Raw genomic sequence first — 72,089 nt, forward strand, 5'->3', positions numbered from 1 at the left:
GCTAAACTGATATAATTATGATGTTGTCGCATAATTTATGTGAACCGTTTCCCATGTTGATTGCAATTATTTTTCCAGCCTTGTGATGTCTTTCTGCTTAATTTTTTTTTTCTTCATGCTGAACTGATTTTATTATAATGTTGTCGCATAATTTATGTAAACCGTTTTCCATGTTAATTGCAATTATTTTTTCAGCCCTGTGATATTTCTCCAATGAATTTCGTCGTTTTCCAGCTAAACTGATATAATAATGATGTTGTCGCATAATTTATGTAAACCGTTTCTCATGTTGATTGCAATTATTTTTCCAGCCTTGTGATGTCTTTCTGCTTAATTTTTTTTTCTTCATGCTGAACTGATTTTATTATAATGTTGTCGCATAATTTATGTAAACCGTTTCCCATGTTAATTGCAATTATTTTTTCAGCCCTGTGATATTTCTCTAATGAATTTCGTCGTTTTTCCAGCTAAACTGATATAATAACGATGTTGTCGAATAATTTATGTAAACCGTTTCCCATGTTGATTGCAATTATTTTTTCAGCCTTGCGATGTCTTTCTGCTTAATTTTTTTTTTCAAGCTGAACTGATTTTATTATAATGTTGTCGCATATCTTATAGAAACCGTTTCCCAAGTTGATTGCAATTATTTTTTCAGCTTTGTGATGTCTTTCTGCCTAATTTCTTTGTTCTTTTAGCTGAACCCATGTTAGTCTAATTTAATGTTTTTCCAGCTAAACTGTTTCTATTATGATGTTATCGCATCATCTGTTGAAATGGCTCTCTCATTTCCTTATCAGATTTGAGATTAACAAGTGTTGTACCAGTTTAATCTCATTTTTTCAGCCTCATAATATTTTACCTTTTAATCATTGTGTTTTTTCAGCCTAACCGCTTTTATTTCGATGTCATCATATAAATTGTGTTAACGGTTTTCTGATGTCAGCTTTTCCAGGTTTCATTATAATATGATTTGTGTTCACGATTTTCTAATTCCAACGTTTTTAAATTTCAGGTCAGCAACAAGTTTCCTGCCAGTTGGAGCTCAGTTGTTCCCTCAGCTCTATGATATTTTGCTGCTCAATTTTCTTGTTTTCCTAGCCCGACCGATTTTTTCCTGACCAAATCAAACAATTTGTGTGAACTGTTTTCTAATTCCATCTTTTGGAGATTTTAGATTAACCAGTTTTATCAGAAAGCCTTGTGATATTTTTCAGCTCAACTATTCTCATTTTTCAGCTCAACCGATTTTGTTTTCTTGTTACCCAATAATTTGTGGACACTGTTTTCTAATTTCATCTTTTTCAGATTCCAGCTCAAGAGCAAGCTTTCAGAAGCGACGGCCGATGAACTCTGCCTTCTGGCTTTAGCAGAGTTTTTCTACTAGATTAACCTTATTTGCTCTTGAGTCTTATGATGGTTTCATGCTTGATCATGATGTTCTTTCAGCTCAACCGATTTCAATTTGATTTAATCTGATAATATATGTAAACGGTTTTCTAACTTGAACTTCTTTCAGAATTCAGTTTTAGAACAAATATTGTAGACCCGATTGTGGATGGTACCCAGGGGTTCATCAGGCAGAGGCGAATGATCCGGAGCTACATTCTCAGTCTAGGATTAATGTCATACGAATTGAAGTTTGACGATATAATTGCATTGATCAGAAAGTGTATGAACGCAAGGCTGATGCTGTACATCAAATGTAAAGAATCAAAAGCCGATGATGCTTTAGGGCTCGATTCTAAAGCTAAGATTTAATTTTTAAGAGTTTAGTCTTTGAAATAGATAATAATTGCATTAGTAGCGTAGTGGATGAACGCGGAGGCTGATGCTGTATGGCAAATTCCAAGAAGCAGATGCCGATGATGCTTTAGGGCTCGATTCTAGGAGTAAGATTTAATTTTTAAGAGTTCAGTCTTTGAAATAGATAATAATTGCATGAGTAGCATAATGTATGAACGCGGAGGCTGAAGCTGTATGGCAAATTCCAAGAAGCAGATGCCGATGATGCTTTAGGGCTCGATTCTAGGAGTAAGATTCAATTTTTGAGAGTTCAGTCTTTGAAATAGATAATAATTGCATGAGTAGCATAATGTATGAACGCGGAGGCTGAAGCTGTATGGCAAATTTCAAGAAGCAGATGCCGATGATGCTTTAGGGCTCGATTCTAGGAGTAAGATTTAATTTTTGAGAGTTCAGTCTTTGAAATAGATAATAATTGCATGAGTAGCATAATGTATGAACGCGGAGGCTGAAGCTGTATGGCAAATTTCAAGAAGCAGATGCCGATGATGCTTTAGGGCTCGATTCTAAAGCTAAGATTTAATTTTTAAGAGTTTAGTCTTTGAAATAGATAATAATTGCATGAGTAGCATAATGTATGAACGCGGAGGCTGAAGCTGTATGGCAAATTTCAAGAAGCAGATGCCGATGATGCTTTAGGGCTCGATTCTAGGAGTAAGATTTAATTTTTGAGAGTTCAGTCTTTGAAATAGATAATAATTGCATGAGTAGCATAATGGATGAACGCGGAGGCTGAAGCTGTATGGCAAATTTCAAGAAGCAGATGCCGATGATGCTTTAGGGCTCGATTCTAGGAGTAAGATTTAATTTTTAAGAGTTGAGTCTTTGAAATAGATAATAATTGCATGAGTAGCATAATGGATGAACGCGGAGGCTGAAGCTGTATGGCAAATTTCAAGAAGCAGATGCCGATGATGCTTTAGGGCTCGATTCTAAAGCTAAGATTTAATTTTTAAGAGTTGAGTCTTTGAAATAGATAATAATTGCATGAGTAGCATAATGTATGAACGCGGAGGCTGAAGCTGTATGGCAAATTTCAAGAAGCAGATGCCGATGATGCTTTAGGGCTCGATTCTAGGAGTAAGATTTAATTTTTAAGAGTTGAGTCTTTGAAATAGATAATAATTGCATGAGTAGCATAATGGATGAACGCGGAGGCTGAAGCTGTATGGCAAATTTCAAGAAGCAGATGCCGATGATGCTTTAGGGCTCGATTCTAGGAGTAAGATTTAATTTTTAAGAGTCTAGTCTTTGAAATAGATAATAATTGCATGAGTAGCATAATGTATGAACGCGGAGGCTGAAGCTGTATGGCAAATTTCAAGAAGCAGATGCCGATGATGCTTTAGGGCTCGATTCTAGGAGTAAGATTTAATTTTTGAGAGTTTAGTCTTTGAAATAGATAATAATTGCATGAGTAGCATAATGTATGAACGCGGAGGCTGAAGCTGTATGGCAAATTTCAAGAAGCAGATGCCGATGATGCTTTAGGGCTCGATTCTAGGAGTAAGATTTAATATTTAAGAGTTGAGTCTTTGAAATAGATAATAATTGCATGAGTAGCATAATGGATGAACGCGGAGGCTGACGCTGTATGGCAAATTTCAAGAAGCAGATGCCGATGATGCTTTAGGCTTCGATTCTAAAGCTAAGATTTAATTTTTAAGAGTTTAGTCTTTGAAATAGATAATAATTGCATGAGTAGCATAATGTATGAACGCGGAGGCTGAAGCTGTATGGCAAATTTCAAGAAGCAGATGCTGATGATGCTTTAGGGCTCGATTCTAGGAGTAAGATTTAATTTTTAAGAGTTTAGTCTTTGAAATAGATAATAATTGCATGAGTAGCATAATGTATGAACGCGGAGGCTGAAGCTGTATGGCAAATTTCAAGAAGCAGATGCCGATGATGCTTTAGGGCTCGATTCTAAAGCTAAGATTTAATTTTTAAGAGTTTAGTCTTTGAAATAGATAATAATTGCATGAGTAGCATAATGTATGAACGCGGAGGCTGAAGCTGTATGGCAAATTTCAAGAAGCAGATGCCGATGATGCTTTAGGGCTCGATTCTAAAGCTAAGATTTAATATTTAAGAGTTGAGTCTTTGAAATAGATAATAATTGCATGAGTAGCATAATGGATGAACGCGGAGGCTGAAGCTGTATGGCAAATTTCAAGAAGCAGATGCCGATGATGCTTTAGGGCTTGATTCTAGGAGTAAGATTTAATTTTTAAGAGTTTAGTCTTTGAAATAGATAATAATTGCATGAGTAGCATAATGGATGAACGCGGAGGCTGAAGCTGTATGGCAAATTTCAAGAAGCAGATGCCGATGATGCTTTAGGGCTCGATTCTAGGAGTAAGATTTAATATTTAAGAGTTTAGTCTTTGAAATAGATAATAATTGCATGAGTAGCATAATGTATGAACGCGGAGGCTGAAGCTGTATGGCAAATTTCAAGAAGCAGATGCCGATGATGCTTTAGGGCTTGATTCTCGGAGTAAGATTTAATTTTTAAGAGTTTAGTCTTTGAAATAGATAATAATTGCATGAGTAGCATAATGTATGAACGCGGAGGCTGAAGCTGTATAGCAAATTTCAAGAAGCAGATGCCGATGATGCTTTAGGGCTCGATTCTAAAGCTAAGATTTAATTTTTAAGAGTTTAGTATTTGAAATAGATAATAATTGCATGAGTAGCATAATGTATGAACGCGGAGGCTGAAGCTGTATGGCAAATTTCAAGAAGCAGATGCCGATGATGCTTTAGGGCTCGATTCTAGGAGTAAGATTTAATTTTTAAGAGTTGAGTCTTTGAAATAGATAATAATTGCATGAGTAGCATAATGGATGAACGCGGAGGCTGAAGCTGTATAGCAAATTTCAAGAAGCAGATGCCGATGATGCTTTAGGGCTCGATTCTAAAGCTAAGATTTAATTTTTAAGAGTTTAGTATTTGAAATAGATAATAATTGCATGAGTAGCATAATGTATGAACGCGGAGGCTGAAGCTGTATGGCAAATTTCAAGAAGCAGATGCCGATGATGCTTTAGGGCTCGATTCTAGGAGTAAGATTTAATTTTTAAGAGTTGAGTCTTTGAAATAGATAATAATTGCATGAGTAGCATAATGTATGAACGCGGAGGCTGAAGCTGTATGGCAAATTTCAAGAAGCAGATGCCGATGATGCTTTAGGGCTCGATTCTAGGAGTAAGATTTAATTTTCAAGAGTTGAGTCTTTGAAATAGATAATAATTGCATGAGTAGCATAATGGATTAACGCGGAGGCTGAAGCTGTATGGCAAATTTCAAGAAGCAGATGCCGATGATGCTTTAGGGCTCGATTCTAAAGCTAAGATTTAATTTTTAAGAGTTTAGTCTTTGAAATAGATAATAATTGCATGAGTAGCATAATGTATGAACGCGGAGGCTGAAGCTGTATGGCAAATTTCAAGAAGCAGATGCCGATGATGCTTTAGGGCTCGATTCTAGGAGTAAGATTTAATATTTAAGAGTTTAGTCTTTGAAATAGATAATAATTGCATGAGTAGCATAATGGATGAACGCGGAGGCTGAAGCTGTATGGCAAATTTCAAGAAGCAGATGCCGATGATGCTTTAGGGCTCGATTCTAGGAGTAAGATTTAATATTTAAGAGTTTAGTCTTTGAAATAGATAATAATTGCATGAGTAGCATAATGTATGAACGCGGAGGCTGACGCTGTATGGCAAATTTCAAGAAGCAGATGCCGATGATGCTTTAGGGCTCGATTCTAAAGCTAAGATTTAATTTTTAAGAGTTTAGTCTTTGAAATAGATAATAATTGCATGAGTAGCATAATGTATGAACGCGGAGGCTGAAGCTGTATGGCAAATTTCAAGAAGCAGATGCCGATGATGCTTTAGGGCTCGATTCTAAAGCTAAGATTTAATTTTTAAGAGTTTAGTCTTTGAAATAGATAATAATTGCATGAGTAGCATAATGTATGAACGCGGAGGCTGAAGCTGTATGGCAAATTTCAAGAAGCAGATGCCGATGATGCTTTAGGGCTCGATTCTAGGAGTAAGATTTAATATTTAAGAGTTTAGTCTTTGAAATAGATAATAATTGCATGAGTAGCATAATGGATGAACGCGGAGGCTGAAGCTGTATGGCAAATTTCAAGAAGCAGATGCCGATGATGCTTTAGGGCTCGATTCTAGGAGTAAGATTTAATTTTTAAGAGTTTAGTCTTTGAAATAGATAATAATTGCATGAGTAGCATAATGGATGAACGCGGAGGCTGAAGCTGTATGGCAAATTTCAAGAAGCAGATGCCGATGATGCTTTAGGGCTCGATTCTAGGAGTAAGATTTAATTTTTAAGAGTTTAGTCTTTGAAATAGATAATAATTGCATGAGTAGCATAATGTATGAACGCGGAGGCTGAAGCTGTATGGCAAATTTCAAGAAGCAGATGCCGATGATGCTTTAGGGCTCGATTCTAGGAGTAAGATTTAATTTTTAAGAGTTTAGTCTTTGAAATAGATAATAATTGCATGAGTAGCATAATGTATGAACGCGGAGGCTGAAGCTGTATGGCAAATTTCAAGAAGCAGATGCCGATGATGCTTTAGGGCTCGATTCTAGGAGTAAGATTTAATTTTTAAGAGTTTAGTCTTTGAAATAGATAATAATTGCATGAGTAGCATAATGGATGAACGCGGAGGCTGAAGCTGTATGGCAAATTTCAAGAAGCAGATGCCGATGATGCTTTAGGGCTCGATTCTAGGAGTAAGATTTAATTTTTAAGAGTTTAGTCTTTGAAATAGATAATAATTGCATGAGTAGCATAATGGATGAACGCGGAGGCTGATGCTGTATGGCGAATTTCAAGAAGCAAAAGCCGATGATGCTTCAGGGCTCGATTCTAAATTTACACCTCGAAATAGGAGTCTGAATGCGTCCTGGCGGTTTCCCCCTTGAATTAAATTGCGAACCTTCCACAGGTAGTGGTCGATACTTTAGGAGAACATTCGAACGTTGCTGTTTAATCGTAAAACGCGAAACTCCCCTTGTCAATTCACCCATTACGGAGGAGTGAAGACCTCTGATTGGTTCACCTTCGTGCGAGAAGCGAAGAATACCTCTCACATTTTGAGATCGCACGTCGAAATCGGAGTCTGAACCCTTCATGTACCACACCTCGAAATGGGAGTTTGACTGCGTCTCGGCGGTTTCCCCCTTGAATTAAACCCGAACCTTCCACAGGTAGTGGTCGATACTTTAGGAGAACATTCGAACGTTGCGGTTTAATCGTAAAACGCGAAACTCCCCTTGTCAATCCACCCATTACGGAGGAGTGAAAACCTCTGATTGGTTCACCTTTGTGCGAGAAGCGAAGAATACCTCTCACATTTTGAGATCGCACGTCGAAATCGGAGTCTGAACCCTTCATGTACCACACCTCGAAATGGGAGTTTGACTGCGTCTCGGCGGTTTCCCCCTTGAATTAAATTGCGAACCTTCCACAGGTAGTGGTCGATACTTTAGGAGAACATTCGAACGTTGCTGTTTAATCGTAAAACGCGAAACTCCCCTTGTCAATTCACCCATTACGGAGGAGTGAAGACCTCTGATTGGTTCACCTTCGTGCGAGAAGCGAAGAATACCTCTCACATTTTGAGATCGCACGTCGAAATCGGAGTCTGAACCCTTCATGTACCACACCTCGAAATGGGAGTCTGAACCCGTCGTCGCGATTTCCCCTCGATATCCAAGTTCGAACCTTTCACTGGCTGCGGTCAATATATTAGGTCCAAAATCGAACGCTCATATCGATTCGGAAAATGCCCTACCCCATGATCGGTTTACTAATTACGAAGGACGGGCAAGCTTCGATAGGTTTCTCCATTTCCGAGCAGTGATAGCCTCTGATCGGCTCACCCGTGACAGAGGAGTGATAACCTCTGATCGGCTCACCCGCGACAGAGGAGTGATAACCTCTGATCGGCTCACCCGCGACAGAGGAGTGATAACCTCTGATCGGCTCACCCGTGACAGAGAAGCGAAGAATACCTCTCACCTTTTGAGATCGCATCTCGAGATTGGAGTCTGAACCTTTCATGTACCACACCTCGAAATTGGAGTCTGAACCCTTCATGTACCACACCTCGAAATTGGAGTCTGAACCCTTCATGTACCACACCTCGAACTTGGAGTCTGAACCCTTCAAGCAAGTATCACATCTTGGAATTGTAGAATAATCGCGTCTCATCGTAGCCGTTTCCATTCAAAATCAAATTCCGAACGTTTCGTAGGCAGCAAAAATCTCCAGTTGAAGACTGCGTCCGTTCCGCGCTTTCGTCTCTAAGCAGGCCGTGCACCCGTAGAGTCGTTCCAGACGTTACGACGTTCTGGGCGGCCCCTAAGTTTCACTGTGCCTTAGTGCATAGTGACGCCAGTAGGCATATCCCAGGCCTATATCTCTCTTGCATACGTTGCTGCTCCGATATCCGGCCAGGGTACCGGATTTAAGTAGTGCGTATGGAAGTAAGACGAAGCTGGTGCACTGCGGTGTCTCGACATCCTGGTGGCGGCGGGTCGCGCGTTTGGACTTTCATTGAAAGTTCTAGTCGTGGGAACACGACGTCTGGGGAGCGTCTGTGTTGGGGCGGAAGTGGTCGAGACTGATTATTTGTCGGACACAGCCATATTAAAGAAATATTTTTTATCAGAATAATTCGAAAAAACTGTAGGGTCGATTTCACTTTCTCATCCGTGGAATAGGCCTACCGGGGATACCACGTTAAAAAAAACGCGCCAAATACTCTACCGCTTACGGTGGCGTGGAAACGAGTGGAATAATGATTTAATTTTTCTCAAATTAATATCCGTTACGTCCGGCAGAATTCCGGACTGCCATTTTCATCTCCGAACTCTAACCTCGTACTCCCCATCTTGTTCCTCTATCGTTCACGCCCCTCGGACTTCCACGTAGCTGAAAAGTATCTATTTAATTATGAGCAACCCCGTACTTCTCTCAGACTTACTCTAAAAATCTCTCCCTCTGGTCTCTTTTTCACTATTTAAGCAACGTTTTCTCTGAACATATCTCCAGATCTTACATTCAATGACATTTACAAAATAGTCTTCAAAGTAAGTTTCTTAAAGAAACTACATTTCGACGAACATCGATTTTTAATCAATAACCTACCAACAATCCTTCGGGTGTGATCACTTTAAGCGGAAGAACCCATATCAATAGTCCGTAACGGATGTAAAATATCGACAATAATTTTTTCCGATGATCTATCGATTCCATGAATGATATTATTTTACAAATATTGTAATAGTACGTCTCATGTATTCACATTAGGTCGGTCTGCAGTGGTCATTTTTGAATTTTATTGCTCCCATGGACTAGAATATTTTGAAACAATTGTTTTTCACTTGAAGCCGAAATCCCAGGGTCCCGTCTCACTTCTCAGTCGTGTCACCATCCCTATCAATTTACTCGTTCGAAAAATTAACGTTATCCAAAATCAACTCTTTTCCTAATTAAGCTCTATTTTTGACGAAAAAGACTTTTTAGAGGTGTGTACGTCGTCTGGAAGTTTGAAACATATGTATGCAATCTGAAAAGAATTGACAGTGGATTCCACTATCTTTCGATGTGTAGATAGATATCGATTAATATTCGTCAAGTTGAAGGTGAAGTGAAATTTTGTTGTTTTTTCAGCTAAACTGATTTTATTATGATGTTGTCGCATAATTTATGTGAACCGTTTCCCATGTTGATTGCAATTATTTTTCCAGCCTTGTGATGTCTTTCTGCTTAATTTTTTTTTTCTTTATGCTGAACTGATTTTATTATAATATTGTCGCATAATTTATGTAAACCGTTTTCCATGTTGATTGCAATTATTTTTCCAGCCTTGTGATGTCTTTCTGCTTAATTTTTTTTTTCTTCATGCTGAACTGATTTTATTATAATGTTGTCGCATAATTTATGTAAACCGTTTTCCATGTTAATTGCAATTATTTTTTCAGCCCTGTGATATTTCTTCAATGAATTTTGTTGTTCTTTCAGCTAAACTGATATAATAATGATGTTGTCGCATAATTTATGTAAACCGTTTCCCATGTTAATTGCAATTATTTTTTCAGCCCTGTGATATTTCTCTAATGAATTTCGTCGTTTTCCAGCTAAACTGATATAATAATGATGTTGTCGAATAATTTATGTGAACCGTTTCTCATGTTGATTGCAATTATTTTTCCAGCCTTGTGATGTCTTTCTGCTTAATTTTTTTTTTCTTCATGCTGAACTGATTTTATTATAATGTTGTCGCATAATTTATGTAAACCGTTTTCCATGTTAATTGCAATTATTTTTTCAGCCCTGTGATATTTCTTCAATGAATTTTGTTGTTCTTTCAGCTAAACTGATATAATAATGATGTTGTCGCATAATTTATGTAAACCGTTTCCCATGTTGATTGCAATTATTTTTCCAGCCTTGTGATGTCTTTCTGCTTAATTTTTTTTTTCTTTATGCTGAACTGATTTTATTATAATATTGTCGCATAATTTATGTGAACCGTTTCCCATGTTGATTGCAACTATTTTTCCAGCCTTGTGAAGTCTTTCTGCTTAATTTTTTTTTTCTTCATGCTGAACTGATTTTATTATAATGTTGTCGCATAATTTATGTAAACCGTTTTCCATGTTGATTGCAATTATTTTTTCAGCCTTGTGATGTCTTTCTGCTTAATTTTTTTTTTCTTCATGCTGAACTGGTTTTATTATAATGTTGTCGCATAATTTATGTAAACCGTTTTCCATGTTAATTGCAATTATTTTTTCAGCCCTGTGATATTTCTTCAATGAATTTTGTTGTTTTTTCAGCTAAACTGATATAATTATGATGTTGTCGCATAATTTATGTAAACCGTTTTCCATGTTAATTGCAATTATTTTTTCAGCCCTGTGATATTTCTTCAATGAATTTTGTTGTTTTTTTAGCTAAACTGATATAATTATGATGTTGTCGCATAATTTATGTAAACCGTTTTCCATGTTAATTGCAATTATTTTTTCAGCCCTGTGATATTTCTTCAATGAATTTTGTTGTTTTTTCAGCTAAACTGATATAATTATGATGTTGTCGCATAATTCATGTAAACCGTTTCCCATGTTGATTGCAATTATTTTTCCAGCCTTGTGATGTCTTTCTGCTTAATTTTTTTTTTCTTCATGCTGAACTGGTTTTATTATAATGTTGTCGCATAATTTATGTAAACCGTTTTCCATGTTAATTGCAATTATTTTTTCAGCCCTGTGATATTTCTTCAATGAATTTTGTTGTTCTTTCAGCTAAACTGATATAATAATGATGTTGTCGCATAATTTATGTAAACCGTTCCCCATGTTAATTGCAATTATTTTTTCAGCCCTGTGATATTTCTTCAATGAATTTTGTTGTTTTTTCAGCTAAACTGATATAATTATGATGTTGTCGCATAATTTATGTAAACCGTTTTCCATGTTAATTGCAATTATTTTTTCAGCCCTGTGATATTTCTTCAATGAATTTTGTTGTTTTTTCAGCTAAACTGATATAATTATGATGTTGTCGCATAATTTATGTAAACCGTTTCCCATGTTGATTGCAATTATTTTTCCAGCCTTGTGATGTCTTTCTGCTTAATTTTTTTTTTCTTCATGCTGAACTGATTTCATTATTATGTTGTCGCATAATTTATGTGAACCGTTTCCCATGTTGATTGCAATTATTTTTCCAGCCTTGTGATGTCTTTCTGCTTAATTTTTTTTTTCTTCATGCTGAACTGATTTTATTATAATGTTGTCGCATAATTTATGTAAACCGTTTTCCATGTTAATTGCAATTATTTTTTCAGCCCTGTGATATTTCTCCAATGAATTTCGTCGTTTTCCAGCTAAACTGATATAATAATGATGTTGTCGAATAATTTATGTAAACCGTTTCTCATGTTGATTGCAATTATTTTTCCAGCCTTGTGATGTCTTTCTGCTTAATTTTTTTTTTCTTCATGCTGAACTGGTTTTATTATAATGTTGTCGCATAATTTATGTAAACCGTTTTCCATGTTAATTGCAATTATTTTTTCAGCCCTGTGATATTTCTTCAATGAATTTTGTTGTTCTTTCAGCTAAACTGATATAATAATGATGTTGTCGCATAATTTATGTAAACCGTTTCCCATGTTAATTGCAATTATTTTTTCAGCCCTGTGATATTTCTTCAATGAATTTTGTTGTTTTTTCAGCTAAACTGATATAATTATGATGTTGTCGCATAATTTATGTAAACCGTTTTCCATGTTAATTGCAATTATTTTTTCAGCCCTGTGATATTTCTTCAATGAATTTTGTTGTTTTTTCAGCTAAACTGATATAATTATGATGTTGTCGCATAATTTATGTAAACCGTTTCCCATGTTGATTGCAATTATTTTTCCAGCCTTGTGATGTCTTTCTGCTTAATTTTTTTTTTCTTCATGCTGAACTGATTTCATTATTATGTTGTCGCATAATTTATGTGAACCGTTTCCCATGTTGATTGCAATTATTTTTCCAGCCTTGTGATGTCTTTCTGCTTAATTTTTTTTTTCTTCATGCTGAACTGATTTTATTATAATGTTGTCGCATAATTTATGTAAACCGTTTTCCATGTTAATTGCAATTATTTTTTCAGCCCTGTGATATTTCTCCAATGAATTTTGTTGTTTTTTCAGCTAAACTGATATAATTATGATGTTGTCGCATAATTTATGTAAACCGTTTCCCATGTTAATTGCAATTATTTTTTCAGCCCTGTGATATTTCTTCAATGAATTTTGTTGTTTTTTCAGCTAAACTGATATAATTATGATGTTGTCGCATAATTTATGTAAACCGTTTTCCATGTTAATTGCAATTATTTTTTCAGCCCTGTGATATTTCTCCAATGAATTTCGTCGTTTTCCAGCTAAACTGATATAATAATGATGTTGTCGCATAATTTATGTAAACCGTTTCTCATGTTGATTGCAATTATTTTTCCAGCCTTGTGATGTCTTTCTGCTTAATTTTTTTTTCTTCATGCTGAACTGATTTTATTATAATGTTGTCGCATAATTTATGTAAACCGTTTCCCATGTTAATTGCAATTATTTTTTCAGCCCTGTGATATTTCTTCAATGAATTTTGTTATTTTTTCAGCTAAACTGATATAATTATGATGTTGTCGCATAATTTATGTGAACCGTTTCCCATGTTGATTGCAATTATTTTTCCAGCCTTGTGATGTCTTTCTGCTTAATTTTTTTTTTCTTCATGCTGAACTGATTTTATTATAATGTTGTCGCATAATTTATGTAAACCGTTTTCCATGTTAATTGCAATTATTTTTTCAGCCCTGTGATATTTCTTCAATGAATTTTGTTGTTCTTTCAGCTAAACTGATATAATAATGATGTTGTCGCATAATTTATGTAAACCGTTTTCCATGTTAATTGCAATTATTTTTTCAGCCCTGTGATATTTCTTCAATGAATTTTGTTGTTTTTTCAGCTAAACTGATATAATTATGATGTTGTCGCATAATTTATGTGAACCGTTTCCCATGTTGATTGCAATTATTTTTCCAGCCTTGTGATGTCTTTCTGCTTAATTTTTTTTTTCTTCATGCTGAACTGATTTTATTATGATGTTGTCGCATAATTTATGTGAACCGTTTCCCATGTTGATTGCAATTATTTTTCCAGCCTTGTGATGTCTTTCTGCTTAATTTTTTTTTTCTTCATGCTGAACTGATTTTATTATAATGTTGTCGCATAATTTATGTAAACCGTTTTCCATGTTAATTGCAATTATTTTTTCAGCCCTGTGATATTTCTTCAATGAATTTTGTTGTTCTTTCAGCTAAACTGATATAATAATGATGTTGTCGCATAATTTATGTAAACCGTTTTCCATGTTAATTGCAATTATTTTTTCAGCCCTGTGATATTTCTTCAATGAATTTTGTTGTTTTTTCAGCTAAACTGATATAATTATGATGTTGTCGCATAATTTATGTGAACCGTTTCCCATGTTGATTGCAATTATTTTTCCAGCCTTGTGATGTCTTTCTGCTTAATTTTTTTTTTCTTCATGCTGAACTGATTTTATTATGATGTTGTCGCATAATTTATGTGAACCGTTTCCCATGTTGATTGCAATTATTTTTCCAGCCTTGTGATGTCTTTCTGCTTAATTTTTTTTTTCTTCATGCTGAACTGATTTTATTATAATGTTGTCGCATAATTTATGTAAACCGTTTTCCATGTTAATTGCAATTATTTTTTCAGCCCTGTGATATTTCTTCAATGAATTTTGTTGTTCTTTCAGCTAAACTGATATAATAATGATGTTGTCGCATAATTTATGTAAACCGTTTTCCATGTTAATTGCAATTATTTTTTCAGCCCTGTGATATTTCTTCAATGAATTTTGTTGTTTTTTCAGCTAAACTGATATAATTATGATGTTGTCGCATAATTTATGTGAACCGTTTCCCATGTTGATTGCAATTATTTTTCCAGCCTTGTGATGTCTTTCTGCTTAATTTTTTTTTTCTTCATGCTGAACTGATTTTATTATAATGTTGTCGCATAATTTATGTAAACCGTTTTCCATGTTAATTGCAATTATTTTTTCAGCCCTGTGATATTTCTCCAATGAATTTTGTTGTTTTTTCAGCTAAACTGATATAATTATGATGTTGTCGCATAATTTATGTAAACCGTTTCCCATGTTGATTGCAATTATTTTTCCAGCCTTGTGATGTCTTTCTGCTTAATTTTTTTTTTCTTCATGCTGAACTGGTTTTATTATAATGTTGTCGCATAATTTATGTAAACCGTTTTCCATGTTAATTGCAATTATTTTTTCAGCCCTGTGATATTTCTTCAATGAATTTTGTTGTTCTTTCAGCTAAACTGATATAATAATGATGTTGTCGCATAATTTATGTAAACCGTTTCCCATGTTAATTGCAATTATTTTTTCAGCCCTGTGATATTTCTTCAATGAATTTTGTTGTTTTTTCAGCTAAACTGATATAATTATGATGTTGTCGCATAATTTATGTAAACCGTTTTCCATGTTAATTGCAATTATTTTTTCAGCCCTGTGATATTTCTTCAATGAATTTTGTTGTTTTTTCAGCTAAACTGATATAATTATGATGTTGTCGCATAATTTATGTAAACCGTTTCCCATGTTGATTGCAATTATTTTTCCAGCCTTGTGATGTCTTTCTGCTTAATTTTTTTTTCTCTTCATGCTGAACTGATTTCATTATTATGTTGTCGCATAATTTATGTGAACCGTTTCCCATGTTGATTGCAATTATTTTTCCAGCCTTGTGATGTCTTTCTGCTTAATTTTTTTTTTCTTCATGCTGAACTGATTTTATTATAATGTTGTCGCATAATTTATGTAAACCGTTTTCCATGTTAATTGCAATTATTTTTCCAGCCCTGTGATATTTCTCCAATGAATTTTGTTGTTTTTTCAGCTAAACTGATATAATTATGATGTTGTCGCATAATTTATGTAAACCGTTTCCCATGTTGATTGCAATTATTTTTCCAGCCTTGTGATGTCTTTCTGCTTAATTTTTTTTTTCTTCATGCTGAACTGATTTCATTATTATGTTGTCGCATAATTTATGTGAACCGTTTCCCATGTTGATTGCAATTATTTTTCCAGCCTTGTGATGTCTTTCTGCTTAATTTTTTTTTTCTTCATGCTGAACTGATTTTATTATAATGTTGTCGCATAATTTATGTAAACCGTTTTCCATGTTAATTGCAATTATTTTTCCAGCCCTGTGATATTTCTCCAATGAATTTTGTTGTTTTTTCAGCTAAACTGATATAATTATGATGTTGTCGCATAATTTATGTAAACCGTTTCCCATGTTGATTGCAATTATTTTTCCAGCCTTGTGATGTCTTTCTGCTTAATTTTTTTTTTCTTCATGCTGAACTGATTTTATTATTATGTTGTCGCATAATTTATGTGAACCGTTTCCCATGTTGATTGCAATTAATTTTCCAGCCTTGTGATGTCTTTCTGCTTAATTTTTTTTTTCTTCAAGCTGAACTGATTTTATTATAATGTTGTCGCATAATTTATGTAAACCGTTTTCCATGTTAATTGCAATTATTTTTCCAGCCCTGTGATATTTCTCCAATGAATTTTGTTGTTTTTTCAGCTAAACTGATATAATTATGATGTTGTCGCATAATTTATGTGAACCGTTTTCCATGTTGATTGCAATTATTTTTCCAGCCCTGTGATATTTCTCCAATGAATTTTGTTGTTTTTTCAGCTAAACTGATATAATAATGATGTTGTCGAATAATTTATGTAAACCGTTTCTCATGTTGATTGCAATTATTTTTCCAGCCTTGTGATGTCTTTCTGCTTAATTTTTTTTTTCTTCATGCTGAACTGATTTTATTATAATGTTGTCGCATAATTTATGTAAACCGTTTCCCATGTTAATTGCAATTATTTTTTCAGCCCTGTGATATTTCTTCAATGAATTTTGTTGTTTTTTCAGCTAAACTGATATAATTATGATGTTGTCGCATAATTTATGTGAACCGTTTCCCATGTTGATTGCAATTATTTTTCCAGCCTTGTGATGTCTTTCTGCTTAATTTTTTTTTTTCTTCATGCTGAACTGATTTTATTATAATGTTGTCGCATAATTTATGTAAACCGTTTTCCATGTTAATTGCAATTATTTTTTCAGCCCTGTGATATTTCTCCAATGAATTTCGTCGTTTTCCAGCTAAACTGATATAATAATGATGTTGTCGAATAATTTATGTAAACCGTTTCTCATGTTGATTGCAATTATTTTTCCAGCCTTGTGATGTCTTTCTGCTTAATTTTTTTTTTCTTCATGCTGAACTGATTTTATTATAATGTTGTCGCATAATTTATGTAAACCGTTTCCCATGTTAATTGCAATTATTTTTTCAGCCCTGTGATATTTCTTCAATGAATTTTGTTGTTCTTTCAGCTAAACTGATATAATAATGATGTTGTCGCATAATTTATGTAAACCGTTTCCCATGTTAATTGCAATTATTTTTTCAGCCCTGTGATATTTCTTCAATGAATTTTGTTGTTTTTTCAGCTAAACTGATATAATTATGATGTTGTCGCATAATTTATGTAAACCGTTTCCCATGTTAATTGCAATTATTTTTTCAGCCCTGTGATATTTCTTCAATGAATTTTGTTGTTTTTTCAGCTAAACTGATATAATTATGATGTTGTCGCATAATTTATGTAAACCGTTTTCCATGTTAATTGCAATTATTTTTTCAGCCCTGTGATATTTCTTCAATGAATTTTGTTGTTTTTTCAGCTAAACTGATATAATTATGATGTTGTCGCATAATTTATGTAAACCGTTTCCCATGTTGATTGCAATTATTTTTCCAGCCTTGTGATGTCTTTCTGCTTAATTTTTTTTTTCTTCATGCTGAACTGATTTCATTATTATGTTGTCGCATAATTTATGTGAACCGTTTCCCATGTTGATTGCAATTATTTTTCCAGCCTTGTGATGTCTTTCTGCTTAATTTTTTTTTTCTTCATGCTGAACTGATTTTATTATAATGTTGTCGCATAATTTATGTAAACCGTTTTCCATGTTAATTGCAATTATTTTTCCAGCCCTGTGATATTTCTTCAATGAATTTTGTTGTTTTTTCAGCTAAACTGATATAATTATGATGTTGTCGCATAATTTATGTAAACCGTTTCCCATGTTGATTGCAATTATTTTTCCAGCCTTGTGATGTCTTTCTGCTTAATTTTTTTTTTCTTCATGCTGAACTGATTTCATTATTATGTTGTCGCATAATTTATGTAAACCGTTTCCCATGTTGATTGCAATTATTTTTCCAGCCTTGTGATGTCTTTCTGCTTAATTTTTTTTTCTTCATGCTGAACTGATTTTATTATAATGTTGTCGCATAATTTATGTAAACCGTTTTCCATGTTAATTGCAATTATTTTTCCAGCCCTGTGATATTTCTCCAATGAATTTTGTTGTTTTTTCAGCTAAACTGATATAATTATGATGTTGTCGCATAATTTATGTGAACCGTTTTCCATGTTGATTGCAATTATTTTTCCAGCCTTGTGATGTCTTTCTGCTTAATTTTTTTTTTCTTCATGCTGAACTGATTTTATTATAATGTTGTCGCATAATTTATGTAAACCGTTTTCCATGTTAATTGCAATTATTTTTTCAGCCCTCTGATATTTCTCCAATGAATTTCGTCGTTTTCCAGCTAAACTGATATAATAATGATGTTGTCGAATAATTTATGTAAACCGTTTCTCATGTTGATTGCAATTATTTTTCCAGCCTTGTGATGTCTTTCTGCTTAATTTTTTTTTTCTTCATGCTGAACTGATTTTATTATAATGTTGTCGCATAATTTATGTAAACCGTTTTCCATGTTAATTGCAATTATTTTTTCAGCCCTGTGATATTTCTCCAATGAATTTCGTCGTTTTCCAGCTAAACTGATATAATAATGATGTTGTCGAATAATTTATGTAAACCGTTTCTCATGTTGATTGCAATTATTTTTCCAGCCTTGTGATGTCTTTCTGCTTAATTTTTTTTTTCTTCATGCTGAACTGATTTTATTATAATGTTGTCGCATAATTTATGTAAACCGTTTCCCATGTTAATTGCAATTATTTTTTCAGCCCTGTGATATTTCTTCAATGAATTTTGTTGTTTTTTCAGCTAAACTGATATAATTATGATGTTGTCGCATAATTTATGTGAACCGTTTCCCATGTTGATTGCAATTATTTTTTCAGCCTTGTGATGTCTTTCTGCTTAATTTTTTTTTTCTCCATGCTGACCTGATTTTATTATAATGTTGTCGCATAATTTATGTAAACCGTTTCCCATGTTAATTGCAATTATTTTTTCAGCCCTGTGATATTTCTCCAATGAATTTCGTCGTTTTCCAGCTAAACTGATATAATAATGATGTTGTCGCATAATTTATGTAAACCGTTTCCCATGTTAATTGCAATTATTTTTTCAGCCCTGTGATATTTCTTCAATGAATTTTGTTGTTTTTTCAGCTAAACTGATATAATTATGATGTTGTCGCATAATTTATGTGAACCGTTTCCCATGTTGATTGCAATTATTTTTCCAGCCTTGTGATGTCTTTCTGCTTAATTTTTCTTTTCTTCATGCTGAACTGATTTTATTATAATGTTGTCGCATAATTTATGTAAACCGTTTTCCATGTTAATTGCAATTATTTTTTCAGCCCTGTGATATTTCTTCAATGAATTTTGTTGTTTTTTCAGCTAAACTGATATAATTATGATGTTGTCGCATAATTTATGTGAACCGTTTCCCATGTTGATTGCAATTATTTTTCCAGCCTTGTGATGTCTTTCTGCTTAATTTTTTTTTTCTTCATGCTGAACTGATTTTATTATAATGTTGTCGCATAATTTATGTAAACCGTTTTCCATGTTGATTGCAATTATTTTTCCAGCCTTGTGATGTCTTTCTGCTTAATTTTTTTTTTCTTCATGCTGAACTGATTTTATTATAATGTTGTCGCATAATTTATGTAAACCGTTTTCCATGTTAATTGCAATTATTTTTTCAGCCCTGTGATATTTCTCCAATGAATTTCGTCGTTTTCCAGCTAAACTGATATAATAATGATGTTGTCGCATAATTTATGTAAACCGTTTCTCATGTTGATTGCAATTATTTTTCCAGCCTTGTGATGTCTTTCTGCTTAATTTTTTTTTCTTCATGCTGAACTGATTTTATTATAATGTTGTCGCATAATTTATGTAAACCGTTTCCCATGTTAATTGCAATTATTTTTTCAGCCCTGTGATATTTCTCTAATGAATTTCGTCGTTTTTCCAGCTAAACTGATATAATAACGATGTTGTCGAATAATTTATGTAAACCGTTTCCCATGTTGATTGCAATTATTTTTTCAGCCTTGCGATGTCTTTCTGCTTAATTTTTTTTTTCAAGCTGAACTGATTTTATTATAATGTTGTCGCATATCTTATAGAAACCGTTTCCCAAGTTGATTGCAATTATTTTTTCAGCTTTGTGATGTCTTTCTGCCTAATTTCTTTGTTCTTTTAGCTGAACCCATGTTAGTCTAATTTAATGTTTTTCCAGCTAAACTGTTTCTATTATGATGTTATCGCATCATCTGTTGAAATGGCTCTCTCATTTCCTTATCAGATTTGAGATTAACAAGTGTTGTACCAGTTTAATCTCATTTTTTCAGCCTCATAATATTTTACCTTTTAATCATTGTGTTTTTTCAGCCTAACCGCTTTTATTTCGATGTCATCATATAAATTGTGTTAACGGTTTTCTGATGTCAGCTTTTCCAGGTTTCATTATAATATGATTTGTGTTCACGATTTTCTAATTCCAACGTTTTTAAATTTCAGGTCAGCAACAAGTTTCCTGCCAGTTGGAGCTCAGTTGTTCCCTCAGCTCTATGATATTTTGCTGCTCAATTTTCTTGTTTTCCTAGCCCGACCGATTTTTTCCTGACCAAATCAAACAATTTGTGTGAACTGTTTTCTAATTCCATCTTTTGGAGATTTTAGATTAACCAGTTTTATCAGAAAGCCTTGTGATATTTTTCAGCTCAACTATTCTCATTTTTCAGCTCAACCGATTTTGTTTTCTTGTTACCCAATAATTTGTGGACACTGTTTTCTAATTTCATCTTTTTCAGATTCCAGCTCAAGAGCAAGCTTTCAGAAGCGACGGCCGATGAACTCTGCCTTCTGGCTTTAGCAGAGTTTTTCTACTAGATTAACCTTATTTGCTCTTGAGTCTTATGATGGTTTCATGCTTGATCATGATGTTCTTTCAGCTCAACCGATTTCAATTTGATTTAATCTGATAATATATGTAAACGGTTTTCTAACTTGAACTTCTTTCAGAATTCAGTTTTAGAACAAATATTGTAGACCCGATTGTGGATGGTACCCAGGGGTTCATCAGGCAGAGGCGAATGATCCGGAGCTACATTCTCAGTCTAGGATTAATGTCATACGAATTGAAGTTTGACGATATAATTGCATTGATCAGAAAGTGTATGAACGCAAGGCTGATGCTGTACATCAAATGTAAAGAATCAAAAGCCGATGATGCTTTAGGGCTCGATTCTAAAGCTAAGATTTAATTTTTAAGAGTTTAGTCTTTGAAATAGATAATAATTGCATTAGTAGCGTAGTGGATGAACGCGGAGGCTGATGCTGTATGGCAAATTCCAAGAAGCAGATGCCGATGATGCTTTAGGGCTCGATTCTAGGAGTAAGATTTAATTTTTAAGAGTTCAGTCTTTGAAATAGATAATAATTGCATGAGTAGCATAATGTATGAACGCGGAGGCTGAAGCTGTATGGCAAATTCCAAGAAGCAGATGCCGATGATGCTTTAGGGCTCGATTCTAGGAGTAAGATTCAATTTTTGAGAGTTCAGTCTTTGAAATAGATAATAATTGCATGAGTAGCATAATGTATGAACGCGGAGGCTGAAGCTGTATGGCAAATTTCAAGAAGCAGATGCCGATGATGCTTTAGGGCTCGATTCTAGGAGTAAGATTTAATTTTTGAGAGTTCAGTCTTTGAAATAGATAATAATTGCATGAGTAGCATAATGTATGAACGCGGAGGCTGAAGCTGTATGGCAAATTTCAAGAAGCAGATGCCGATGATGCTTTAGGGCTCGATTCTAAAGCTAAGATTTAATTTTTAAGAGTTTAGTCTTTGAAATAGATAATAATTGCATGAGTAGCATAATGTATGAACGCGGAGGCTGAAGCTGTATGGCAAATTTCAAGAAGCAGATGCCGATGATGCTTTAGGGCTCGATTCTAGGAGTAAGATTTAATTTTTGAGAGTTCAGTCTTTGAAATAGATAATAATTGCATGAGTAGCATAATGGATGAACGCGGAGGCTGAAGCTGTATGGCAAATTTCAAGAAGCAGATGCCGATGATGCTTTAGGGCTCGATTCTAAAGCTAAGATTTAATTTTTAAGAGTTGAGTCTTTGAAATAGATAATAATTGCATGAGTAGCATAATGTATGAACGCGGAGGCTGAAGCTGTATGGCAAATTTCAAGAAGCAGATGCCGATGATGCTTTAGGGCTCGATTCTAGGAGTAAGATTTAATTTTTAAGAGTTGAGTCTTTGAAATAGATAATAATTGCATGAGTAGCATAATGGATGAACGCGGAGGCTGAAGCTGTATGGCAAATTTCAAGAAGCAGATGCCGATGATGCTTTAGGGCTCGATTCTAGGAGTAAGATTTAATTTTTAAGAGTCTAGTCTTTGAAATAGATAATAATTGCATGAGTAGCATAATGGATGAACGCGGAGGCTGAAGCTGTATGGCAAATTTCAAGAAGCAGATGCCGATGATGCTTTAGGGCTCGATTCTAGGAGTAAGATTTAATTTTTGAGAGTTTAGTCTTTGAAATAGATAATAATTGCATGAGTAGCATAATGTATGAACGCGGAGGCTGAAGCTGTATGGCAAATTTCAAGAAGCAGATGCCGATGATGCTTTAGGGCTCGATTCTAGGAGTAAGATTTAATATTTAAGAGTTGAGTCTTTGAAATAGATAATAATTGCATGAGTAGCATAATGGATGAACGCGGAGGCTGACGCTGTATGGCAAATTTCAAGAAGCAGATGCCGATGATGCTTTAGGCTTCGATTCTAAAGCTAAGATTTAATTTTTAAGAGTTTAGTCTTTGAAATAGATAATAATTGCATGAGTAGCATAATGTATGAACGCGGAGGCTGAAGCTGTATGGCAAATTTCAAGAAGCAGATGCCGATGATGCTTTAGGGCTCGATTCTAGGAGTAAGATTTAATTTTTAAGAGTTTAGTCTTTGAAATAGATAATAATTGCATGAGTAGCATAATGTATGAACGCGGAGGCTGAAGCTGTATGGCAAATTTCAAGAAGCAGATGCTGATGATGCTTTAGGGCTCGATTCTAGGAGTAAGATTTAATTTTTAAGAGTTTAGTCTTTGAAATAGATAATAATTGCATGAGTAGCATAATGTATGAACGCGGAGGCTGAAGCTGTATGGCAAATTTCAAGAAGCAGATGCCGATGATGCTTTAGGGCTCGATTCTAAAGCTAAGATTTAATATTTAAGAGTTGAGTCTTTGAAATAGATAATAATTGCATGAGTAGCATAATGGATGAACGCGGAGGCTGAAGCTGTATGGCAAATTTCAAGAAGCAGATGCCGATGATGCTTTAGGGCTCGATTCTAGGAGTAAGATTTAATTTTTAAGAGTTTAGTCTTTGAAATAGATAATAATTGCATGAGTAGCATAATGGATGAACGCGGAGGCTGAAGCTGTATGGCAAATTTCAAGAAGCAGATGCCGATGATGCTTTAGGGCTCGATTCTAGGAGTAAGATTTAATATTTAAGAGTTTAGTCTTTGAAATAGATAATAATTGCATGAGTAGCATAATGGATGAACGCGGAGGCTGAAGCTGTATGGCAAATTTCAAGAAGCAGATGCCGATGATGCTTTAGGGCTCGATTCTAAAGCTAAGATTTAATTTTTAAGAGTTTAGTCTTTGAAATAGATAATAATTGCATGAGTAGCATAATGTATGAACGCGGAGGCTGAAGCTGTATGGCAAATTTCAAGAAGCAGATGCCGATGATGCTTTAGGGCTCGATTCTAAAGCTAAGATTTAATATTTAAGAGTTGAGTCTTTGAAATAGATAATAATTGCATGAGTAGCATAATGGATGAACGCGGAGGCTGAAGCTGTATGGCAAATTTCAAGAAGCAGATGCCGATGATGCTTTAGGGCTCGATTCTAGGAGTAAGATTTAATTTTTAAGAGTTTAGTCTTTGAAATAGATAATAATTGCATGAGTAGCATAATGGATGAACGCGGAGGCTGAAGCTGTATGGCAAATTTCAAGAAGCAGATGCCGATGATGCTTTAGGGCTCGATTCTAGGAGTAAGATTTAATATTTAAGAGTTTAGTCTTTGAAATAGATAATAATTGCATGAGTAGCATAATGGATGAACGCGGAGGCTGAAGCTGTATGGCAAATTTCAAGAAGCAGATGCCGATGATGCTTTAGGGCTCGATTCTAAAGCTAAGATTTAATTTTTAAGAGTTTAGTCTTTGAAATAGATAATAATTGCATGAGTAGCATAATGTATGAACGCGGAGGCTGAAGCTGTATGGCAAATTTCAAGAAGCAGATGCCGATGATGCTTTAGGGCTCGATTCTAGGAGTAAGATTTAATATTTAAGAGTTTAGTCTTTGAAATAGATAATAATTGCATGAGTAGCATAATGGATGAACGCGGAGGCTGAAGCTGTATGGCAAATTTCAAGAAGCAGATGCCGATGATGCTTTAGGGCTCGATTCTAGGAGTAAGATTTAATTTTTAAGAGTTTAGTCTTTGAAATAGATAATAATTGCATGAGTAGCATAATGGATGAACGCGGAGGCTGAAGCTGTATGGCAAATTTCAAGAAGCAGATGCCGATGATGCTTTAGGGCTCGATTCTAGGAGTAAGATTTAATTTTTAAGAGTTTAGTCTTTGAAATAGATAATAATTGCATGAGTAGCATAATGTATGAACGCGGAGGCTGAAGCTGTATGGCAAATTTCAAGAAGCAGATGCCGATGATGCTTTAGGGCTCGATTCTAGGAGTAAGATTTAATTTTTAAGAGTTTAGTCTTTGAAATAGATAATAATTGCATGAGTAGCATAATGTATGAACGCGGAGGCTGAAGCTGTATGGCAAATTTCAAGAAGCAGATGCCGATGATGCTTTAGGGCTCGATTCTAGGAGTAAGATTTAATTCTTAAGAGTTTAGTCTTTGAAATAGATAATAATTGCATGAGTAGCATAATGTATGAACGCGGAGGCTGAAGCTGTATGGCAAATTTCAAGAAGCAGATGCCGATGATGCTTTAGGGCTCGATTCTAGGAGTAAGATTTAATTTTTAAGAGTTTAGTCTTTGAAATAGATAATAATTGCATGAGTAGCATAATGGATGAACGCGGAGGCTGATGCTGTATGGCGAATTTCAAGAAGCAAAAGCCGATGATGCTTCAGGGCTCGATTCTAAATTTACACCTCGAAATAGGAGTCTGAATGCGTCCTGGCGGTTTCCCCCTTGAATTAAATTGCGAACCTTCCACAGGTAGTGGTCGATACTTTAGGAGAACATTCGAACGTTGCTGTTTAATCGTAAAACGCGAAACTCCCCTTGTCAATTCACCCATTACGGAGGAGTGAAGACCTCTGATTGGTTCACCTTCGTGCGAGAAGCGAAGAATACCTCTCACATTTTGAGATCGCACGTCGAAATCGGAGTCTGAACCCTTCATGTACCACACCTCGAAATGGGAGTTTGACTGCGTCTCGGCGGTTTCCCCCTTGAATTAAACCCGAACCTTCCACAGGTAGTGGTCGATACTTTAGGAGAACATTCGAACGTTGCGGTTTAATCGTAAAACGCGAAACTCCCCTTGTCAATCCACCCATTACGGAGGAGTGAAAACCTCTGATTGGTTCACCTTTGTGCGAGAAGCGAAGAATACCTCTCACATTTTGAGATCGCACGTCGAAATCGGAGTCTGAACCCTTCATGTACCACACCTCGAAATGGGAGTTTGACTGCGTCTCGGCGGTTTCCCCCTTGAATTAAACCCGAACCTTCCACAGGTAGTGGTCGATACTTTAGGAGAACATTCGAACGTTGCGGTTTAATCGTAAAACGCGAAACTCCCCTTGTCAATCCACCCATTACGGAGGAGTGAAAACCTCTGATTGGTTCACCTTTGTGCGAGAAGCGAAGAATACCTCTCACATTTTGAGATCGCACGTCGAAATCGGAGTCTGAACCCTTCATGTACCACACCTCGAAATGGGAGTTTGACTGCGTCTCGGCGGTTTCCCCCTTGAATTAAACCCGAACCTTCCACAGGTAGTGGTCGATACTTTAGGAGAACATTCGAACGTTGCGGTTTAATCGTAAAACGCGAAACTCCCCTTGTCAATCCACCCATTACGGAGGAGTGAAAACCTCTGATTGGTTCACCTTTGTGCGAGAAGCGAAGAATACCTCTCACATTTTGAGATCGCACGTCGAAATCGGAGTCTGAACCCTTCATGTACCACACCTCGAAATGGGAGTTTGACTGCGTCTCGGCGGTTTCCCCCTTGAATTAAATTGCGAACCTTCCACAGGTAGTGGTCGATACTTTAGGAGAACATTCGAACGTTGCTGTTTAATCGTAAAACGCGAAACTCCCCTTGTCAATTCACCCATTACGGAGGAGTGAAGACCTCTGATTGGTTCACCTTCGTGCGAGAAGCGAAGAATACCTCTCACATTTTGAGATCGCACGTCGAAATCGGAGTCTGAACCCTTCATGTACCACACCTCGAAATGGGAGTTTGACTGCGTCTCGGCGGTTTCCCCCTTGAATTAAATTGCGAACCTTCCACAGGTAGTGGTCGATACTTTAGGAGAACATTCGAACGTTGCTGTTTAATCGTAAAACGCGAAACTCCCCTTGTCAATTCACCCATTACGGAGGAGTGAAGACCTCTGATTGGTTCACCTTCGTGCGAGAAGCGAAGAATACCTCTCACATTTTGAGATCGCACGTCGAAATCGGAGTCTGAACCCTTCATGTACCACACCTCGAAATGGGAGTCTGAACCCGTCGTCGCGATTTCCCCTCGATATCCAAGTTCGAACCTTTCACTGGCTGCGGTCAATATATTAGGTCCAAAATCGAACGCTCATATCGATTCGGAAAATGCCCTACCCCATGATCGGTTTACTAATTACGAAGGACGGGCAAGCTTCGATAGGTTTCTCCATTTCCGAGCAGTGATAGCCTCTGATCGGCTCACCCGTGACAGAGGAGTGATAACCTCTGATCGGCTCACCCGCGACAGAGGAGTGATAACCTCTGATCGGCTCACCCGCGACAGAGGAGTGATAACCTCTGATCGGCTCACCCGTGACAGAGAAGCGAAGAATACCTCTCACCTTTTGAGATCGCATCTCGAGATTGGAGTCTGAACCTTTCATGTACCACACCTCGAAATTGGAGTCTGAACCCTTCATGTACCACACCTCGAAATTGGAGTCTGAACCCTTCATGTACCACACCTCGAACTTGGAGTCTGAACCCTTCAAGCAAGTATCACATCTTGGAATTGTAGAATAATCGCGTCTCATCGTAGCCGTTTCCATTCAAAATCAAATTCCGAACGTTTCGTAGGCAGCAAAAATCTCCAGTTGAAGACTGCGTCCGTTCCGCGCTTTCGTCTCTAAGCAGGCCGTGCACCCGTAGAGTCGTTCCAGACGTTACGACGTTCTGGGCGGCCCCTAAGTTTCACTGTGCCTTAGTGCATAGTGACGCCAGTAGGCATATCCCAGGCCTATATCTCTCTTGCATACGTTGCTGCTCCGATATCCGGCCAGGGTACCGGATTTAAGTAGTGCGTATGGAAGTAAGACGAAGCTGGTGCACTGCGGTGTCTCGACATCCTGGTGGCGGCGGGTCGCGCGTTTGGACTTTCATTGAAAGTTCTAGTCGTGGGAACACGACGTCTGGGGAGCGTCTGTGTTGGGGCGGAAGTGGTCGAGACTGATTATTTGTCGGACACAGCCATATTAAAGAAATATTTTTTATCAGAATAATTCGAAAAAACTGTAGGGTCGATTTCACTTTCTCATCCGTGGAATAGGCCTACCGGGGATACCACGTTAAAAAAAACGCGCCAAATACTCTACCGCTTACGGTGGCGTGGAAACGAGTGGAATAATGATTTAATTTTTCTCAAATTAATATCCGTTACGTCCGGCAGAATTCCGGACTGCCATTTTCATCTCCGAACTCTAACCTCGTACTCCCCATCTTGTTCCTCTATCGTTCACGCCCCTCGGACTTCCACGTAGCTGAAAAGTATCTATTTAATTATGAGCAACCCCGTACTTCTCTCAGACTTACTCTAAAAATCTCTCCCTCTGGTCTCTTTTTCACTATTTAAGCAACGTTTTCTCTGAACATATCTCCAGATCTTACATTCAATGACATTTACAAAATAGTCTTCAAAGTAAGTTTCTTAAAGAAACTACATTTCGACGAACATCGATTTTTAATCAATAACCTACCAACAATCCTTCGGGTGTGATCACTTTAAGCGGAAGAACCCATATCAATAGTCCGTAACGGATGTAAAATATCGACAATAATTTTTTCCGATGATCTATCGATTCCATGAATGATATTATTTTACAAATATTGTAATAGTACGTCTCATGTATTCACATTAGGTCGGTCTGCAGTGGTCATTTTTGAATTTTATTGCTCCCATGGACTAGAATATTTTGAAACAATTGTTTTTCACTTGAAGCCGAAATCCCAGGGTCCCGTCTCACTTCTCAGTCGTGTCACCATCCCTATGAACTTACTCGTTCAAAAAATTTCCTACATCCAAAATCAACTCTTTTCTTAATAAAGCTTAATTTTCGCCAAATAAAAAATGCCGAAATAAATTTGGTGTCGTCGTTTTTAGAGGTGAGTAAGTCGTCTGGAAGTCTGAAATATTTGTCTGCAGCCTGGAAAGAATTTACAGTGGATTCCACTATCCTCCAATGTGTAGATGAATATCGATTAATATCCGTGAAGCAGATATCATATCGAAAATCCATTCCAAAAATACCACGGTTTTCTACATCCGAACTTAGTAACGTTTTAATAGCTGTCTAAAAGTCATTGACATGGGAGCTATTTCAGGTCAATTTTTATCAACGTATTTTTTAATACCAAAACCAAGCGAGAAAAAGAAATGCATTTTACACGTTGAATAATTCCTAACTGTTTTATGGTTTCAATATATATGACAAATGTTAATTGTATAGTACCGATTGAAAATGAATTGAAAAAATATTGCCGATTTCCGTACTGAATTTTTGAAACATCGTTACAAATATGTAGGCAGCCGACCCGAAATAATCAAAGAATACTATTTTGTTACCAAAGTTGACTCAGTGCAATATTGTATGACTCAAAGGGTTAAGTGAATCATTTAGTGTGAAGGATGTTTTTTAACGGTTTTTTGGGAATTTTCTTAAAGACCCCCTAAATATGAATGGCTGTACCTGAAAACCACGATGAAGGAAAAATTTTTCGCTCTATAAAAACGAACGGAGACTGATTCAATTATCAAATTGTCAACGAAAGTAAAAACTGATTTAAAATGATGTTCTCACTTCTGTTTGAAACACCTGTGTAAAACTTGAAATCCTTATATCCTTAAAGAAACGACAGATGCAACCTGGAAGTAAACAGGCGAATGACGCCGTCGCAGCTTCGATATATTCGAAAGCTAGGAACCATTGGGAATCATTCTGACCACTCGAAGACGGCAAAAGCGCGCTCACCAATACCTGCGCAGCCCCGCTGTGACGTCATTGGGAGCCTTCCGTGGTAAGCTCTTGTAAATAGCAGCATCTGGCTATCTATCATGCAACTTTCCACATTCTCACATGTCTAGTTTTTCCAAGAATTTTTTAAACAAGTTTTAACTGTAAATATTGATATAGGCTTTGTTAGGCTCAAGAAATACACACTCGAATTGCATAAAAAAAATTTTTTTGTTGATTTTAATTACTTTATATACACGAAAACCTTAGTCGAAAATCAGTCTGAAAACAAGGTAGATCTGCGTTGTTGATGATTTCTCAGAGATGATTAACCTGAAATCAAAACACAGAACGGTTTTAGACTCAACATCTTAATGGCCTTGTAATGAAACATACGTTTTTCGAAATTTTGATTACAACTATATTTTTTTGCAAAAAACCGGCAAAAGAAGCCGTCCATTTAAACTTTTTCAAAAAATGGCCCCTACTTTGGTAATTTTGGAAGTATCAAAAATTGTACGATTCATTCCAATGTTTTGGCTATTAACATGATGAAGCTGAAATTGATCGATTTATTGGTTTCATCTTAACCATCTCCGAGAAATCATTAACACCACGGACCTACCTTTTTCAGACTGATTTTCAACTACGATGTTCTTGTATAAAAAGTGACGAAAATCAACAAAAAATTTTCTTTATGTCATTCGAGAGTGTATTTATTAAGCATAACAAAACCTATATCAATATTTACAGTTGAAACTTACTAAAAAAATTCTTGAAAAACCCTTTTTCTTCCTCGTCAGTTGGGTTGACTTCCTAAGGGGAGGAGCATCACATCATTTATTGGGTATTTAGAAAGGTTTATTATCAATGTCTGTATCACTCTATATTTGATTGGCCGAGAAGAAACGTATCGACCAATCAAGTGTACAGCGAGAGTATATGTTCCAAGCATAAACCCTTCTCTTTCTCACTTCTCCGACCCATTTTATTCTGTAATTCTAACTTCCGCCGCCAGACTTGCAAGTCGAGCTGGTGTTCCGATTTCAGATTTGAATTTTGTACTACGCTGTCGCATCTGCGAGTCAGTGTTCATAGTTTGTGGTAAAAGATTGTTAACCTTAATTCTTTAATGACAGTCCATGACAGTTTACAAGAGATACACAGACTGATTGGGTGCTTAAATAACCTTCGTTCAATATTCGCTTGCGCTCCGTGCTCCCTGTGCTGCAAAAATTGCACTCGACTGTCGTCCGTTAAATTGGACGATCGGATAAATATGCGACTTTGAGTGACGTGAGTAAAAACGTCCGTTTTATTACACACATTCAAGTATACAATTCTTTCTTGTCTCGCCTTTTTTCTTCTTCGGCTTTGCGGTGGCAACGTAAGCCTGCCTATTTCGACAGGCGAATCGCTTCTCGCTATTTAGACGCAAATATTCATTCATACACATGTATGAGTTGTGGTTATTTCTAACGTTTTCCCACCCCTCTCCATAAATCACCTTATCAAATTATTATGTGTCAACTTATCACTCTTCACGAGACTGATAAGATTTGAAACTGTCGATAGTTACAGTGCAGGTGGTATGTATTAATTTTATCAACTTCTTCCGAATATTTTGTATAATGTCGGCGTTTCTATAAGTAATAGTGAATCACGGTTTTTTCGTTCATTCGATCAGACGTCCATTTCATCATGATATGATAAAAGTCGTAGGGTCTTGACCCTTAGCTCTCTGATTTGATAATTTTTTTTCCTTTACAGATGTCTGGTAGTATTTTAGAATCAGAATAGAAGTTTTGTTCCACCAGAATGGTGGTTTTATGGTCAGCCAGGCCGGGCTGGCTCGGAAAATTAGGCCTTTTGCTGCTGGTCTCTTGGCTTTTAGTTCTCATTTTGTCTGTTTCCTACATATTCAAGAATAGCCCGTCTTCGCCATACAGCGATAGCCCAACTGATAGAGATCATGCACAAAGATTGGCACAAATAATTAGTGATTTTGATGTTCTTAAGAAACAAAATGAAGCTCTCAAAAACATCATTTTGGGGTAAGTCGATTGCAAATAGGATATTATCATTTCTGTCATTTTTACTGTCATCTGAATTATTTGCAATCGTAACATGCCTTTGACGGTAATATCTTGCTGTTTTGATATTCACTTGATATTAAGACAATTTTGATGTCATTTATGTACCCACGAATTGTTGCATACATCAATACTCGCTTGTTTTGTATAATCGTCAAATATGTCTAATAGCAAACAAACTTCAGTACTGTCAAACCTGTCATTCGATTATTCAACTTTATTTCATCATAGTGAGAGTTCGAAACACATGCAAGGAGATCATTTGGGTATGCTGCAAGAGAGATTAGATAAGGCATCTATTTATTACGATTTATTCGAGAACAATGGGCGTCAAAAGCTTCCAAAAAACGGTGAGCCATCTTTGGAATATGAACAATTGAGACGCAGGATACGCGACGGTGTGCAAGAAATGTGGTAAATCAAAATTGTGATCTATAACCAGTAATAAACTCTGTGGATTATCTGAATAATTTAGCAGAGCCAGCAATGCATCTTGTTACGAATGACCCTGTTTGCCAACTAATCAACATTCATTATCATCTTATACATGGTGCTATGTATTTCATTTTCATAGGTACTACGTGAACTCAGAGTTGAAAAATATCAAGAAAAACAGCCACGACTTCACACCCGAACAGAGAGATAAAGATATTCAGGATGCATTGAAAAACGTTTGGGAGCACAAAAAATCGCTAATATCAGATATAGATCGATTAGCTTTGGTCGATGGGTATCAGGATTGGCGGGAAAAGGAAGCCAAAGATTTATCTGACCTCGTACAACGGAGATTTAAGTAAGTATCCATGAAGTACCATCGCGATGTACATGCACGATGTCGAATATTCGTATTAAGCTGACTAATTATCGAATACAATTCCATCACTTAGCTATACATTGTTCAACATATACCAGATGTCATGTTATTATTATTATTTTTAAGATATCTACAAAATCCTAGCGAGTGTGACAGAGCTCAAAAATTGGTATGCAGCTTGAACAAAGGATGTGGATTTGGTTGTCAGGTAAGAATTGGGAATAGTTTGAGAGACTAATTTTTGCAGTACTATAATTATTGTGAATATTTTTAAACGTATTTTCAGATAAGTAGAATCTTATATTCTGTTGATGAAGTTCTGAGAAATCACAATGTTGAAAAGTTCATAAGTGTTCAAGTTCGCATAAAATGTTCACAGGTCCATCACGCCGCCTACTGTTTCTTGGTGGCTTATGGTACAGAAAGAACTTTAATTCTCAAGTCCAGAGGCTGGAGATATCATAAAGATGGATGGGAGGCGGTCTTTAAGCCTGTGAGCGATACATGTTTGTCACCTACAGGCGGGTCTCATGCCAACTGGCCTGGCGATTCAACAAAACAAGTTGTTTCGTTACCAATTGTTGACAATGTGTATCCAAAGCCCATATACCAGCCACCAGGTGTGCCGGCAGATATAGCCCCTAGATTGGAGAAGCTGCATGGCCATCCCATTGTATGGTGGGTTGGCCAAGTTTTGAAATACCTGTTGAGACCGCAAGAAAATCTCGACAAAGTATTGGAGTATTCCAAGGAGAAGATGGGCTTCAAATCGCCGATTGTTGGGATTCACGTTCGTAGAACGGATAAAGTTGGTACAGAAGCTGCCTACCATGATATAGATGAATATATGATAAAAGTAAACGAATATTTTGATCAGCATGACGTAAAGCTTGAAGACAGGCGAGTGTTTTTAGCCAGTGATGATCCGAAAGTAATAGTAACAGCGAAAGAAAGGTACCCCACATATCAGATAATCGGTGATCCAGAAATTGCTAAAACTGCGTCAGTATCAAGACGATACTCAGATACGTCGTTGCAGGGTATCATAGTTGATATACATTTGTTATCATTGTGCGATTATTTGGTTTGTACATTTAGCTCGCAGGTATGCAGAGTTGCTTATGAAATTATGCAATCGTCTTATCCAGATGCTTACAATCGGTTCGCCTCGTTAGACGATGTTTATTATTATGGAGGACAGAATCCACACCCGCACATAGCCAGGCTCGACCATACGCCGAGAAAGAGCAGTGAATTAGAATTAAAAATTAATGATCCGGTAGAGGTCTTTGGTAATCACTGGAATGGTTATTCCAAGGGACGTAATGTACGAACAAACACGGTTGGTCTATATCCAAGTTTTAAAGTTAGAAACCCCATAGAGGCTGTTGATTTTCCTAAATATCCAGAAGTCCCAATCGAGATGAACAAAGAGCAATGAAAATTTGCTCCTATTGAAGATAAGACGAGATACTGGGAAATGAATACGACAAGTATTTTTTAAGTTAGTGTCCAAGACAGAAGAATAGGACTGTGCAAATTCTCGAAAACAAAGCGTGTATAATAAGTTTAAAAATATTATTATACACACTTTGTTTTTGAGGAACAAACTGTGCAAATTCTTGCAAACAAAGCGTGGATAATGAATTGAAAAATATTATACACGTTTTGTTTTTGAGAATTTACACAGTACCTGCCTTGTAATTATTGATTGTGAATATACAGTGCTAAATTCCTCCTGTTAAATTTGACATAAATTAGGATCATGTACATATACAACTAAGATATTTATATTGAAATTCTCGAATCACTGTTACTACATTATTAGGAAATTTAAGATAAAAAACCTGCAGAGAAAACGATGGATATTTTATGAGTCATAAAACAATGCAAATAACATGACATCTGTGCCAACGCAATCAAAATATTGCGAGTTAATACTACCTGACGAAATCGATACATATATCAGGCGTAAAAGTTTTATTAGTTATCTATGATACAAATTGTACAATGTACAGAATTTCGAAAATCTATTGGACTACATAATATATTTAATGAAATAATTTATTGAACAAAATTATAAAATATTATTTGTTTTAGTTTTGTTAGTGTTACACGAATCATTGTTAATATGGAGTTGATATTTTTTATGCTCTGTATAAAGAATCGACGGGTACATACGCAAATACTCAGTAATCAGTAAAGATACATTAAACTGGGATGATTGTAACTTGTATTATAAATTCATACTAATGCGTATACAAATACATGTATATAATCATGCGATTACTGGAGGGGAGCAGCATTTCAAAACATTATTATTTTAGTAAAAACTATAATATTGAGTGGAAGAAGAAAATGTAACTGAACAAACAAGAAACAAAAACACGGGTACGAACTTTCATTATTAGCTACATTTCGTAGAATATTTATTTTCGTAACGAAAGTTTCCAAATACATACGTTGTTTTAACGTCTATGTAATAGATATTATAACTGAAATTCCCGTACAGAAATAATCGAAGTATTATAACACAATAGATAGAATTATTGAAACCACAGCCCTTCTGTAAGTATTTCTGAAATCGATCGTTAGTAGAAAATCCCGGAATTGACAGCAAGCAAAATATTTTATATAAGAAATAAACGTAGTGCTACGTTATAAAAATTATCAGGGCTTGTACATTGCGTTAGTAATTATTTAATATTTAATGCTAATTGTTAAGAATTTGGTAAAATTACATATGTGTGTGTGTGTGTCTTTATATATACATTTATAATAAAGACATACACGCACAATGTGAAGCTGAGCCTACACATATAACCATCATCATGGGGCATTCCCAGCAATTTTTTGGACCTATTCTATAAATATTGTAATATATTTTCTACCGTAATCCAGAAATTTGACAAAAAAAATAATTAAAAAATGAGTAAATTTTTACTATACTAAAGAATTGAATTGAAATTGCTATCAAATAATAAATATTTCATTATTCAACACGTAGAACGCTTGAAGAATTTATGATTGAAACTCGATACCTCTAAAAGTAGTGGTAACTCAATGTTAATACGGAATAAACGCAGAAAGAAGATATTTTTCGATTTCAAGTTATTCGTATGTAAGACCGTATTCGCGACTATGTTCTGAAGTCTGAAGTATATTACGTCAAAGCTGGCAGAGAGAGCCCACGCTCGCACTTTTTGTATCTTTTTTCGACACGAAATATGTTTCTGCATCTTTTTCAACTAATTTTCGAGGTGCATCGCCAGTACACGCGTGTCAGTCGCTATTTATATTTTTCTGTACTACTTTGTAGCTTTCAAGAGCACTAGTGCTTAAAAGTCGACTTTTGCTTATAAAAATTGACAGATGATAGCGCAGAAAATACGATTTGTCGCATGTGCGCAATTAGGGACTTTGGACTCTTGTGCCTTTCGCACACACCATCTCCACAAATGCAACTACAAAGGATACGCTGCTTCCCTGAAATACGGCAAAGTATTGCTCGGTTACCGACGTGAATCTATGTACCGACAGTAATCTCGAAAATTAGTTCGGGAAATATATTTCGTGACAGAGGGCGTTACGAACGTTGGAGTGGCTAAATCATAGTCAAATATGGCCGCCATGTGACAGCCGTCAAGTTCGTGCAGTGGATATTATGAAAATTCTAGATCAGTTCACTGATCAGTAGTCAAAATGTACAAAATTGCGGGCTCAAATATCCGAGACGTTCTTTTTCTTTGCCGATGTTATGGAAGTGTGAGGTATGGCGAATATTACGTAATTAAAACTTCATGTCACTACGACGAATGGAGGTTATATTATGTTGCACATCCTAGTCTGGCTGTTATTCAACTTCCCACGTCGAATGATCACTGCCTGTATTCCAAACTGTGAATTTGTTTACGTTTTAGGAACCAGTCTAACCATTATGATTCACTGTGTATCAAAAATGATGCTACGCAAAAAGAAATCCGTGAAGCGTTTATAAAACTATCGAAAGAAGTGAGTTTACCGTCAAAGTTTGATATGATTTTTGTAACATAAGTAAGCCGCTTTATTCTTCGTCTCTAACATTCATTTCAAAGACATGATTGCCATACAAATGTGAACGGTTATTGGTATTTGTAAATGTGTCAGTCGTCGAAACAACTAATAATCCACTCAGGTTTGTATTTCAATTAATACATTGGCTTTAATTTTATCATTCTTGCAGCTCAACCTACTCCCTCCTCAGAATTATCTTACCATAGTATTGTTTCAGCTTCATCCTGATGTAGGGGACAGTGGCAGCCACGCAAAATTTGTAAAAGTAAACGAGGCTTACAAAGTTTTGAGTAAGGCTCATACCAGACAACAATACGATAATCAATTAAGATATGGATACACATATGCTTCACCTAGAAGAGCACAAACTGACTACGATGCTGAGCCAGTGTAAGGATTATTAATTTTTATTTTGAAGAATTAATTTCATGATTATATTATCCCCTATTTACATTTGGAATCACTTTCTAGTGAAATTTTTCCCATCATCATCTTCATTCTAAAAATAATAAGGAAAGTTATGTTTGGAATTGTGACTTTACCTGATGTGGTTTGCAATTTCCACACCCGTTTTATGCTTATATTTTTTCACAGTTACCAGGATCCGGTATACAAGGCGGCTCATAATCCAAGAAGAACTGAATTTCACGATGATTACTATGGAATAAAGGGTGTAAGACGTTTTTCAAACTTGACAATAGCATTGATCTGCATAGCAGTTGCCTCTGTGGTACTTGCAATGGAAATGATGATAATCCGCCATTCTGTTAAACGAAGTCAAAACTACTTGAAAAGACGTAGTATTGAAATCCAGGGTAACTATGACAGATCACGCTCCGCGATGGCTACTAGGACTCATGAAGAACAAATAGAATATTTGCAGAAGGAGTATAACCTTCGAAACGGGATTCATGATTTAGGAAACGAAAAGTAGGTAACGAATTTTTGGAAAACCAAGTAGAATACGAAATAATCTGTTTTACCGACCGAAACGTCATTGAGGCAAAAAGCACTAGTTAATGTAGATACAAATCTAGCCACAGATTTAGAGAAAATTTAGGTATAGCATGTGAATGGATTAGACGTCTAAAGCGAACGAAAAAAAAAAAAAAAATGAAGTTCTGGCTGTAACTGCATTTTTAATTTATATTTTTTTTCTCTACTGTTTAACCGTCGCTTAATACCTCACATGGCTACACTGCAGGCTGTGTCCATTTATGTTACAAATAATAGGTTTATACCTGTGTACAGTAAAATGATTGTATAATTGAAATATACAGAGAGATTTTAACCGTATATGTAAGCGTGTACATACATATGTATATATTAAGAAATATTCTTTTTTTTGCGTTTGGTTAAAAGTTGAATAAAACTTTTCACAACGTTGTGCAGAATCAATTTTAATAAAATACCTACGTAATTACTCTGGCGAGTACTAATTGACATTATTCTTTCAACTTCGTCATTCAAAAATTTCTGTGGTACTGCTGGTGAAATTCTTGGAGTTTATAATACAGAGTTGGCCAACTTGATGAGACCCGAAATCTACTGTTTATTGTCCACACTCTATACAATCTACCAATCTCAAATCTTTACCACAGAATGAAATGAAATATTTTTTGACAGAGTCATGTATTTGTTTTTGCTTTGTTGCGATTGATCGGTTGGCCATCCCTGGTGTAATGAATAGTATGTGTAGCACTTTGTTGAGCGAAAAACATTTAACTTAAAATATATCTTTTTTTTTTGTAAATTTTTAGTACTTACTTCAATTGCAGTCACAGTGATTGTATAATTGACAGATTCTTATGTACAATTATTATAAATTATTGAATTATTAATAATATAATAATAACAATAACAATAATATAATAATAATATTAATAATGATGGTAATGAAATAATTTAATTTAAAGTATGTGGGAAATAATTAACATTTTACCTGTACAATAAATTCAAAGGAATCGAAGGGCACTTTGCTGGATAATAATTGGCTTAAATATATGTTAGTTTGAACGAGATCCTTACGACGAACTATAGTACGCAAGGATCTTAGATTTTCTTAACGTAAGTTACGATTCCTGCGTGTGGATCAGATGGTGTAAAAATTGGCTTTCCATCTTCGTCGACGTACTCGGCATATGGAAGGGCGTACGTGGTTTCGAATCCGAGTCGCTGACACAACTTTCCCGAATAGAAAGAGCTGCAATCGCATCGTAAAACGTCGAAACCGAGGTCCTTGGCCAAATTTCTGGACGAACGAAGAAAGAAACAAAATTGTAAGTAATATGCATTAATAAATGTACGTTGTGAGTTTTTTTCTCACATTAGAAACAACGCAGTGGGTGAAAATCTTCGAAACTGCAAGTTTGGTCATCTTTGCATTCTGTTATGTTTCATAAATATAAAAGAAAAAGAAATGCAAGAATCTGTACCAAACTGTCGGATGGCTAGAGCGATGTGATATTTATGATAAATCAACTCAAGGCATTTATAAATAAATAAAAACCACTTTCCTTTTACTGAAGTTATAAATATAGTGATTTGGGTCAATGATTTTTACTGTTCTTACCGAACGGATCAACGGAAGTCGGTGCTTCAAATCATTCATCATATCAAAAAACACTCTATTCGTGCTTTCTACCGTAAAATTGGCAAGTAAAATTTTGTTTAGGAAGTCAGCGATGAAGGAAATACTTAATATCAAAACTACTTTAAATTTTTTATATTTGCGGGGACGGTTGATTTGACGGACAATAAATTTTACGCTTCCAACGCACGATCATTCTTTTCTTTTATACTACATTCGAGATTGTGTTGACGCATCATTTTGCCCAGCTACTTACTCTGTTCTTTCCACCAGCGCTTTGGCCACACCTCTGCCTCTCCATGTTCCGTCGACGGAAATTATTCTCAATTCCAATACCCTCTGATCGGGGAATTTTTTCGCCAGGCCAGCTTTCTTGTCTACGTGACACAAGAGTTTCAAAATTTTTTTGAATTTCGGATTCTCACAGTTCGTTACGTACTCTGGCTCCCCCTCCGTGGGCGGTTCCATAACTCCTGATAAGACGAGAAAGGAATAAATAAATATCCAAGTTAGGTATATTGCATTTCATTGAGACAATTACAATTATACTTTTTTTCTATTTCCTTCGGTGAACAATGACTATAAATGTGAGAATAAAAAAAAATAATATCTAGGTGGATGAACGATTGGGGAAATTTTATTACATTTTTTATTTTGATACTCTAGTAGTTTAGGGAAAAATCAGCCGGAAAAATAGTTTTTTCGCGATACTTTTCATCACCGTGAAAAGGAAAGAGATGATTTCGAAAACAGCCGAGTAGAAAATTTTTAACATTAGACAGCCAAATGTAAACGTTTTTACAGGAAAATTGTCGTTTTTGAGGTCATCGCGGGAGTTTCACGGATAGACCGATATTTTTCTAAAAACCTGTTTTTCGAATTCTGGAGGTTCGAAAACGTTCGAAAAGATTTGTTGAAATTGGTGTGAAAAAAGTGATTATCGACCAAAACTAATAAATAATTTTCTTATATCACCAAAGGTGGTGAAAAGTAATAATTTGGAAATATCATTTGTTTTTTAATTCAAAACAAATTATAATCTGAAACAACATGTTGAAAAGAAGCTACTCTGTGACGTCATTAATGCTAAAGTATATTTATGCAATTCCCTAGAACTTTTGCAATTATCACTTATAACGAAAATGAAATAAATATGACCTAATTATTTTTGAATTCTCTACTTTATACACATACAAAAAGTAAAAAATCAGTTTTCCTTTCGCAGTTTCGTCGCTTGTACCGTGTGTCCGTGAGGAAAGTGAGCACCTTATGCGTGTCGTTAAAAAATATCCCTAGGAACCACCGTAGCTGTGGGCTCCTAGGAATATTTTCCGACAGTCGCTATTGTTCTTGCGTCGGCTGGTCAATCAGGCGGTAACTGTCGGCCAATAAAATTCGAACGATTTGACGCACGCGCATAAAGTGCTCACTTTCCTCATGGACACACGGTATAACTTTGGGTTGTTGGTTTTTTTTTCTTTGTTTTTTTTTTTTGCCTCGCACAGCTGCAGAAATATGCGCGAATGCGTAATTTCGCGGTAATATCTCACCGTTGAGTAATACCCCTATAATTTCACCAGATGCGGAAACTGCCATCATACTGAGGTTGTCGTCGATGCTCGACATGCTGTAATCTTCTAGTTCAACGCAGGTGCTGTTCTCTCCATCGGGAATCAGTCGGATTGAATGATTTAATGGTTCGTCTCTGAAGAAGAATCGCCTAAGGAATTTCAGAACGTTCTCCTTGTCTTCGGCGGTAATTATTCTGAAATGGTAGTCCATTTCCCCCCTCGACGAAGCCTTGTCCGCCAGCTGAAACGTTCATTCAAACAGGTATGTCAAGTATTGTCAGTCTCTGTACATATCTCTCAATTGTTGACGAAGGAGCAGAAATTATCTAATTTTTTCTAATGATTTTCGAACGAACCGAATTTATAGTTGCAAGTGCAGTATAGATGAGGTTTACAGGCGAAAATTCGTGACAGATTTGATTTTGTACAAAGTTTGCGCGGGATTGTTATAAGAGAAAGATTTTAAAACTAGCATATCTTTAATAATGTTGAAGTAGAAAAAAAATGTACATCTCGAATTTCAGGAAAGCTTTGTTGGTTGTAATTAATTTCGAGCAATTTTACATTTATTTCGTTTGCTTTAACTATCAAAAATATAATTGCACTCTGCATCGATATTTTCACCTCGGCGACGACAGTGGCATAACTCAAAAATTGGCATTTTCGAACGGAAAACATATTTGGATTTGTAAAGTTCGAATCTGTAAGCTTGAAAAGTGACGTTTTTGTGGTGAAAAAATCACATACTAACTTCTGAATTAATTTATTTCTGTTTTCAATTTGTCGGTAAATAATCAAAAAGCAATCTGCTTACTTCCGATCAGCTTGAAAATTTCTAAAATTAGTCTGACGAGTTCTGCCTTCCAGTATTTTAACAAATTCAGTTGCATAACAGGAATGTGAGATGTGAAAATAATGAAAAAAATGTAATAAAATTATGGCCATGTTTTCTGTTTCATTTAATGATGTCTGCAGATTTTACAGGTCAATATTCGACCTTGTTTCGGCCTGTGAAATCTACAGAAATCATTTAATGTCATAAATTTCGATTGTGCACTTCGTTGTCGTCGAGTTTGTACTGTACCTACTTGTTGTCCTTGAACCTTCATTTTTCCTTATACTTTAAGGGGCCGCTATATTTCTTTACATATTGCGACTCTGAAATTTACTCGAAGCTGAAACTTTTCCATTCAGTATTTTTTTTTATTTCTTTTAATCAGATTTATAGTTTTCCAGTTGTACTGGATTGAATATTTATAGTTGCGTTGAAATTGTTGCAGAATATTAATACTGATTAGAATTTTATTCTTCCAAGGATTACAGATTATAAATTTTAATTTTCTCCTAAGTAAGGCGAATTATTCTCCGTCAGGATGAAAATTACTTGAGCAGATTTACGGTGTAACAATGCGGATTAGCGTCGTTTATTAATATAGGATTATATTTTCATTAGGATGCCTCGTGTAGCGGTTATTATTTAGTAATTAGTTTGAGGCAGAGATTTAATAAAGTGTACATTAAAATCCCGCAGCAGGTATTAGCGATGCTGTTGCGAGTTCGTTTGATAATATTTCAACGGACTAAATGAAGGATGAAAATCAGAAATGTAGACAAATATTTACAGCCTCTTACCGAGTATCGGGATATTCTTGGGGCATCTTTGGCGAAGTCAGTTTGTCGCTTGTCATTGTTTCGAAGCGTGGTTGTCTGCATTTTTGATACGAGTTGAGCCTCCATTTTCAAATTGTAAGAACCAAGTTGAAACTGTATAGAGGAAAACTGGGAAAGGCGTTGGCAAAAAGTAGGAAATAATAAATAATTTTAGAAGAACAATAGGAAAGATGTGCGGGAACTGCCAAAGTCACTTTCACTAGTCTCATCAAGTCTTGTATTAATACAAGAAAACTACGCAGGTCGAAACGAGTGTTTTCATCGAAAATACGAGATAGCTTGAATAGGAAAAACTCCCCGCGTGATATATGTATAAAATTAAACTCCTCCGCATCGGGTGTTGTCGCGATTGGTAATAATGTTGCACTGCGGCGAGTGATATGAGGCGTTCGCTTATATAGGCTTTAAAGCCGGTCGGCAAAAGCCATTCTTACAGGTTAAAGGACGAGGCTTGGCTATAGTTTTCGACTGGTATCGTTTCGCTAACGAGATCACCGCGGAGATTACACTCGCGGCTGACCTTACACGCCCACGTAAGGATACGGAAATGGGGAAACATGTCTTTTGCTGGACGACAGCCAAAGGAGTTGCGTTAATCTGCGTCCTCGAGAGGTGAATCAGGGCGCCGCGACACTGTTCTGTACCGGAACTGAATCTTTCGACCGAATCAAACGGGCCTGCGAGTATATTGACGCCGAAAACGTTTTACGCACGCGATATGAACCATTGGAAAATGTGCATTTACGCAGTTCGATTTTCAAATTTGTTGATAAAAAGTGATTTTTATGCAACATTTCAGTCTGTAAGATTAGATTTTCGAAGCCTTTGGAGCGTGTGTAAAACGTCCCGTTTCTGAACAGTGCGGTAAGAAAAGATTGGCGCATGCGCACAACCGAAATACTCTGTTTTACACACACTAGGGCTTTCTTCGGCGCATGCAATTTTACGCACTGTGTCGTCGAGCACAAGTTACCTAACCTCAATTTTCAGCGCTGCTAGTGACTTTTTCAGTGCTTTTCGTATCAGACTTTCCGCGTAGGCTACAAAAAATATCCGTGCGTGATACGGATGCGGATACTGACGATGTTTGACAGCGTGTGGCTTGCGGTTAGAATAGAATCCGCACTTGGTACGCGATATACCTACTATTTGCGATACGGTAAAAAATCAAGATACCTTTAACAAGTTTTGTCGTTATTGTTTGTTGTAATATATCCATATAAATTTGAAGGATACAATTTTATGACTGGGTTTGGAATTACCGATTCGAAAAATCTTACCGGAAATAAATATGAAAACAAAAATTCCATAATTTTCTTTCTATCGCGCAAAATTCCGTTATATTTCCCATTAGAAATATCACAATTATTCATGACGTAACAATGATTTTTAAATGAATGCTGTTATTGTTTGTATAATTCTTGACGGTGACATTCGATACGCCGTTTTGAGTTTCACAATCTGAAGCTGAAACTCGGAATCACGGGCCTGAAAACGTCGATCATTAATTTTTGTGAATCCGATTCAGTTTGCAGATTTTGGTTCACGGTCGATCGATTATACCGACTTCGCCATTCCCATTTTCCATTTGACGCTTCAATTTAGAGACAATGTCGGTACTATCGATAACTCCAAGGATACATTATTCAACTTATCACACAAATTTTGAAAACAATAATGCCAGAGTGACGAAGAAATACGTTTATTTTTACATTTAGATTCACAATATGTCGATTTACTCTGTTCTGTTCTAGCACAGATTATTCCTACATGATACAGGCTTACGTCGCCTTGTTAAAGCGTCATTGTATTATTCTGTATTATGTTACCTTATTACACACGTTATCATTTGACAATAATCGTCTCGCTATCTTTCTCCAATTTTTTTTTTGTGCTATTCAAATAAGTCTCTGTGTATTAATTTCTTTTCTTTAGACCTACGTACTTCGAAGTCGTTCATTTATTCAAGCAGGTGTAATTTTTTCTCACAGTAAGTTTTTAGTTAATATATCAGTTTTGTTTCTGGTACCAGGTTTCGGAATTCAGAACTTTGTCCGAATGAAATCCTTTCACTTTTCAAACAACTACGACTTGATCCTAAGAGAACTCGATCCTAAGAGAACGTTGTGATTAATTCCCTACAAAACAACCCTGTGAACATATTCCCCTATCAAAAAGCAAAAGAAAGAAATAAACATTCTTCACGGAGCCTCGCACTGTCGTGTTGGAAGATTTAACAGCTCTAGGATCCTCTAGGTGAAATTTTTCTATTTGCAACCCCTATAATCTATAACCAAAATTAATCTTCTTCCAAAATTTATAGCAGCGGATTCTTATTTACGGTGAAATGATCAGCGATTTAAGAGCTAACAGAAAATTAGTACTAAATCGCGACGTTTCAAGACGTTTTGGCTTTAACCGGTTCAGTACTTTTCCAATTAACTTGAATGACAAAATTATGAAAAATCAAATAAATAAAAATGATAATATCTTGAGAATCGATGAACAGAATTTGCTAAAAATTGGTACTACAAGGTTTTCATGGTCGCTGGTCATAGATCCAAGGTCAGTTGAGAAAATACTGTACCTTTTAGCCGCAGGTCAATTAATATTTTAGTCCAAAGCCCAAAACTCCCTCATTTTTACTCACTTTTTACAGGCAGTGCTCCTACTTAGTTTATCGATAATCGAAAATGGCAATTTTTCAATAACTTCTTAATTTTCAAATTGGTCCATTGAAGTAACTAAGGAAACGTTCGATACTCAGTCAGTGAAGTTTGTTTAAATTAGTCAGGTAAATAGCTTATAAACATAATACTAATTACACTTTACTCCACGGATTAAAATTAAGTTTGTTCATGGTAAAAACTATATACAGCATAATGTTCGTAATTTTGCGAAAGAAAAAAAAGGGTGAATAAAAATAACTTTCGCAAATAAGTAACCGAAGAAAGTTTGAAAAATATCTCTGCTCTTCAAAATTCGTATAACGATGTGGAAAAAGCATGAATTAAATGCGAAATGCTCAGGACTGAGCCTTGGCCGAGTTGGCACGGGGTACACCATGTATTATTCGAAGGACCCAAACGTGAAACGAGATAACGCGCGGACATACATATATACCCTATGCCTTTATAGGTATATATAGTTATTTTATGTATACATAGGCATGTACGACTCGAACCTCAGCTGCGGATACGTTTTCTTATTCGTCGAGTGAATTGCGTGCATTCCGTCAGCTTTTGAATTACCTCGGTTGAAGGCTGGACTGCGCATGCATTATTATAATGCATACAACTCGTGCGTGCCAGAAAGTGCTGCGGCCTTTTTTTTAATTTTGTTATTAGTATGTGCGTATTTTTTAATTTATTTTTCTCTCAACTCCTCCGGCAGCGTACAATTCTATCAACGTTACAAACATATGAAGGATGATTTCTTACGGAAAATTGGAATCACTTTTTTTTCAACAAATACTTAATAATATGATTTCCTTATTAGTCTCGTTATTGTTGAGTAAAATGAAGATAAATGTTTTATTTAAATAACTGTAAGAAAATTTCTTCCAACACATGCTTAAAAAGTTAAATTTTCGAAGCCTGTGAAGCGTGCATAAAGTGTCCGATTTCCGAACAGTGCGGAAAAACAAGCTTGGCGCATGCGCCAAATATTCTACTTTCCACACTTTCGCTCCTGCGCATGCGTACTTTCGAATAACTTCATTTTATGGACTGCGCCATTGCGCGTTAGTTGCCTAACCTCAATTTCAAGGGTTACCAGTGGCACATTTAGACCAATTAATCCCAATTAATTATGACATAAACCTTTCTATCTCATACTTAGTGTCGGAAAACATAATCAAAAAGCTGTAATATTTTACGTCTGTCACACCACAGAATGTCGTTTCATTTTATCATTTATAAATAAATAGTTCTGCTAAATAAAAATAAAATCCTGCGGTAACGAAGCCTGTGTACTTGATAAAAAATCAACCCGGTATCAGAAATCGTGGAAAAAATTTTCAAGCTGACTATGAAATTCGTATATTGTAAATGGAACGACTTGGCTGCTTATGTCCATATAACATAACCGTAATTCACAATAATCAACTTGTCAAAACGGATTAGCGTAGCGCAGTGATAACTGAATCGATTAATTAACAGCCGCGTGTACGAGATGTATGCACAATTTACCGTGAGCTCACAATGTTACACCTGGTTTGTAATAGCTTAGGAAAATTTGATTGCTCTGATATTTATCTGTCACATTATCATGTGTAAGTGTTGACAGTATGTCAATAACGAACATTTACATACGAATATCCAACATATTAATTGCTGACACACCTTCGTTCAATTCTCACGATAATGCTTATACAATTTATAGAATATCAATCATATCTGATTCAAAGTTTCATACGAACACCGGGGAAAATATCTAGCTCTGCTTACTCAACTCTTTTCATTTTTCACCATAACAGAATAATATTGGTCTCCATAGAAAATGAAAATTAGCTTTGTAACCGTTTTTTCTTCTTACTATTGCGGTAGGCCTGATGTAGACGCAAGAAGAAATGTATGTCTAGACCTTATTAAACAAACATAAAAGGATAAAAAAAAAAAAAATAGCAACCTAAACAAAAAAAATTTAACGTTGCTGTCACCAGAAATCTTAGGGCTGATAACTATAATCACACCAAACAGTTGTTCGTGCCATATCTTCTTGTAATTCCAAAATAATATTTGAGCGGTTCTTGAAATTATCTGCCAAGTATAAAATACAAGAAACTCGTATATCGAGTGAAGAATATGTATTCGTATAACCTGATGGTTCATACAATACGCTGATTTGCAATAATAATATAATGTCAATGCATTTTGCTAGAAGTCCCATATTACACTTACAATGGTTATTTGCAAATTTAAGTACTTTTTGCCGGTCGTTTGTCAAGCAATTATCGGAATTAACATGTTTCCTTCGTGGATGATTATCGTGCCTCATACACGTATGTAATACACAGTAAGTATCCTGAACTTCATCAACGCAAACTAATTCAACATCGTATGTATTAATTCTCAACAGCGTTTAAGTTGATAGAATTACGAGTAACCTAGATTTTCCGTGTAACATATCACCTGGTTATCCTGCACAGCTGGGCTTCTAATAGCGTGAGGACAACTTGAACTATAATATTACCAGGCATGTCATGCGAACCTGTTATTCCGCCACATAATCATGTCGGAAGTAAGAAACCGTAATCGGTTTAATACCTGCGATCTGTAATTATTGTGCAAAAATCAATCTTCTTATACAATGCAGGCAAATAATGTTCACCGATAAATTCTAAGATTAAATTTCTGTTATTCGACCACTTGCCCTGAAATTTTAACTGAAAATTCTCCTTTTCTTTGAAGATATCGTGACTTTCTGTGATGAGAGATTTTATAAATAAAGCCTTAATGTCAGTTTATTGCTACCCCAACATCAAACTATCACAGTAGTTACAAAAAATACAGTCAGATTAAGCATAATTAAAAAAAATTGTCACACATGTTAGATTTTCTGATTCCATGCTGCAACAAAATGAAAATAGTTAAGAACTGCATACTAACCACCATTCAAACTTTATTCTCGTTCTAGTTCGAGCTCTTCCAATAATTCCTCGAACTTTTCCAAAGAGTTTCGGATAAAATGTTCCTATTTTTGCAATAAATTGCAGGTAAAAAAATTTTCATCCGGGTTTATAATCGCTGCATGGCGCCATGGCGGTGGACAAATTACGCGCCTAAACAAACGTCCAGCAATACGAGCCAGACGAATCAACCGTGTAATTATTAAAGAATACGTGGATTAAACTGGGATTAATTAAGCGAACCAGATTTTGGGTAGCAAATTATCAAAAGTCATCTCGTTACCACTTTTTTCTGTTTTATTTTTGAATGATTTGGCATGAATTGTTTCTCAAACAATTAACAGACTGGCAGATGTGGATTTGAATTAAAAACGAATTACTTAATTGAACAGTGATATAATATTCTAATACCGCGATATGCATTTACGAACACTGCATAATATTATGCTTTGCAGAGTTCCCAAGGAAATATAAAGCAACGCGCCAAACAGGATGCTCCCCATTTGCGCTGACCAAGTGTTCGTTTTCATTATTCAATCAACCGATCCTCAAGCGTTGACTGTTATCCCTCCAATAAATAACATCGCTGAAGTGGATAAAGTGAGACCGGAAGTTATCGGATTAACGTGATATTATATCCGCTTAATTTTTATCACGATCTGATTTAAATAAAGCAGTTGCAAATTTGATATTGTCTTAAAAAAAGGAGACGAAGAAAAAATGAACGAACACGAGAATCGAATGAAATCAATTCCACTAACGCGGAAGCTCATCGGGTTATATTTGAGGTTTTTATTTTCTCTCTAAAATTTCATCCCATTTAAGTTTCTGTCATTTTATAACCTTTCCATCAAGTTCTCCAAATCTGCATCACGATATTGCAACAAGTGATAAATCATTCATAAACTAACCGTATCGATTAATTTATTGCATAAAATTTAAGGTCACATTGGGTGATTCTTAAAATCCTTGAGGTGGGCATGTGAGTGACATAAAGAAAACAAAAATATAAATTTAGTAAAAAAACAATCAACAGGGAGGTAAAAACCCGTAAGCAGCAGCTCGTGAAACAAACGAACGATACCTACGTTGGACAGTAAAATATATTATTGTACAGAGTGGTGCAATAGGTGATAAATCATTCGAAAACTGAACGTATCGATTGTTTGGTTATATAAAGTTTAAGGTCACGTTGAATGCCTCTCGGAATCCTTGAGGTGGGTAAGTGAGTAACAATATAAGTACAGATCAGACAAGTGGTTAGGGTATGACCAGTCTAGAGAGACAACTCTAATTGTCTAAATAAAACACGAACGAACGTGATTTCAACGAAAGTACTTCACTTGTAAAGCCGGCAGTCACGGCGTTCTGTATAATACTGACCGAGAACTTGATTATTTTTTAGCCAAAGAGAGAAAGAATTGAGGAAAAAAAATATCCGCAAAACCGGTAGTTCCAGAGCCGACTCGGACTTTGTCTGCTAAAGAATATTACATAATACTCTAATTAGTTATTTTTATTTTTAGTTTCTTATTTGCTGGAACAGTTTGAACACTAGTTTTTGCTGTTCAAAAAAATCTGTCCAAAGTATAGGATTATTAACACGAAGTATATTAATTTTTTGCCCCATTCAGATATAACGTGTAAAAAAGTACAAATTCTTATTCCAGTTTTTTCGTTAAATTTTCCAAAATAAAAAATCAAATTATCTTGAAAAATTTGTACAATTTTTTCTTTAACGATGAACCGAAGACGAATTCTCAATGAAATGAAGTCAAACCGGTATTGAACGATTATTTTTAAAACTTAAGTTAAGGAATTGGAATAAGGATAATTTTTTAGACGCTATTCAAAATGGGACGAGTTACACGCCATGAAGTGACCTTTTAGACTTACCGTTGGACTAGAAATCCTGTAGATCAGGAGGATTTTTAATTGGATAAAAACTATTGTTTTCTACGTTATTTAGAAATAAGATATAATATATTATACATGCATGAAATTGATTGGCAATTGCAGTAGAGGTGTAGAATGAAAAAGGAGGTAAAACGTCGCGACCACATTTCCCATGGCTGTTGTCCGTCCGCTTTTCCATTCCTCACGACTTTACCCTTTCTTAAAAACTGCCCAGTTACCAGTTCAAGAACTTCATGCTCAATTGGCGTATTTATAAGGAGTTTCTCCTGCAGCGTAGATCAATCAAGAATAATCACCATGTAAAATCAACAGCTGAATATGCCTTTTTGTTTTACTAAAAAAAGATCTTTTGCACAAGGATCGATTCTCGCAGCAGTGACTTCACAGACAGCGTGGTTTCAGAACATGATTTTTTATCGACAGTTGGTCATTTAAAATACTTTAAAAGGAGAGGCAAGTCCGGATCATCGTTCGAACGCGAATGCAAAGTACCTACGTACTGCTGTACGTGAAACAATACGGTTTGTGCTTAATCAGGCGAAACCGAATCGACAGTCGCGATTATAACGTTCACTGAGGCGAGAACTTGGTGGAAAATTTGTTTTTTTCAATTGAATCGAATCGCAAAATATGCGCAATACGTGTCATATTGAGAAAGGAAATCCTGTCTCAAGAGTTATTTTGGTATGAACCGCATGTCATGTACATATATCCTCATTCATAAGTCGTCATAATTCGTCTATTACGTAAGATGTATATTAAGTAGGTACATTATAAACGTAATCGGATAATCCCAAGACCGCGGACAAAAAGTCGATTGGCTTTGACAAGAAGTCATTGCCGGGTTTTGTATCTAAACACAATAGAGGAAGGAATTCAGATTTTTATCGAAGAAAAAAGAAGGAGGTGAATGGAAATGGATCACAGCAAATTCGAACAACATAAACTTAGTTACGAACAATTTGAGAAAAGTTTTTATAATTGGACGGTTCGAAATGATGTCGAACCTTTTAATTATAAATAATATTTTCTCACATCGCTAATATCTTGGCTAATTGTGTCATTCAAATTTGTTAGGATTCGTTAATATTGCATACTAGTTATGGAATTGTTGTTTCATTCTCGTGAATAACATTGATGATATTATAATTAAAATTCAAACATTCAGAGATCAAGGTCGAATTGAAGTTTGCCGTTTGTTGCACGAGATTCGAATAGCACAATAATATGCGATTGCAATTTTGCTATCACAAAAACTTGTCGTTCAATCGTCCTTTTATTAATAAATACGTCGTAACGTTTCTATTCGCTATATATTTGCATAACTTTGTGCGTAATGCGATTAAGTGATAAACGCATTATCATCGTCGGATGCAAATCAACCGCATAAGGCTATAAAATATAAAAGATCCTTATATATTCAACGAATTAAATATTATTGAACGAGCAAGGTGTGAAACGCGTTACGTTACGTGTGTCATTTGAATATACATATACAAGATTTAGCCTATTTAATTAGTAACGGTGATAAATCTGATACCGATATATCTAATTAGAGGTAAGTATTTACCAATCGCATATTCATACACAGATATACGTTTATTTACTTCTTTTTTTATTTTACACCATACGTTCGAATCACAATTTTACGCAAGGTGCGTATGTAACTTTGTTGCTACAATTAATCAAATGTAGCAATTATCTACAATTATCGTAGCGCTCTACTCATATATTATAAATTTATATTCTCTGTTATAAATTTTCTTGATCATATATATATATATATTTGGTTTTATTCCTTTTCGATAATTGCTTTTACTTTTTCCCTGCACGAAATCATTAATACACCTTTTCGTCGTACACCCGTAACAAGACAATAAAAACTAATACATTTTGTACCAGATACATTAATTACGTTTTTTTATTATTATTTATAATTATTATTTCGACTAGTAGTGTTGCTAGAAATAGCAAATTATCCTGCAGTTATAATAAGTTATCGCTATGAGATGAGTTTTTTTCTCCTAAAAGGTAGAATTGAACATTAGAGTGGATAAAAAAAACTTTTTTTCGCTTTTATCTTTTCCAATATTAGTGTTTCATAGTAAAAAATCTTCCCCTGAGAAATAAGCTCTCTAGCCCAGGTCTAGCAGGTCGTTTTTTTTACTTTTGAGGTAAATCTGAGCAACTGTGCTTTGGAAAGCTTGAAAAATCAGTTTCAAGGATCGGCGCATAAATTTGAAAAATATTTTACAGTTCAGGAGTATTTTAACTTTTAATGATGACTCAAATCTTCCCATTTCAAATGAGTGGGAAATAAAAATTAAAAAAGCGACCTGTTAAACTTGAGCTAGAAAGTTGATCGTTTGTTGAGAAAGAAGAACCGTTTTTCTTTTTTATTTAACCACCGCACTGTACGTACATTTTATGAATGCAGGGCCAGAGAGAAAATTATTTTTTATAAATGCATACTGTTTCGTGTCAAGGTCCTTTTTGAAAGTTCTGAAAATCGTGTATCAGGTTATTTCTTCGTCGTGTGTAAAACGCTACATGCAGTAATTTGTCTGCCAACAATTACTTTAATTGTTCATTTTCGACGACGGATTAATGATAGGTTACCGATTCTATATTGCACATACGTATTGTACACAGGTTGAAATCCTAAGAAATGCATGATCCGTCGTCTGCTAAAATTTAAAGTGCACGCGCTACAATCCAAGAGCGGCTGTCTGCCAGGGCAACCAACTGTCATAAATTTAAACAACAAGTTCACCGCGATGTATGTAACTTCAAAAATCCTGACAGTTGTTGGTGTTGGGCACAACTGCCAGCAAGAACTGTCTACATTTTTTTTCTTAAGTTTATAACGGTTGGTCGTCCTGGCAAACGCTCAGATACTCTCGGACGGTAGCGCATGCGCACTAAATTTCAGTAGACGACGGACCATGCAGTCGTTAGGAATTCACTCTGTATATAATACAGAAAAATTCATCCGATCAGTATTAAATTTTTATTGTAACAATTCACCGTATTAGAATTTTTTTAAATTTTCGTCAACGCACCAACAAAAATCTCGACGTAAATGTTTGCATAAATTTGAGTAATATCATAAAATATACTCTCCAAAATTCTTTTCCTTCTTCTTAGAAGCTCCCCCCCCCCCCTCCCCCCTTTTTGCAATACTACGATAACATAAAAAGTAGCGCCAATATAATATAAAGTGAACTTTCAGACTCATATTGCGCCCTAAGTTTTTATAATTGGTTAACATTTCTTGGGTAATATTTTTAAAATTAGGATCTTTCAGGTTGCCTCTAAAAATTTAGAAACAACAGTTTTGAAGAAATTCCAGGTATTTTTTTCTGAACTTGTCATGACATTTTCAAAGTCTGAATCTTTATACAAACAAAGTAAACGTGAATTTACCAGAGTATTCCTTTGAAAGTAGCAAAAATATTTATTTCAATAGAGTTATTCATGAGAAAAGTATCTCTCCATGCATAAATGAAATCCAGAAAAAAAAAAAAAAAAAATCACGACGTGTTACGTAAACTCATAAAACGGAGTTGACATTTTGAATCAGCAGACTAAAATCTTTAACACGTATCACGTACAAGTATTCAGAAAACTTTTTCATCCCAGACCTGAATGAAAAAATTATCTCCCGAATAAAAAATCGGAATTTTCTTCGTTTTCCCGCGATAAACGAGAAAAAAAATATCCGTGCTCTTACGCGTTTAATAATCGCACAAACTCGGCCGGATCACATCGAACACCGGGTTAATGTCCGCCATACACATATGTATATACAATATATGTGCGTGTGTGTGTGTGTGTGTATACCTATACACAGTCGCCGGAGAGCCGGAATTATAATCCGGTTGTTTGCACCGGTGAAAAATTTTATTTTATCAATATCGTAATAATGATAAGAATAACAGGCTGCAATGGCAAGCGAAGCGTGGTGACACACCCTAATTCAATCTGCACCAGCAGCCGGATCGCCTTATTCGAGTAACGTTCGTATTCACGTGTATTATCCCGGTTGTGTATAAATTTCCTAGAAAAAACATAACGCAAATAAAGGAAAACATAAAAAAAAAAAAAAAAAAAAAAACAACCGACAACAACAAAAATTCATGCCCAAGAAATTCGTCGCGCAAATTTTAACGCACGTTTCGCACACGCATTTCACTCAACGTTCCTACGTTTGTCTCGGACTGACTTAAGCCTCTCGGCTCCATTACGGTCTCGTTCCGGGTTTGGAATATGATTTTATCCACGTTTCTCTTTCAACTCTGTTTCGACGCGAAGTACGTACTTCAGTGTATGCGTATACGTATGTGTAAATGTTTAACATTACCGTCTTATCTCAAACCGGCTGCATTGCAGTACAAAATAATAATAATAACGAAGATATTCTGCTATTTTACAACTCGATTGTATTCATCGATTATAGAAATTGAAATACGTCGATGTTGCGAAAATTCGTGTCTTTTCTTTTTTCTATTCTTCCGTTTTTCCGAAAAGCATGTACACTGAATTTTTTTCCATCCTCGCGGGTTGTGGTTTGTAAAAATTGCTAATTGCTCGAAGTCTCGATGAAGATGATGAAATAAGTCTATGATTTGGGCGAGAAAGATAACAAAGGGAAATATAAAACCATTGGTATTACGAAGCGCCAAATTTCTATGCACAATGGTCGACTAAGTAATTAATGCTCGATTCTTTTTGCGTAATTCGAACGTGAATAAAATAGAATATTTTGACTACGAGAGGCTTGGAAAGACTACAAAACTTTCAAGAAATTTTCAATTTCCTTATTATACTTCGTACTACAAGCAAAAACGAAGTACTTCGTACCGAAATATTTTATCGTAGACATATTCCAACAATCTTCATCTAATTTTATTCATTGATTTCCGGCAGCTACTTGTTCTTAGCGTTCCCTTTGCCTTTGTGCGTAGATCCCTTCTTGCGAAATGCGTGCGGTTCTGCCAACAGCTAGCATACAAATACTCGACCATGTGTGAGTGTGCATATATCGTACAATACACCTTATAAAGTTCCGCCTCGTTACTCATTCTTAAAACCGATCACAGTTTCCGTGGCATGTGACAAATGCTCACATGTCAAATCGATATCGATCTTACGTTTACATCCTGCGTATAATTGTACGACTTTCATTCCATTGTATAGATACAAATAATGGGATAAGAAGCAACGGCAACGCCATTAGACATTATAGATAGATCGTCGATCAATTTCCCTGCAGGTATATACCTAGAGATTGTCAACTGCAGCTCGTCTCGTCCTGTAGATCGAAATGCTGAAATAATTGCAGAGTAAATAATCACTCGCACTTGTCCTTCGATCGATGATTACTAAATGAAAAGAATTTAACCTTGGATCCCCATTTATCAGCTTAGCGGTGTTGTTAGTTTGCGACCACCCACGTATAAACCAAAACTATAATTATTTCAATACGGTTAAAAATTTAGCGGGTTCGTTGGATTTCACTCTGCGATGGTTCGTCTCATTTCGACGATTACGTGCTGCCAAATTACCGAAACGGATTTTTTTTTTTTTTCGGTTGTAAATCCAATATTGCAATTATTTCGTTTATCACGACGTATTGGAAAAAAGTGTTCCGCTGAAATTTCTTGACAATAATTTTTTCAATCACAAACCAATCTGTCAGGTCATTTTTTACAATTTTCTAGCGATTTGAAACGGAGCCTCGATATTTCAGCTCATATTTTCTATTTTCCAATTTTCACTTAGGTGACATTCTTTTCATTGCGGATCTTTTTTTTTGTCTCTTACGCAGCTGGACCTGTAACCGGAAATATTATTGGGCCTTATCAGTTGTGTCTATAAACTTCCGTAATCGGTACGCCGTTGTACCCTTCCAAAGTCCAGCAGCTGTGACGAATTACACTTACAACAAAACGATCTACGCGGTTTTTACATGTATACTTATAAGGATGTAGCGCGTGCTGTTAGAGCTGTCAGGTGGAAAAATATTGGCGACAAAAACGTGTCGTGACAATTATTAAAACGTGCAACGATATCTGATCAAGGAGCGTTCGCCTGGGACAGTTTTTTGTTTCTCATTGTAAGACAGGTGAGGTTTGAATTCAGAATTGGTTATAAATTTCAAGTTCAAGTATACTTCACGTTCCAAGCTGACCTTGATTTCGTGATTTTTTTGTTGTTGTTCGATATTACTTTTGTTAAATTAGATACCGTAACAGCAGATTAATTCCTGAGATATCAGCCAAAGTCCTGCGTAAAAAAAAATGGTGACATTTAAAGAGACGTGATAACCGCTAAAGATCTTCGTGCATCTTGCAAATATCGTTTATTCATTACCTTCCGAAGTTTTCCCTAATCGTCAGTTTGTTTTATTTATAGATAAATGAAAAATCGATAAACGCTAAAACTGTATCGGAAATCGTTACCACGTGGAACTGTACCATGTTTGAAATAATCCGACACTCTATAACGTAGTGGCGAAAGTGATTGTACATACTTTTCGTGCTACGCAAAGTGTATCGGTATATCACCTGCACCTGTGATCAATCAACCAAATCTTTCGAATGTCTTCTACCTTTCGAATAATGCGAGTATTAAGTTCACGTATCGCTCGCAGATTGTACAATGTTTAAATGTTATCCACAGTTTGGTAGAGTGAGCTAAATTACATAGTAAAAAACTATGTTTTACAAGTAACAGAATCGATTTCAAATTACAATTAATTAATCATTTGGGAATATTGTTTAAATCCGATGATTGCATCGTCAATCACTAACTTATGCGTCACGTAATCGTAAAATAGTTTTAAATGAAATTTTCATTCCGGTAAACTTCGCTTGTCAAAAATCTACGGACACTTTTGCGTAATGTATATAGATATTCGCGAATTACTGATTTGGTGAATTGATCTACCCTTCTATAAGTATATAATTATGGTTTTAGGTACGAAATGCGGAAGAAAATTATAGGCTGTGACCGAAGTTTGTCTACGGCTCTTAGAGTGAACAAATGATTAATAATTCGAAATAAAAATTACATTTGTCCTTGTATTACAGCCGTGCAATTTCATTATAAAATTAACTGGAGTAACTTGGGATTCCGAATGTTCGAAATTTATATTATCACCATTATTTCCGACAAGATCGAAACTTTAAGTTTTAATTGTATAGAAAATATCTTAACAAAATCGAATATATCAGACATAGACATTCTCTCCTTACTTTATTTTTTTTTTTGTTTTGTTTTGTTTTTTATTGCAATTTATATAACGAGATCACCTATTTCCTGCTGTTCCCTGCAATATATTATACAGTACGAGGTACGGTATACTTATTAGAACGTATTTGCAGTCGGCACTTTGAATTAACACCTCGTGAATCACCTTGTATATCCAGATGATAGATGCTACGCGATCATGGATTGACAGGTGTGGTGATACGCATCAATGGCTATAAAGCAGAATAGAGAGACTGAATTATGGAGAAAAAGTTTTTAATGACTTAATGCTGTCACGACGGTGTACAGGGTAAAAAACGAAAACAAGTCGAACCAAGAATCGCGAGCAATTTCATTACAAGTGGTGGTCATTTTCGAGAAATATCACGAGTGGCCCGTTGTTTTTTTTTTTTTTTTTTTTTTCTTCATTCCTAATTTTAACGGGAAATAAATTGTCGCGTGTTTTTTTTCTTTCTCTATTTTCTATACGCGGTCGAAATATTTATCTCATTTTTTTTAGTAACTTCGATTATTGTTCATGTTGTGATTATTGAACTGTGATATATATATATGTATAAAGTTGCCGTTTGATGACAGTAATTATTAATCTATTGTTAATTTCAATGGAAACTGGATAAAAGTGTGCGTATATAGGTATGAGATTGCACGACATGGTCTGCGTATAGTCGATTGAATGATCACGGTAAATGATAATCAATTTATATAGCGTAATGCTTGCAGATCAGGTAGGAGACGCATATATTATATGCAGCCGATGCATTTCATGCATGCCGGAAGTACGTCACGCCGATAAGCATGCAGCCGCTGACGATTTATAAATGGATAATTACGAATAAATTGGTTTGTCAGTAAAGTCATGTAATGTCAGGGATAACGCGGATGTAGATCGCCTTGAATTACGGATTCTGCACCGGGACTTGCTATATAACGTATTGTATCCGTAATCGCTTGTAGATTTATGCGTTGAACGATTTTTTTTATTCATTTTTACCGTCGCGGAGAGGTAAAAAAAAAACACTAGTCTCTGTATAGAGGGGAAAAAAAAGGCTAATCGCTCGGTTACACAATTTGCACGCAAAATTTTATGAAAATTTTCACAGCTGCGCCTAGAATTTAATGTAGAATCCTATATACATGATTACTTTAATTTTAATTTACGTTAAACATTACTCGGTAGCGACATTTATTTACAGCAAAGCCTTGTCAAGCGGTCCGTACTCAATTTATTCACTTTGCCCATATACATTGAGGTAGGACGTCGCATTTACTTATAAACATGCCTGATGGTAAATTAACTTTGACAAATATAGAAAAAAAGTGTAGATTTATGCGGTTGTTTTTCGACAAACTCTATTTACTATATCGGTTTATATAAGTAGGTATATCATATATCAGTGCAAAACGTAAGGAAAAGAAAATCTTGATTTTACCGAAGCTTAAAAGCGACCTCGAATTCATTTTCCACCATTTATTCAAAGTTATTGTTTACAAAATTGGCTCGTAACAAGACGCCAAGTCGGACTTCAAACTGTTTGCAACACTTTAGTGACAAGGAAATTTCAACTATAATTTGGAATGTGAATTTCTATTTGGCTCTTATTATTATCTTGATGCGTAATTGAATTTTTTCTTCGTCAAATTTTGCAGAAAATCTTTTGTCTGAAATGTAATAAATCTTATGCATGTCTATTCTTTCGTAATGATGATGAAGCCTTGCCTTTACAAATTCCATAAATTATACGAGCTGGTTGAAGTCTTGCTTAATTATACTATAATTTAACCGCATTTTGCACCTTACGATAATAAATAAATAAAATAAAAATTACGCAGAGGCGGGTGTATAGATACTTGATATCTATATATCTACGTATCATAGGATTATCGTGTTACAGTAATCATATGATATATCAACGATACGGTAATGAGCACAGCCTCTGCGTTAGGTCATGTTCAAACAAGAAATATTATGCAAAGGAATCGCTGAAATTGTGATCAACGGTGGTTGGAAATTATTGCGGTAACTATACAATTATACAACATTTTTTTTACACTTTCCTCACCCTGAACATTAAAAGTATTATTTATATACTTGCATATTAGAATATTAGAGCGGCAGTTTATATCTGCATAATCCGTGATAAAAGGCATAAATTATACGCTCTATCTTAGCAGAGGAAAGAATTATGAAAAAAAACAAACAAACAAACAAGTAATCAAAGACAAATCGTTGATTATAGACAAAGGAAAATTATTATTGCTGTATGTAATCTATGGTCATACATTACAGGTTTGTTGAATTACGTATTTGTTGATAAAAAAAATTGGGCAGATCGGCTTACAAGAAATTTCTAAATTAGAAAAAAAAAAAACATGAAAAAAAGAAATTATTGAACATACGAAAATAAGATAAGCAATGGAAATTAATTAAAGACTTTATAATTTAAGTAAACTTATGATAATAGTACAAAAATCGATCCGGAGACGGTTTTTGCAAATATATACGCACCACTTTTTTTACAGTAATTCCGGCACCGCGTGCGGACGAGCTTCTCATAGAGCTTTAAGTCCCCTGCAAAGTCCGAGGATCTAAGTATAGACTAGCGAACCACGTTGTGCGACGCAGAAGCGGCCGATTCGTTGGAATTGCAAATTCAGAACAAAAGCAAAAAAAAAAAGAGGAAAAAGAAAAGGATAATATAAAACGGAAAATTTGCTGCCAACATTCACAATAATAATCTATGGCGAAATGTAATATTTATGCACGCGTAAAACGTCGTGGTTCTGTGCAAATCTCGTGAGTGCGACTACGTGTACCCTTTAAAGGCACGTTGATGACCGCGTTGGAAAATATCGTAATCAGAGTAAACATGCGGCGCTGGATGGTTATTGAAACTGCACGCTGAGAGGAAATTTACGTGATATTCTGATGGATAAATTTATGAAGTGCAAAAAAAAAAAAAAAAAAAACATATTTTTCTCATTTCTTTATTATAATTAATTATAAACGCTCTTACGATTTTTATCAATATTTTTCATATCATCCTTATAACTTCTGTTGTTTTCATATTTCATCCCTTTTTTTTCGATCTGTGACCCTTTCGCAGGGCGAAACTTACCTTGTAATGTTGATAAGAAAGGTGAGAAATTCGTACGACTTGTGAATTGTTTTTCTTTTTTTATATTTATATTCTTTTATTTCTTTGCGGCTAATAATTTTTCCGATTTTTATTTTCAACGCCTGACACTCGCGTCGTCGTTCTGACGACGAGGTTGACGATGAACTGCAGACGAGGGTCGTTCGTCGGCATCGTCGGCTGTCATAACGTCACTGACACTTATCATACATATAACAAGCGGACTAGCAAAATAATTTATCGCAGTTTGAAGCACCCAATGCACGTTACCGTCTCGTTCCTTATTGTTTTTAATCAATTAATATGTCTAACGGATCGCAATTATAATCATATTTTGGTACACTCTCGGCGAACAGGTGTTCAAATTTAAACCGCTGCACGCCCTTCTGCATTTCTAATATTATACGTCAGTTCGAAAGTATTTTCAACTTTTGCTAGTGCTGTGCGATTAATCGATTAATAGTACGGTTTAGATTAATCGTTTTTACAATTAGTTGATAAATCGAAGTTACTGCGTAATAACACTGCATCGATTAATCGATTAATCGCACAGCGCTACTTTTTATCGTAACAGAGAAATATTGTTCTGGGTATAAAACGAAGATGGTTTCAGGAGTTACAATAGAAAAATTTATTATATGATGATATTCTTATTGATCATGGTCACCTGTACTTTTACGTTTTCTTTTAGTACAGCGATAAATTGTTTTTTAGCCCTTATTTAACTTGAAAAAATATAGTAATTAGAAAATTTATGAATTCATAACTGATGTGTAATAACTTGAAATGATTCCATTGTAATAATCACCAATATTTAAACAGTTATTTCAACTATACACAATGGAACTTCCTTGTAAGTATGAACGGATGGAATTTTTTCAGCGTACAGTGTCTTGTACAGTAACGTGTATCTCACAATACATCTCGATCTGAATATAAAAGAGGTCGAAATGTTAGTCGCCAATTTTTCTATTACAATTGATAAGGAAGTGGTCGGGTATCTGCATAAATGGACGCTGTTGTCACAGCCAACAGAGCAAGGTGCCCATTTCCTAAAGAGATAGTGGGCTCCGTTCGGCATATAGCATACTCGCACACATTCACACGCACGCACGCACGCACGCTTCTATCTCGTGAGAGGCTTGCGCGCGTAGCGGAAATGAAGGGATCAAGTTGACCCGCAGAGTTTGTTTGAATTGAATCGGTCAAGGCGTTCGCTTCCGGACATGTATTGTTCAGTGAAATGCATAAATGATCTTACGGCTAATTTGTTTTGATTGAAAACAAAATGCGAGTTTGTTTTTGTACGAAGAAAGGGACGTAGAAAAACTAGATGCCTTTTTTTCTAGTATTTTTCTACGGGTACGTTAGATAAAGAAGGGAACTAGGATTACTTCTTCCCATTTTATGCCGTTTACTGCACCAGGATACCTCCATGTTTATATGTATATGCTCTAAAGCCTAAGACGTCAACTGCATCGTCAGTCATTGACACATAATTCGTATAGAACCGAACTCGAATTTTATTTCGAACGAAAATTCTTGAAAATTTGAACGTAATGTGAGAAAACGAGAGGAGAAAACCTCGTCGAAAATGCTGATACACACTGGAATGACCGCTTGGTCTGCATCGCATCAATATTCAACTTACGGTTGAGTTAATTACACGACTCACTAATTTATTTGCGAATCGAATTCCAGCAAACGTAGTTAATGGTTTTAAATGATCGGGCCTTCGGAAGACCTGCCGAGTATGACAAGTGCACTAATTGCCCGGCACAGTTGAGTATTTGCAGTGCCGATAACCCTGTTGGCCCGATGGTATACGGCATTCCATGCCAATTCGACCTGGGTCTGATTCTTTACCTCTCGGGTTAAGCCGGAGAATTTTTTAATGATTTTTCTACTTTCGAAGGCACTTGGTTTTCTCCTCGTATTTTTTCGAAACGATTTGAATTATGTACAATTTTTTAAACCAACGTATCGATCGACACTATTTAAAAATTTCAAAGAATTGATTTAAAATTCAGTCTCACGATGTATTTAATTATCTAGATAATTTGAATTGACCTGAAAAAACCGACGAGAAAACTGACATGAGAGTCAAAACACAATCATATAAAAAATCGCCGGCCTCATACAAGAGGACGAGGGTGAAACCGTAGTGAAATTTGCATGGAATGCCCCACGTGTAAGAAATTTATAGCTTCATTCCAGCATCCTATTATAAAGAATGCGGATTTACAGGATTAATGAAAGTGCTGTCTCGTGCAACTGTATAATACGCTTACTGCGCTGCAACGATTGTTCATTCCGTTTATATGTATGAGATACAAAAATTTTTTGTCGATTGCGGGTCGCGTTGTGGCTTGTGCCGTATTTGCACCGGTTGCATTATGCATGGAGCAATCATAGGTACGCAATTGGTGCGAATGTCGGACAGTCGACAAATCACAAATGCACGTGAACAGCCGCGGATCTCGGCTAGATTTTTCGAGGAGAGGAAAAAATGACGAAAAAATTTGTTAATATAAAAAAAAAAAAAAAAAATACTGTTTTCATGACTGTATCTTAAAATTTCATATCTTCAGTTTTATAAGCTTTATATCAAGGTTTGCCTTATAAAAATTATTGCTGATTACTTTTTCAATAACTAACACGTAAGACAAATTAGTACTAACAGATATCTTTGACTCAAAAAAATTGTATCAAGTCGCTCCAACCTGATTTTTTTTGGAAAAATTTACTATAACGAGTAGAAGTTACCTTTGCCGTTGATATTTAAATGACATTTATATAACAAAAATATATATTTTTTTTTAATTGTTATTGAAAAATCCTTTCGACAAGTTTATTTTGACGGACGCACCTTATGTACCGATCCGTCCCAGTCTTCGAAAATCGGGAGATAACGAAAAATCTTTTATTTACAGTAAATCATTGCGATTTCGAAATCCCTTAACAATTCTTGAAACTTCAAGATCTTTATTGATTTCATGAATGTATTTCAAAGTGATGTAAATATTGAAGAATGAACAGTTTTATGATATCAATTTTAAAGGCCCGTTTTCATGGAGCGGTATATTGCAAGCAATGTTTTTTTTTATACTCAATTAATTAATTATTTGAACGAAATATCGGTTAAAATAATAATTAAAATATTGATGTCACCATATTTTATATCATTGGGTTACTCAATAAAATCAGAATAAAAATGCTTCTTGCGAGTATCTGAATGATGTTTTATGTATAAGTGGGTGCTATTAGAATACCAAGATCCTGAAAGTATGAGACCTCGATCTCAATTGGATACGGAGAAAGAAAGGAAATAATAAAACAGACTTGACCGATTTGTAAAATTTCCGGGAAATCAGAAATTTTGAAGAAACCCTGAAGGTGGGTAACTAAACTTACCTAATATTTATAATATTGGACAAATACTAACTACTACATACTAATAGTAAATATCGTATCTAAATGACATGAATATTTTCAGTGTTTTAAACTTAGTAACTATTCAGTGTAATCCATTACAGTTGTGAATACAACATTTTTCTGTTCTTGCAACAATAAATCTGTTTGTTTAGTTCAATAAATTTTTTCACTTGAACAAGATCCTAACATCAATTCATTGTTGCATTGCATGAAAATAAAAATATCGAAATAATTACAAAAAAATATAGTATACGAGCATAATCTAAAATAATAGTAACGCATCGTTATACATTGTTTTTTTTAAAGCTACAAAACAGATTCACATTTCAATCCCAGAACTGCAACGTTTCTCTCGGTCGTTGTAAAAAATTTAAACAACCAAGGCCCGTTTAGTATAAATCACTGTGATAAGAAATTTATCTCGGAGTAATAATTAAAGAGGAGAAAAATTAAAAAAGGGCGTAAAAGTAATTTTAAATTCTCCTCTTCAATTGTTTACAAAAATGAAAAAGGCTTATAACTTCGTCCCCGTATTGTATATCGTGCATAGCAACACCGTGACTTGACTCGGTCATAATTACATTACACTTTGTATCCTTCGTTGTATCCATTAGCTACGCAATATAATATCAAATGACACGGGATTAGCATAATTCACATTCGAATTAATTTGCGCATATACAGTGTAACTCTGTAAACGTCTAAGCGCAAGATGTATTTAGTCGTAATTTATCATTAAGATTGCGATACAAATTCTTGATCCTGTCGCAAAAAAAAGTTCTTATAGATCTAGATCGGAGACTCGTGCATAGCTGGGTGACGCGCAATTTATCACCCACGACGCGAAAGACTTTGACCATAAGATACTTGCCGTAACGGAGTTTGGGGCGAGTGATTTCTTCGCTAACTAGAGTCGTAAAACCAGCTCGTATAATTCTGCAAAAAACTGAAAAAACATAAATTTTGCAATATTGCACTTAGTACCTTCACCTGCAGTGTCAACTTGTTTTTCTAAAACATCTTTCTACACGTGATTTATCGCCCAACAAACTCGGCGATAGAATGCCGATTACACGCACGTGACTATTATTTGAGAGGATTAATTTCTTCGTGGACCGGTTTCGAGAATTTATTAAGGAGTTAGAAGTACTTGGAATTTAAAAAGAAACGCATCTTTTTCTGCATTTCCTTGGCGTCTGATGTCTCGAATTAGCTGTTAATTTCAAGTCAATCCGACAAATAGTTTTCGAGATATCCTACATTTAGTTTTTTCTGAAAACCCGAGAATTCAATTGTTTGAAGGCAAATGTTTTAACAATTTTTTTTTCATGTTTTGGGCAATTTTAAAACGAAAGTTATTCTTACAAAATTTGGCTTAAAGTCATAGTTTTTGAGTTATTATTTTTTTTTAATTAAAAAACTGCAATATTCAAAAAAAAAATTTAATTAATAACTCAAAAGGTATGGCTTTAGGCCAAATTTTGTAAAAATAACTTTCATTTTAAAATAGCCCAAAATATTTAAAAAAAATGGTTTAAACAATTGAATGCTCGGGGTTTCGGAAAAAACTAATGCGATATTCGGATGCAGCGGATCATAATACACAAGAGAAGTATCACTTCATCCACCGATACTAAAATTAAACGAAAAGGCAATACCGAGATGGGTCTAAAACTGTAAACGCGTTTTTCATGAAACTATGTTTTCGAAATCGGTGACAGCTGTAACTCAAGAACCATCGGACGGATTTTGATAAAATTTATACAGCCTATTGAGAGCATCAAAAACTAGTCTTTAGTAAAAGGATTTAATTTTTATTAAAAAACTTCAATTTTATGTTACCAAAAAACTAGTGCTTTTTTCTTTCAAAATCGACGAAAAAACTTTCAGAAGCCACCATTTTGGTATTTCGCACTTATGTCTTCCGATGCAACAGATGAACGTCCGATTCATTGAGTTCTCGTGCAGACTGTTTCTCTTTATCGATATATTAATTTGGTAATCTTATCTTATATCTGTCGATGCCGCAGAATGTAGGTGTGCTTGGTACAGCGGATAGTTCATCGTCGTGATTATGCTGTAATAATATCTTGTCCAATAAATTGTAATCCAACGACTTAATCGATTCAATTAGTATCAAGATTATAATGCAGCGTAAGAGAATTACTTTGTGTAGGTTGATTTCGACGTTGACGTATGTATCTCCAAATATCTAACCGCACGTATCTCCAACACGAAAAAGGGCTTAACAGCCCCTTTGTATACGCAATTCCGAACAAAAACACTCCGAAATATGTTCATTTGACGCAGAAATAAAGAAATGGCACAGTTTCTACGAAATCGCAATAGTAAATTCGTAGAATTGATGCCATTTCTTTATTTCTGCGTCAAATGAAAATACGTCAGAGTCTTTTTGTTCAGAATTGTGTATAGAATGGGGCTGTCAAGCTTTTTTGCGTTTGAGATACGTGAACTTCGATATTAGGAAATATCTGGGACTAGGGCACACCCTTAATTAAGTAATGAAAATATACGAGATTGATATTGGAATTCTTAACAAGTATTTCTCCAGCTTATCTGCATGCAGGGGTCGCCATTATTACAACATTATGCTCACGATTAGCAGTTAGTTATACGTTATATACGTGTTACATACAGAAACTACACGCGCTAATAAGTTAATCGCTAATTACAGGTTGAAACGTCACCGATTAGCCTCGCGTTAGCATTTAGTAGAAAGCAGTCCTCCTTGTTTCGCTTGCTGATAAAAAGCTACATCTTGGTCTTGCGCTATCCCGATTTCAAAATCGTATTTATTATACCTATCCGTTACAATATAGGCAACAGTTATACATACATTGATTATCGATAACAAATCACCGCCGTATATTAATCTAGCTCCAATCTATAATTATATGTATGCCAGGGAAAAACGTCCGCGAGCTTTTACTTACCTAGCTTGATATCGTAATTTGTATTCAACTGTATACAAATAGGGTATTTCAAGTCAGTTTCTCTTATCTTGTTATTTCGCATCTTGAGAAGATACGAAATTTTCTTGGTGAAAAATAATTTCACGTTGATTACAATCTTTTTTAGAAAACATTATTTAGATATATTTAAACAATCTTGCAAAATGAAAAAAGTTCTCAGGATCAGTTGAACAAGTAGAAAGAACTTTAGTCTAGATACAGGCGTGCCTTTTGAAGAAGAATTGGTTGAAAATCTGACGTTGCTTTTATTGATATGGAATGCGCCATTTCGGTGCTGAATGTAATAAATCATCTGTTGTATGTAATAAATTCCCTGTTACAATGTTGCCCGGTTGGTGTTGGAGCCTTGATACCACATTCTGCGCCGTTCTCGCTTTGATCACTCATTTATCTTTTACTTTATTACTGGTAATGATAGAAACGGCAGCAATATTAAAAAACGTGGACAGGTGTGGCAGAGATCTGCATTGCAAACTGTATTTCGTCACATACGTGTGAAGGTTTGAAATTTTTTTTATACTTGCCATCTTGCATGATTCACCTCTTGCAATATAACATCTAAAGAAAGTTGAAATTAATGTCAAGGTCCCTTGGAAAATTTGAAAAATTTGATGTATAAAATAACGACTTGATTGAATTGTACCGAAATAGCTTCGTCAAAATTTATTCAATTGTACTTGTAAAATCTACATATGATGAAAATAAAATCGCCGATTATTATTATTAGAGAATTTCTTAATTTATGCAATAATAAAGGCGGAAATATTTTGATGAAATTAATGAAAAATTAATTTACTCAAAAGAATTTACAACATGGGTATTTTATTACTATGATAAGAAGCATCTTGATGCTAATGAATAACGCATCTATGCATCGGCAACTGTGCAGAGTGACGGTCTTTTGTGTTTATAAATAATAGGATAGCTCAAAGACTAAGGTCGTATAAAATTCATGGATAATTTCTGGAATTATCGTCCATCTCGATCTTTCTTCTGCGATCAGATACAGCGTTTATTCCACTAGGTACCTCTCACCTCTGCGTATGGTCATGCCAGCAATACATTATACTCGTTTGTCCATTGAACATGCTTGCTTGTATATATCTTATCATATAATCGGTAATTAGTAGGTTTAAACCATACGTATGTATTATTTTAATAACGTTTCACCAACGATTGCACAAATTGCCAATCATCTCGTGTGTCACGCGTCCAGATATTTTCTTTGCAAAGAAATCATTGAAGAATGAATAAATTTTCACCAGACTAGGTGCCGATTAAATTTAATATCAAGCAATATTTCGAAGTTGTAAAAATTCCAGAGATGCTCGATATCGTACAACATCACAAAGGAAATTATAAACCTACGAAAGGGCAGATGTTCGCGCCTGTAAATGTCATGTAGAGACCTTCGACGAGTTAATAATCCATAGAATAGGCTTCCAGGGAATACTTTGTTCCAGGTTGAGTCATTACGTTGACAAGATCGTCAAGATAAAATAATATGCCATTAGACGAACGTACGCGATTAGAATTCTAGATTAAATAACGACCAAGTTTTTTTACTGAAACTTTTCTCTTCGTGTTTGTCGAAGGTGTGGCACCTACGATCAACGGATTTTTTTCCACTTTCCGCCGACGTTTTTTCTTGCATCCTTCTTTTCCTCTATCGTTTAAACTGTACTACTGTATAGCAGTCAACGTATACAGTAGTCCTGTACCGTGTATGCAGGACATAACATATAATTATTTGTTACTTCACCACTCATTGCCGATAGCTGATTTGCGTAATCACTATATTCAGTTATAAAAATCACAACCTACATGTGAGCTTGTTTAATTTTATGTATTCACATACAGTTATCGCTGTGACAGATTTATCCTTGTGTGGGTTAGAATATTATCCACACCCATTTTCTGTTATGTGCACCGCAAAATCTGTTTCATAAATTAGTCAGAGCAAGAAAGTTTTTTATTCTGAGTTGTTCTGAAAGTGTTCTTAATGGCATAGCCTTTTAAATATTCGTTTAAATCATACTTAAATATCACTTTGCGGTTGAAATACGGGTAACGAAACTCGCGCTACGATAATTTAGCGCCTGATAGCTAGTGACTTGACATACGTATCGGTAGGACGGTCTTTCGAATTCAGGCGCTAGCTGCTTTACCGATTGTCCGTATGGTTCTTATCGTACCGACAGAGATCTGACAAATCGGCTGAGCATCGCAATCTGCGGCCATCCATTTACGCTTCAGCTACACGCTGTTAGATAGAGTTGCTTGTCGACTCCTTCATCGTGGGGACATTTTATAAAAAGTGCTGATAGATAATTTCCGAGCATCCGATATCAATTTTTATCCCCAATATGCTACCTATTTAATTGTGTATCCGCTGATCTAAAATACAGATTTGGTTTGATTCAATCTGGTAAAACCAGAAAAAAATAGTTCCACGATACTTGGTGAAATTGTTTATTCATTAGGATTTAAATTCTGATGATTATAAGTATCGCGAAACGTCAAACTACGCTAATTATGGGCGAGATTACTTTGAAAAGGCTTTTGTAATTTGCAGGAGTTTAAACACTTCTTTTTTTCGAAGTAATCGGTACATCAGAGAATAATCAGCCAAATTTGCCCAATTAGCCCTAGCCTTGCGTGAACACAATATTATGTAAGTGTTCTCCGTTCTTAAATACAGATACGCTCTCTTTTTTTCTGTTGCATGTAGAGATATTTGCTTGCGGGAAAATTATAACGTGCTTATGTTACGCTTAACTTTGCACATAGAACAGTGAATGTGAAGATTTTTTTGAAGACTGCTAAGCGAAGCGATGAAGGCAAGTAGGGTGGGGGTCAAAACTTGGAAGGGTCAATATTTCGAATGGCCAATGTATCGAAATTTCAAACATGTGAAAATGAAATAGCGAAAGATGAAATGTTCGAAATCTTGATTTTATTTTTGCATGGTGGAAAATTTCGATACATTACCCATTCGAAATATTGACCCTTCAAAGTTTCGATCCCCAAAGGAAGAGTGATAGTAGGTATAGTGTAGTTCTGTTTTCTTAAGTAATAATTTTGAATTTATTACAGATAATAAAAAAATCGTCCGCTTATAAAGTCAGAACTAACGTTTTAATCATAAGTGCCATAAGCATAGCAATGAATTTATATTGTCTATTGTCTTCAGTTTTATTGCACGCACGTCAGTGCGCCATTCAGCGATTTAATGTTAAGGTAAACATCGCCAACACTCATATGCGCACGATTCCAGCGAGAAAGTTTCAACCTCATTTTGAAGCGTTCTAATTATAATAATATGCATATAGAACTAGCCTTGCACGAATAAAACTTCACCCAGTCTTCACGAATGAAAAAACGTAAAACACTATCATCAGGTCTACGTCTTTATTGGTTCCTCTCGGATTTCCCAAATTCCTTGAATCTTAAAATTCTTCTACAATCCATATCTTTAATTCCAGCTTAACTGCATTAATTTTCACAGTACTCATTATAATGATTAACAAAACAAAAATAAGATCATAAAATATTTTCAGCGAAGATGGTAAGAAACACAAGTAAAAATCAAAATTACGGTAAAATACTACGTTGACCTGTTTGAGAAAAAATTGACCTGATACAAAAAAAAATTTCGCACGTGTAAAATGTAACCAGAATGGCTTAGAAGACCAGGAATTTCGAAGTAATCCTGACAATTCAAGTCGGATCAAAAGATATCTCCATATATGTATAACCGTGTAATCTTTTTGCGAAGAAAACGCAAAGCGGTCGTCGTCAGAGAGGCGATGAGAGCCCCTCCCGTTAGTCGCGTCGTGTTTCTCCTGACGGTTGGCATGGTAACGTCGAATCATCTCCCCCCCACTCCTCGATACAGCATTCCCTTCCCCTCCTCGGCTCAGTTGCTCTCCGAACGCCGGAGAAGCAGGATCGATACGGCGTTCGTGTAGCTTCTTTAATTCGCATCTGTGAAAAAAATACAACCTGGCTCCGAGCTAAAGTGATTGTGTTTCTACCGGTGGATTATCGCCCTGTCCGAACTGTGCTAAGTGGTTTATCATGAGGGACATGGCTGGTAAAATGGCCGAATTAAAATTTGAAGCACCCCTGGCTCGCTTCGAAGAGGAGGAGACGTCCAGCCTCAAGAATATCAACTTGCTGACAGGTGCGGAATGGTCAATTCATTTTTCTCTTTATCCTGCCTCAATCCTTCTCACCCCCCCGCGTTGCGAAGCGGTCGCTGCCTGGGCCAGCAGGCATTTGTTTTCATTTTCACTTCAGGTTTTGCTGGTCTGGGCTGAGGAATCAACTCCGTTTCGTGAATTCTTTGAGGTGACCGTATTTTATGGGAATCTCGCTGCGCTCGGCTTTTGTTTCTTTATTTTGAATCGTCTGAAGGTAGCCGCGAGTCGCTAACCCTCGACTCAACAGTCAGCATCCCCCGAAATGGACCGAAGTATTTACGAACAGCAGCTATGCTGGTACCTGGAATGACGAAGAAAGAGTAGAGAGAGTGTTGAAAAGGATGGCTTTTTCATGCGAGAAAAGGATAAACGCTGTAGGGATGCGCCAAGTGGCGCGGTGTCGAGAGGTCGAGAAAGCCGAGAGTCGAGGCACATCACCTTTCGGAAAACCTTTTTAAAACAAAGTACGATCGGTCCGTGCCGCAGGTGCCGGCAGGTTGGCAGCGCGCCATCGATGCGCATGATTTCGGTGAATTTCTTAAACATTTTTATATTGTAGCTACTTGCAGCTGTGACCAGGGACAATTTTACTGGTTTTGTACGTTTATTTGCTTATTTTGTGATTTTTATTGTTGGACGAATTCCGTCGTGCGCTGACGAAGAAAAGTTATTGGATGTGAAAATTTCACTAGAACTAGTTTTAGCAATGTTGGTTTACGTATGTAAAACAAAACACTGCAAAGAAAATCTGCATTACCCGATGAGAATGATTTGAAATGGTATTTCATTGCAGTTTACATGTGAACTGAATTTTAGACAATTTTGAAGTTGAGAAATCGCGATTTCCCGTTAGGAAAAGTTATGTTACTGTAAGGTTACGCATTCGACCTCCTTGTGAAGTTTTCTGAATACAGCTGCTAGCCACAAATCTCGGATAGGTCGAAATCCTAGGAAAGTTAGGGAAAAATATGGAAATGAAAACGATGCATTCATTGTCATGATAATAATGAGATCTATTGCGTTATTGGGACAAGTCCTTTTTATACACATAAAATAAGCAAATTTACACATAGAAGAATAGCATGGTAGATAGGAAAGATGAAAATAGAATAACAAAGTAGAACTAAAGACACATGTATAAAATGAAATTAAAAATAAATAAAACGAGAGTAAAATGAATACGATGAGCAAAATGAATTAAATAAATAATATCGGTAAAAGTATAAGTAAAATGAATAAATAAAATAAATACTGTATTTAACGTAGAAAATGAATGATCTAGAAATGAATGAAGTCAAATTTCTAATTGCATAAAAG

The 72,089-nt window shown here is 35.5% G+C and overlaps 4 protein-coding genes across 9 annotated transcripts in view; 3 read left to right on the forward strand and 1 right to left on the reverse strand.

Moving 5' to 3' along the window:
- The first annotated feature begins 30,487 nt into the window (after positions 1-30,487).
- Positions 30,488-34,271, forward strand: LOC124413101 (alpha-(1,6)-fucosyltransferase). Of its 2 annotated transcripts, XM_046893462.1 has the most exons (6): positions 30,488-30,688; positions 31,163-31,446; positions 31,717-31,899; positions 32,060-32,278; positions 32,426-32,507; positions 32,679-34,271. In XM_046893462.1, the coding sequence occupies exons 2-6, from the start codon at positions 31,211-31,213 to the stop codon at positions 33,738-33,740; spliced, it is 1,782 nt and encodes a 593-aa protein (XP_046749418.1). In that variant the 5' UTR covers positions 30,488-30,688; positions 31,163-31,210; the 3' UTR covers positions 33,741-34,271. The 2 variants fall into 2 exon arrangements, with proteins under 2 accessions (XP_046749418.1, XP_046749420.1); XM_046893464.1 differs by lacking the exon at positions 31,163-31,446.
- A 1,666-nt stretch (positions 34,272-35,937) lies between these two features.
- LOC124412873 (dnaJ-like protein 60) lies at positions 35,938-37,648 on the forward strand. The gene is made up of 4 exons (XM_046893060.1): positions 35,938-36,069; positions 36,220-36,310; positions 36,570-36,742; positions 36,947-37,648. The coding sequence occupies exons 1-4, from the start codon at positions 36,002-36,004 to the stop codon at positions 37,284-37,286; spliced, it is 672 nt and encodes a 223-aa protein (XP_046749016.1). The 5' UTR covers positions 35,938-36,001; the 3' UTR covers positions 37,287-37,648.
- Positions 37,649-38,235: 587 nt separating this feature from the next.
- LOC124412829 (arylalkylamine N-acetyltransferase 1-like) lies at positions 38,236-60,279 on the reverse strand. 2 transcript variants are annotated; one of them, XM_046892979.1, is made up of 4 exons: positions 60,122-60,279; positions 40,493-40,754; positions 39,199-39,415; positions 38,236-38,603 (listed from the first exon to the last, which is right to left on the reverse strand). In XM_046892979.1, exons 2-4 carry the CDS (start codon positions 40,722-40,724, stop codon positions 38,405-38,407), a joined length of 648 nt encoding a protein of 215 aa, XP_046748935.1. In that variant the 5' UTR covers positions 40,725-40,754; positions 60,122-60,279; the 3' UTR covers positions 38,236-38,404. The 2 variants fall into 2 exon arrangements, with proteins under 2 accessions (XP_046748935.1, XP_046748934.1); XM_046892978.1 differs by lacking the exon at positions 60,122-60,279 and adding an exon at positions 42,146-42,547.
- Positions 60,280-70,479: 10,200 nt separating this feature from the next.
- The window catches only part of LOC124412828 (fasciculation and elongation protein zeta-2), a 16,030-nt gene continuing 14,420 nt past the window's right edge, over positions 70,480-72,089 (forward strand). For 3 of the 4 annotated variants that reach the window (XM_046892974.1, XM_046892975.1, XM_046892976.1), the window contains exon 1: positions 70,480-70,753. In XM_046892974.1, the coding sequence (XP_046748930.1) occupies positions 70,648-70,753 (106 nt within the window). In that variant the 5' untranslated portion in view covers positions 70,480-70,647. The remainder of the gene's footprint in view (positions 70,754-72,089) is intronic. The other variant, XM_046892977.1, reaches the window with a different exon arrangement.

This window comes from Diprion similis, chromosome 12 (assembly GCF_021155765.1).
Source record: "Diprion similis isolate iyDipSimi1 chromosome 12, iyDipSimi1.1, whole genome shotgun sequence".
Lineage (NCBI taxonomy): Eukaryota > Metazoa > Arthropoda > Insecta > Hymenoptera > Diprionidae > Diprion > Diprion similis.

Coding starts and splice junctions, on each gene's coding strand:
- LOC124413101 (XM_046893462.1), top strand. CDS start 31,211: ATGGTGGTTTTATGGTCAGCCAGGCCGGGCTGGCTCGGAAAATTAGGC. Junction 31,447..31,716: donor CTCAAAAACATCATTTTGGG/GTAAGTCGATTG, acceptor ATTTCATCATAG/TGAGAGTTCGAAACACATGC. Junction 32,508..32,678: donor GATGTGGATTTGGTTGTCAG/GTAAGAATTGGG, acceptor AAATGTTCACAG/GTCCATCACGCCGCCTACTG.
- LOC124412873 (XM_046893060.1), top strand. CDS start 36,002: ATGTACAAAATTGCGGGCTCAAATATCCGAGACGTTCTTTTTCTTTGC. Junction 36,070..36,219: donor CGATGTTATGGAAGTGTGAG/GTATGGCGAATA, acceptor TTTACGTTTTAG/GAACCAGTCTAACCATTATG. Junction 36,311..36,569: donor TTATAAAACTATCGAAAGAA/GTGAGTTTACCG, acceptor GTATTGTTTCAG/CTTCATCCTGATGTAGGGGA.
- LOC124412829 (XM_046892978.1), bottom strand. CDS start 42,250: ATGGAGGCTCAACTCGTATCAAAAATGCAGACAACCACGCTTCGAAAC. Junction 40,755..42,145: donor CAAGAATATCCCGATACTCG/GTAAGAGGCTGT, acceptor TGAACGTTTCAG/CTGGCGGACAAGGCTTCGTC. Junction 39,416..40,492: donor TATAGGGGTATTACTCAACG/GTGAGATATTAC, acceptor TCGTCTTATCAG/GAGTTATGGAACCGCCCACG.